Here is a 72,089-nt window from a genome sequence, read left to right as displayed (position 1 = left end):
ATCTTTAAATTGCAATACAATGTTTTTTGGATTCCAGATAAAACACCATGACTTGAATCATAGTCAATGTCTTCAGAATGTATCCAGATGTTTTAAAACACCATGCCATGAACAATGACTACAGAGAAAACACCATGACTTGAATCATACTCGTGGTGTTTTAAATTCTGGGAATGTTTTGCATTGATTCTCCAGATGTTTATACACCATGGATGTAATCACAATACAATGTTTTTTGGATTCCAGATAAAACACCATGACTTGAATCATAGTCATGGTGTTTTAAAATCTGGGAATGTTTTGTATTGATAAAACACCATGACTTGAATCATAGATGTTTAAAACACCATGCAATGAACAATGTCTCCAAATAAAACACCATGACTTGAATCATAGTCATGGTGTTTTAAAATCTAGGAATGTTTTGTATTGATAAAACACCATGCCTTGAATCATAGATGTTTAAAACACCACGCCATGAACAATGTTTCCAGATAAAACACCATGACTTGAATCATAGATGTTTAAAACACCACGCCATGAACAATGTCTCCAGATAAAACACCATGACTTGAATCATAGTCATGGTGTTTACGATTTTTATACAATGTCTCCAGATAAAATACCATGACTTGAATCATAGATGTTTAAAACACCACGCCATGAACAATGTCTCCAGATAAAACACCATGACTTGAATCATAGTCAATTTATCCAGTTGTTTTAAAACACCATGCCATGAATCTGATTACAGTTCTCGTTATGATAATGTATGACGAATATGCAACCAAAGACCTCCTACAATTAAGGTGAATCATTAATTCCGATATTTAAGGAAAAAGGAGTAAATGTAGGAGTTTTTTGGTCGTGTGTGATATGGTTACCATATTTCAAACATTGAAAAAGACACTATTGCCCTTCAATTTTACATTAGGTCCCTCTAATTAAAACACAATTTACATTTTTATACCCTATTGATCTCAACCATTAGATCAAATATCCAATGGTTTAAAACACTTCTTACCATTCTTACATTTTAGACACTTTTTACCATATCCCTACCCTATATAGGTAAAGGATCCTGTACAAAGTCATACTTTTGTAAGAATAAAGGATTAATAAAAAGAAAAATGAAATGACTAAAATGCCCTTGCCAGACTTAACATATATGGATGGAGTTAATTCAGTTGGACCAAAATGGCAATGATGAAACCTTTTTGGATCCAGATGTTAAGAATGAAACCTTTGGACTAAACTGGCAAAATGGCCCAAACCACAGGGACTAAAATGGTAATTAACTCAAAAGCAAAAAAAGGAAGGGGCGGTTGTAAATATCTTTAAATTTAAAGTCAATGCGCAAGGGTAGAACATGTAACCTCCTGGATAGGAGCGAGGCTGCCTAGCAATTCCGCTTTTGTGATTACATATCAAACGTGGACTAATGAGTAGAGGATATATAGATATGAGAAAATGATTTTGTGAATGATGAAGTATGTAACATGTTACTAGTCATAAACTTGGATGATTTCAAAACTAGTTTTCTCAAGAAACTAAGTTAAATCACAAGATTTACCTAATCATGATTTTTAAAGAAACTAATCATGTTTTGAGGGTGAAAACAAAGCTAGTAAAGTATATGTAACAAGAAAAATACAAGAAGATTGATTTTTGAAAAATCATCATACAAGTTGTAAAAGACTAAATTTTACAAGAATAAGATTTACAAACAAATAACCATATTTTTAAGGGTAACTAGGCTTACTAAAAACACTAGTAAGTTACTACAAGTTTTTATAAAAGTTCAAGTTCATGTTGTTGTTGTGTAAATTGCATGATTTTGGCACTTGGTAAGTGTTGATTGAGTTGTTGATTGTTTGTGATGATTTTAAAAGAAAATGATATGCTTTGAAAGCATGGGAACCTCATTTTTAGGGGAAACTATGACAAAATTTTCTAAATTTCTAAACACTTAGAAAAATATTTTCAAACAAATATTTATAAGTATATTTTAACCATGAGTTTCCATATAAACCTTGCCATAATTTTTGTTACAAAAATACAAATGTTGGAGGTTGGTTTTTATAAATAAAAGTGGCTAGATATATATATATATTTAGAAGACACATGTGTGTGAGTATTTGTATACTTTGTGTATTAGTTATATTATTTTAGGGTTAAAATAATATAACTTAACAAAATACCAAGAAACTACAATCCAAAATATTACCAAAAATCTCAAGGAATAAATACACAAGTTACACACACAATGTTGGGAAACCGAACGAAAGAATGTAACTTACAAAATATTCCGGAAAATACATTTATAAATATATTTTTGGTAAATGATATTTTGGACTCAATGAAATGAAAATATGATTTTTATGATTATCACAAAGTTATATCACATTTTGACAAGAAGGAAATATATAATTTTTGGCGATTAAAAATATATATGTTTTCTTGGGATTACTAGGAAATATAATATTTTTGGGAAAAATATATATTTTCTTGGATAAACTTAAAATACATTGTTTTTGGGATAAAATAAGTTTATATACATTTTCTAAAGTTAGACTTGAAAATATATTATTTTGGAACTACAAATATTTTTGCAAAAAGGAAAAATTATAAATAATTTTTCTAAGTAATAATTCTTAAATATATATATTTTGGGAAATATATATATATTAGCGGACTTTTATTGGAAATAATATTCTGGAAAGTTTAACACAAAATTAAGTATAAGAATACTTAACAATTACAAGAAAATACGTATTCTCGTACGTATAAATCCACACCGGAATACGTCACCGATACATGGCAAAATATACAAATACAAACACTAATATACCCGTCCTTGGGAAGGAAGCACAAGCATAAATACTTAGGAAGTATTAAATTAAGATATACTGTTTCAACAATTATTCCAGAAACTAATTTAAGTTAAAATATTAATTATTTTAACAAATAGTTACATAACTTGGGATGATACCAAGGACACAAAAGAAACGTAACTCAAAAACGTAAATACTAAGACAAGGCACGACCCATCCATTGAATAGACATTAGTACATTGTAGGTAGTCATGTTTGCTGAAGGAATTCGAGTTAAGATTGTTGAAGACGCAAGACTGTGAGTTCATGTCCCCCTTTTCTTTTAACTGTTTTCAGTTTTATAACTTCGGGGGTGAAATACATGTTACAATTATTTACAAACGTTTTATACATGGTATGGTTAGCTAAGGAAGGTTACTGCTTGATCATGTGAGTGGTGGGTACAACACTTAAGGCCATTAATCCTCGTCGTAGGACCGAGGGACATGAGTGATAGATCTATTTGGGTGTAGCGAGCCCACACCCATGAGAACCAGGGTGGCCCATGAGGTGACTATGTCCACATACTGAAGTTGTGGCAAAATCCGCTAGGTTTGAGTTTTCCTGCATCACTTCACACATACCATTGGCCTTGCAAACCATTGGTGATCTGTTTTTCCTTATTGCTCTCATACCAGGATTTACATACATACGGACATACTTTAAAGGTTATTCATATACATACACAAATACATGAACTCGCTCAACTTTTGTTGATGTTTTCAAATTACATGTATTTCAGGGAATTAAGTAGATCTGGCGGGTGTTTGCATGTTCCAAGCTGCGTTATGAATAAAAAGATGTCATCCGAAGTCATTAGGGTTTAGGAGATGTATCTTAATCCTGGATGAGATACATGGTTCTAAACTTGGTTTTATTTAAGGTCTTTTGTCGAGTCTTCGTGAACTCTTTAAAACATGTTGTGGGTTGTAATTTAAATTTGGAGTCTACGTTTCAGACAATTATGCTGTGGTATTTTTAAATTTAAGATATGGATGAACATCTAATGGTTTAATCATATAGTGATGTTATGGTTGAATGCTATGGTATTAAGAAAGTCACACCATAATCACGCTTCCGCAAAAGTCAGGGTGTGACAGTATAGACCTATACGCAGCGTATATAAAGGTTTTTTATAAACATTTTGTACATTATTGGTTTTAGTAAATTTTATAAAAAAGTTATATCGAATCGTATAGGTGTAGTATAGGTCACGTATTGGCCTCGTATAGGTTTCCTATAGGTCTTGTATATGCCTATAGGCTTATACGGGACCTAAACCACACCTATAGGCCTATACGGGTGTTATATCATATCGTATACTGTATAGTATAAGTCTCGTATAGGTTTCTTATAGGTCTTGTATATGCCTATAGGCTTATACGGGACCTAAACCACACCTATAGGCCTATACAGGTGTTATATCGTATCGTATAGTATCGTATCGTATAATGTAGTATAAGTCTCGTATAGGTTTCCTATAGGTCTTGTATATGTATATAGGCCTATACGGGACCTAAACCACATCTATAGGCCTATACGGGACCTAAACCACACATCTAGGCCTATACGGGTGTTATATCGTATCGTATAGTATGGTATCGTATTGTATAGTGTAGTATAAGTCTCGTATTGGTTTCCTATAGGTCTTTGTATATGCATATAGGCCTATACGAGGTCAATACGTGACATATATTACGTTTTACGATACGATATCACACTTATAGGCTTATACGAAGTCAATACGTGACCTATACTACACTTATACGATACGATATCACACTTATAGGCTTATATGAGGGCAATACAGGAACTAAACCACACCTATACGATACGATATCACACTTATAGGCTTATACGAGGTCAATATGGGACCTAAACCACACCTATAGGCCTATACGGATGTTATATCGTATCGTATAGTATCGTATCGTATAGTGTATAGTATAAGTATCGTATAGGTTCCTTGTATGTCTTGTAATTCATAAATATTTTTAATTTTTATAATTCATAATATTTGTATTATTTTTAATTTTTATAATTTATATTTGTATTATTTACCAGTAATATAGTTTTTTTATAAATAAACATGGAAATACCCCAAAATACATATAATTAATTTTTTTTATAAATAAACAAAGGAATACACAAAAAAAAAATAAAAAGATGGAGCTTTATATATGTTGCGTATAGATCCCTACGCAGCGTATATAAACCCTTGTTTTCTGTGCAATGATTGCTGATCAGGCACTGAGATCCATGCGTTACCTACGCTGAGTATAGGTCTATACGCAGCGTATATGTGTAACCCTATACGCTGCATATAGACCTATACGCAGCGTAGGTAAACCCTGATTCAACTAGGGTTTGGTGTGCCAATAGACACATTGGTGTGCCAATAGGTACACCTACGATAATTTGGAAATATTTGGTTTGGTTTCCGTGCATATCTACAAGTCACGTGGATTCTTTTTGTGTATGTTTTGCAATTAGTTTTTAGAAGCTTATAGCTTTAAGCTTTTAAGAAAAAGCTCATACTCAATAAAATATCTTGTTTGGTTGAAGGAGCTTGAAGGTTTTATGTTAGATATCTTTGCCAAACACCAAATATATCTAAAAAGCTACAGATACCAACAAATAGCTTCCAATCATCAGCTACCAGCTTCCAGCCACCAGCCACTTTTGCCAAACATACCCTTTGTCTTAAAGAGTAAAAGATTAACATTCTCTATGATGATTATAATAATATATTAAGTTTCTTTAATTTAATGATTGCTAATTCAAGTTCTAAGGAAAAGATAATGGAAAAGTTATACCTAAGCTCGATTTTTTTACTAAATTAAGTTATTTAGTTTTAGATATCTTATAAATGTATATATGTTTGGCATGGATTCTAGCTCTTAAAGAGTTGTATTTTCAATTCTAGAAAGGTAATTTTGCATTTTAAAGATATAGTATTTTTTTCTTAGGTATGCTATTTATTTTAACACACAAGATGTGAGATAGTTGGAGGAGAAGGTGGTACTGAGGAAGGCAGAGATTATATATTATCACTTGGTGGAGGGTGAAAAGGTCGGGTTTATATTTGGATCACTGGACCCTAAACATAAACATTACGGTGGCATGCATGATTCAGTAAGTAATGTTCTTAAGAGGTTTTGGTTCATATAATAACTTTGAAAGAATTGAAACATGTAGCAATTGAAATTCAGAAAATTTGTTTCATTCATAATTTGTTAAATAAAATAAATTGAAATGTAACAATCAAGAAATTACTCCTACAAGTCTACAACCACATGAACCATCAAATCTTGTAATCTTTGTTAGAAGAATGTTGGTGTGGGATGGCTTCCCCCAACATCCACATTAGCTCCACCTCACCTCCATATCACCACTTCCCTCTTCCTCTTCTCCATGAAAGGGTATGGTTATGTTGGGTTTCGGTGGTGATCGGTTAAAATTTTATTTATCAAAACCAGGTTCAATAAATAATAGATAATTAATTAAGCAAGTTAATTAATAAAAACGCAGCGGAAATAAAAACAAGTGATCAACAAAACAAAACCCGACAGGATCCGGTTACATACAAATACGAGAACAGTAAAAAGTATATTTAACTACCGATGAGAAAAATATACCTCGGTTAATGACTAACCGGTCGAGACACCGAGGTTCAACGAATGCGGCGCCAAGCGCGACGGACCGCGACAAACAGCGGCGGCAGCCGGCTGCAACAGCGGCAGCAGGGGCGGCTGGCAGCGGCAGACAGCAACAGTCAGCGGCGGGACGACGGAGGCGGGGAGGCGACGGCGCGGCGGGGCGGCGACGGCGGCGGCCCGCGGCAGGCATGGTGGCCGGTTATGTTTGGGTGTTGTTGAGAGCATTTTGTGTTCTCTACATTTGTTCATCCTACACACACACTCACCAAAATGCAAGACCCAAAGACCCATTAAATAGATCATGAAGGCCCATGCATTTTCGCCAAGTGTCACACATGCAAAATTGCATGTGCTTTGATTGGCCACAATATAGGTGCATGACAAGTGGCGAGAAGATCCCTTGCATGTGATGCCATTGGCTGCGATGTAGGTGCACAACAAGTGGTGATGCAAGAGTGTTCTTGTCCCACTCGGTCCATGTCCCCGTCTCTCAGTTCAATACCCGCTTATTATCATAAAAATAATTATGATCTGTCTCGTATATGGTTCGTAATTACCAGTTAAACAGGTTAAGTGGATTTTTAGTTCGTTGCCCAAGGTGTAACTCTTACGGGTCAAGACCCGGTCGGCAGCATTGACTTATCGAACCGGACATAATATCCAACAGCTCCCACTTGGACATCTCTGATAAGATCTCAACGCAGACAGCCAGCGGTGTTCTAGCTACACATAGCTGCCCCCAACAGGTCATGACACTTTAAAGTCATTAACCAAGGTATCTTCTTTTTAGCAACGGTTTGCTACTCGAAGACAGTAGACTTATGGCAATTCTCGTCATCTATCCTTTCTGTAAAAGACATCAATTGAGCAATGAGACATGGATCAGATTCAATCTCACATGGCGTTCAATCATTATCGTTCTCGTTCGCAGAATCAAAGTGGTCCAATCAAACACACAGTAAGTTTGGGTAAGGCCTTACACTTCACCAGTTTGAATCAACGAGGGCGCCCGGATGTCTAACTGTTACATTATAATGTAAGAGTACAGAATCCCATCTTGACTACATACAACTCCCACTGAACTTCAGAACCACTCCCAACCAATGCCTTTATAACTGGTAGTTACGCGACAGCGTTGGACACTGATCAAAGAATAGTCTTTAGTAAACGAAAGTTCTAGTATGTATCTTAGGTCAGAGGATACTAAAAGTATACCTAAATCAAATACATCTTATGACCATGATCCATGAAGATGATTTGATGCGAGTTACATCCAACGTCATTCATAATGAGGTTTGTGAGTTTGGAAGTCAACTCCTTGAGTCCAAAGTCAGAATAGTCTTAATTCAGAGTCGTTCCCACGAGTCTGACCGACTACGGATAATTTGGAATATAAGATTCATGGATTAAACGTATAAAAATCGAACACAGTTGTAAGATTCAAATTTTGTATTTAGCCAGTAAATCAAAGGTGAATTCAAAAGGTACAACTGTTTGAATGTTCGTACATCCAAATACTAAATCAAAACAAATGGTTATCCAATCTAAGACCGATAACTTGTCCTGAGTCATCGGTTTAGAGAACGGGTCTGCTAGGTTTTGATCTGTCTATTTCGCTTATTAAGATTTCTCCTCATTCCAGTATTTCCTGTATATAGTGGAACTTTCTTAGAATGTGCTTAACCCTGTGATCTGGGCTCCTTGGTTTGAGCAATGGTTCCCGTGTTATCACAGAACACCTTGATTGGTTTCTGAATACTTGAAACCACATCGAGATCGTTGATGAACTACTTCATCCAAGCAGATTCTTCCGCAGCATCTGATGCAACTATACATTCGGATTCAGTGGCTGAATCCGCCACTATACTCTGTTTGGTGCTTTTCTAATAGACAGCTCCTCCATTGAGAATGAATACGAATCCTAATCGTGAGCGAGAATCATCTCGGTCACTTTGGAAGTCAGCATCAGTGTAACATCTTACAGTGAGCTCCTCTTCCACTCCTCCAAACACCAAGAACATATCTTTAGTTCTTCTCAAGTACGTCAGAATGTTCTTTACTGCAGTCCAATGGGCAATGCCAGGACTGTACTGAAAACGACTGGTCATGCTTAAAGCATACGAGACGTTAAGTCTAGTACATAGCATACATGATTGAACCAATCGCTGAAGCATATGGAACTACTTCCATTTGCTTAATTTCAATGTCCGTTGAAGGAGATTGCGATTTGTTCAACACGGTTTCTTTAGTCAAAGGAACACCTCCATTCTTGGAGTTTTCCATCATGAAGCGTGTCATCATTTTGTGTATGTACGTTCTTTGACTAGAAGCCGCTTAGATCTATCCCTATAGATCTTCATTCCCAGAATGTAAGCAGCTTCTCCAAGATCTTTCATTGCGAAGCAAGAACCCAAATAGTGTTTAACTTCGTTAAGCATAGGGATGTTATTTCCAATGATCAGTATATCATCCACATACAGGATGAGGAATGATATGGTGCTCCCACTAACCTTTATGTAAACACAAGCCTCATCTTCATTCTTGACAAAACCAAACTCTTTGATCTTCTGGTCAAAATGAAAATTCCAGCTACGAGATGCTTGCTTGAGTCCATAAATGGACTTATTGGGTTTGCACACCTTAGTTGGATATTTAGGATCGATGAAACCTTCAGGCCGAACCATATAGACATCTTCAGAGAGATGTCTATTAAGAAGGGAGGTTTTGACATCCATTTGCCATATTTTATAATCATAGTACGCAACTATGGCAAGCAATATCCTGATTGATTTAGTCATAGCAACGGGCGAGAAGGTCTCATCATAGTCAATACTTTGAGTTTGAGTGAAACCCATCGCAACTAGCCATGCTTTATAGGTGTGTATATTTCCATGCATATCGGTTTTTCTCTTGAAAATCCATTTGCTCCCTACTGCCCGAGATTCGGGGGGTAGCTCAACCAAGTCCCATACTTGATTGTCATGCATAGACTGCATCTCGACGTTCATGGCTTCTTGCCATTTCTCAGATTCTGAATCTAAGATTGCAGATTCGTAGTTAGCAGGTTCGTCATTAGACTCAACTACTAATAAGACTTCGGGACCTTTTAGATGCATAGACATCTATCAGATTCTTGTGAATTCTACTACTTCTGCAAACGCTTGTGTTATATGTCTGATTCATTGGCAACAACTACTTGTTGATCAGACAGCCCGACTACATTAGCGGTTGTTTGTGGTTCTCGAATTTCTTCAAGATCAACCACATTATTTCCAGTTTCTCGATTAAGAAGTTCTTCCTCGAGAAACTGTCCCTTCCGTTTGATGGAAATCACATTTGCATCAGGATGGTAGAAATAATATCCGCTTCTTTTATAGTATTTGACGAAAACAACATTTTCGCATCGAGGATCGAGCTTATCATCAGAATCACTTGTGATGTATGCATCAAATCCCCATACTCTAAGGTATTCCAAATCGGGTTTAAGCCCATGTTGTGACAACCCTCACTAAAACAGGTATCCGTACAACTAAAATAATAATTAATTACTGCTTAATTACTGTGCTTGATTGAAATTATGGATAAACTGCTACTTGAATACTGATACATGTACATGCTTGCATCATACTTTATTTGTTGTCACTCTATTATTTACATACAAGAACTTTAGTGACAACCTTGATGCACCAAAAGCACAGTAGCACTATGAACGGATAACCTATTAAACATGCTGATATAGCCAGCATCAGGCAGACACTGCCTCTAAGGCCTGTATGAGCCCGAGATAGTTTACTACACTAGTAGAGAGTGTAGGGATAAGAGGGTTGTAGAACTGCGTCACTAGGTATAAGTTACAGTGACCGGATGTGCCTAAAACGTACTCTAAGTACAAAATTCAGCACTTTAATTAAAAATTCAGCATCTAGCTAACTAATAAAGTGCCAAAACATGAGAAAAATATTACTAGACACTTTCCAAAGTGTCGGGAATAAGTTGTGTCACTAAAAATAGTAATAACGACACTTTAAAGCTTTGTTAAGCACTTTAACGGATCACTATCCAACCGAACAACCGGACTTTACCCGGAACATAAAAATATTGCCATTTACATTGTTCTTCTTTTTCTGAGCCAGTTAGGGTCCCTGAATACCCTAACACCCGCTATAATGCATAACACGCTAGTAACCGAGTTAACCTCCAACCTAACTTAACTAAATGGCTAACTGTTAGTTGAATTCTAACCGGATAACCCCCCCCCCCCCCAACATAGTTCGGTCACAATGTAACCCACCCTTTGTACTTTGTTGATTATAATAATCACTCTTGTCCCATATCATTTAGACATATGATCCATTGGTAATTAACATATGAATTTGCCTATAAGTAACAAGCTTAAACCAACATAACCTTCACCACTTTACACATCATCACTCTCTCTCTCCCTCTCCTTGGAGCTCTCGGCCGAACACACCCACATCCACACCTCCACTTTTCGATTTTGATCTTGCATTTCCAAGTGTCTACAAGTGTCAAGGATCTCATACAAGGAAGCTTGGTGCATTCGGATCGTGAAGAACCTCACCCCATTGCTTTTATCCACGCGTTTTTCGACTAGTTTCTTCCCTAGCCTCGAGCTAGTAGTAAGTGACTTCAAACACACTCTTGATCTATTTTAAAGTGGTTAAAACGAACTTTGTCGGTTAAAAGTCATGAACTTACAAGAATGCATACTAAAAGTTTACATAAATGTTAAATGTGTTGGTTAAAAGCATAAGAGTTGTGTAAATCTTGTGAGACTTGTTTTGTGTAATTAATTAGTGCCGATCTATGTTGTGGTAGCACGGATCATCATCTAACCCGGATTAGTCATGTTCATGGATCATGACATAGAGTATGTTTAAGTGTAAAAAGGGGTTAAATGATGAACACTACCACTTACAAAGCATGAACTTGTGTAAAAACGATTTTACTTATGAAATAGTGTTCAAAACTAGTTGATCTACGGATCTACAAGTGGTATTTTCAAAGAACCAAGCGTCAAAGAAAACATATTTTAAAACCGGATCTTTCATGAACAAGAGTAATTTTTTAAACACACAAGTGTGTAAACACTTGTGTAACACTAAGTTTCGACAAAGAACTATTTTTGTCAAATTTTACAAGAAGATGTGAAAATATATTTTCTTTAAAAACGAGATTCACAAGAAACCAAGTAGATTATTGCAAAGATCCTCTGAAAGTAATGGAAATTACTACATATTTTGGACAAACCACAAGTTCATGTAATTTTTGCGATTTACATATATATTGACTAGTTTGATGGTTTGGAAATTGTTATTATGAATGAGAAAATTGTTGATTTGAATTATAAAAGAAAATGATACGCTTGAAAGCGTGGCCACCTCCAGTTACAGGGGAAACTCTGGCGAAATTTTTCCAAAAACCTAACACTTGGAAATATTTTCATCACAAGTGTTAGAAATACATTTTTAACTTGTTTTCAAAAATATAAATTTCGCCACGATCTTTATTACAAATTTTCTAAATATCGGAGGTGGGATTTTCACAAAATAAAACTTGCTAAAATATATATTTAGTATATATATTTTTCATAGCAACACTTGTGAGATTTTTATGATTATTTTGTGAACTACGTAAATATTATTTTTAGGGTAAAAATAATATTACCAAATGTTAACGGTTCCAAAATAATACGAACGCCTTTACGATAAATATTTAAGTTACAACGGTATAATTATTACCACCCGACCTTTAAAACGTAACTTACGCATTTTAAGAAAATATTTATGAACGTGTATTTTGTCAAGGTATTACTTTGGGAAAATCATAGGTATTAAAATATAATATTTTTGGGAAAAATATTTATATTTTGGAGTTAGAAATAAAATATATTTTAAGTGAGACTTAATAATATATTTCGAATTTTACGAACGCGCATGTATTAAATCCCCCATCCTTGGGAAGGAGTCTATTTACCAAATAATTACAAAGTGTAATTACGAAATAGTTGTCTAACTATTTCCCAAAAACTTAAACCATAAAGCACGGCCGCCCGTCTAATAGATTTAGTACGTGTAGGTCGTCGCTCAGCGGTTTGATTAGGAGATCTTCTTATTAGAGACGCACCACTGTGAGTTCATGTCCCCCTTTTCTCTTAACTGTTTTCAGTTTTCTAAACTGCGGGGGTGAAATACATGTTACTATATTTATGAGTACTTTATACATGGTATGGTTAGCGTAAGGAGGGTTACTACTTAGATCATGTGAGTGGGTAGGCGGAAACTTGAGGCCATTAATCCTTATGGTAGGACCGAGGGACAGGAGCGGTAGATCTATCTGGGTGTAGCGAGCCCAGCCCCAGGCCCAGCATAACAGACCTCAGGGTGACTTTGTGCCCAACGTATAAATCCGCTAGGTTTGAGTCTTCCTACTTGCACTTCACATATATCAATGGCCTTGCAAACCATTGGTGATCTCTTTTTCCTTATTTGTTACGTTTTCCCGCTGCTTAAGAGTTACGAGGTCATCCAAGTTTAAGGGATGTGACCTTTTCCTGGACCAGTCACAGTTCTTAAACTGTGTTTATTTCATGTTGATGTTTGTGTCTTGTGAAAAATGTTTTTATGTTATCAGGTTGTAGTTTCCATTGCATGAGTCAACGCCGTAAAACAATGTTGTGTTACGTTTGTTTTAAAACTTAATCCTATGGATGATCTTGCATGGTTTTTATTTCATATAGCTTGTTATGGTTAAGCTATGGTATTAAGAAGTCACACCAAAATTAACCACGCTTCCGCAAAGCCAGGGTGTGACAGCTTGGTATCAGAGCTCTGATCATAGCGAACTAGGATTCCTTCTCAAGTCTAGACTATGATCACTAGGGCTCTCACGAAAACATTTTTACACTGCATAGCACTTAAGTCTAAATCCAAAACGTTTTTACAAACAAATGTTGAGCACATTTTATTCATTAATTTTAGGCTCAGTCTGGGAGGCTGAGGCTCGGTCTGGGAGGCCGAGGCTCGGTCTGAGAGGCCGAGGTAGTTGTCTAGTGGGACTAGGGAGTCAGTCTGAGAAGCTGAGAGAATTGGCTAGTGGGACTAGGAAGAGCAGTCTGGGAGGCTGGGAGGCTAGTGGGACTAGGAAGAGCAGTCTGGGAGGCTGGGAGGCTAGTGGGACTAGGAAGATCAATCTGGGAGGCTGGGAGGCTAGTGGGACTAGGAGAACTATGTGATTATTTAATTGGTGACTAATGTGTTTATCTGATTGTATGATTGATTATTTGTGTATATTTGTGTTTGTGTTACAGACACCATGGACTCGTCAGGCACTGGTGATTCGGACACCACGGGCCCTATGCCCATTGTATCAGACGACCTAGAGTCTCGGAGCATGAGGTCCACACATCAGATGTTACCAGCACAGATGAGGATGACTTCCAGCCCTTTGCGTTACCCGACGCTGTCGACGAGCCCGCTGATGGCCCTTTTGCTGGGGACCTACCGCTCGTAGAGATCCCTGCCCCGATACCACTTGCTTCATACCCTGCTCTTGATATACTCCTCGACGCCGACGCTGATGACGACGTCGATCTGTTTGATGACGAGCCCTTAGAGGATGATGTTCAGGGCGAGGCCCTTCTAGCTGCTGGTGATCTTTTGTTGCTCGCAGATGCTCCCGCTGAGGAGTCACCTGCTCACTCACCGGTCCCAGACTCTTTCGAGTCTGTGGCCTCTGCACCATCACACACTCAGGATGCGCAACACTTTTCTCACGGTTCAGATCCTGATAGGGCATCCTCTGTTGCCCCTGCCCCGAGCTACGCTTTCGATCACGATATTGAGGAGGATTCCGATCCTGTCTTTCCCCCTGGGTTCGACCCAGATCAGGACATAGAGTTTATACCCCTGGATCAGCCTATGGAGGACCCGGTTGACCCAGTTGACCTTGCTGACCTGCATTTGCTGACCACGCAGATTTTGAGATGGCGTTTGATGACCCCGAGCCTGCCATGGCCCCCGAGCCGGTAGCCGCTCTTGACCCTGTGTTTGAGCATGATCCTATTCATGCTGGTATGCCCGTTGTTGACCCTGTGATTGCTGATCTACCCATTGATGATCACCCTGTCGATGCTCCACTTCTGGAGGGCGATCATGTTGTTGCTGCTGATCAGGCTGATGCCCCTTTCATCGCTGATGCACCTGTTGACCCTATTGTTGCTCCCCTACCTGATCCTGTTCCCCTGGAGCCCGAGCATGCACTATTCGCGACCCATATTGATTCCCGGTATGCGCACACCCAGAATGGGTGGATTGACGCTGATGATGAGCTCCCACCTGTTCCCCCTCATACCACCGATGCACGTCACATTGATTCCTCTTTTTCGTTCCCTCAGTTCACACCTCCAGCTCGACCTGGAGAGGGTTCCTCGGCTCATCCCTTTGGACATGTGCCGGCATATATCCCAGTGGTACCACAGTTTTCTACTGCTATTCCCCCTGTTCCTCCATTCTCTGTGCCACCTTTCGATCCAGCCAGTGAGCCATTTCTCTGGACGTCACCGCCTATTATGCCGCCATCCGACCCCTACCATCCTTTCCATATGGGGTATTCTATTGAGGACGTTCTTATGTCGTTTGTTGTCCAGCAGGAGGCACTCACACGGCGTATACAGAAGCTTGAGAGAGCCCAGCCACCGCCGTGCCAGTGTCAGGGTCAGACCCACCCTGCTTCTTCGCAACCCTCTCGACCGTTACCACAGGACTCTGCTGCACGCCTTTTGGCACTGGAGCAGCAGATGGCGTCCTGGTTGCGTTCCCAGAGAGCCATGGAGGAGGACTGGCTCCATTTGCGACGTTTGTTTTATTCCCATTTTCCCCCTCCTCCACCGCCATCAGTATAGGGCATCTTTAGTACAGCATGGGTGGACATTGGTGAGACGACGGCGATTGCTCTGACTACACAGCTACTTTTTGGGAGACTGCATTCTGATTCTGACTTTTGTTGATCATGTATATGGGATGTATTGACACTGATTTGATATTCTTTTGGACTGGGGTGATGTAGCCCTTAGTCGATGATGATGTATGACACTATTATGTACTTGTACACTTTACCATGCGGTCTCGATTTATAGCAATGCAATCGCAATATTCTCATCATATGTGATTGTTTTGATTGATTATTTATGTTTTATGACATGGGATGTTGTGTGATGGATATATTTATAACATGGGATGTTGTGTGATTGATATGATTGTAACATGGGATGTTATGTGATTGGTGTGTTTGTAACATGAGATGTTATGTACTATTACTATCATTATATATGTACGCTTTACTATGGCCTGACCCACGTGAACACATCTTTTAGAAGATGCCGCCGAGACGTCAAACGCCGATGCCTACCAATGAGGCAGAGCTTCAGCAAGTCATCGCTGCTGCCATCGCACAGTACGCCGCCTCTTTAGGAGGGACTAGTGGAAGTAATTCTGGCAATACTGGCAACAACAATCCACCTCATGGTAATACTAAGTCATTGAGACATACCATGATACAATTGGATATCTCTAGCAAAGATGCTAATGCCATTCATGTTGTAACGTATGTGTAGGGTGCACCTACAAGCAGTTTCTAGACTGCAAGCCTGTCAACTTTGATGGCACCGGAGGTGCTGTCGCTTTTGTTCATTGGGCCGAGAAGACGGAATCTGTTCTCCGCATGAGCAAGTGTGCACCAGACCAGCAGGTCACCTACATTTCTGGGCTATTCTTGGATGGAGCCCTGTCCTGGTGGAATTTGCAAGTGCAGACTCTTGGAGAAGCCGCAGCCTACGCAAGACCGAACTGAAAGAGCTTATGCGTAAAAAGTATTGCTCTCGCGCTGAAATCCAAAGGTTGGAAACTGAGTTTTGGCATTTGAAGATGGAAGGTCCGAAGATCGCAGAATATGTTCAGAGGTTTCACGACTTATCACATGTGGTACCTTCTATGGTCACTCCAGAATTCAAGCGGATTGAGCGCTTCATTTGGGGATTAGCTCCTCAAATCATAAGCATGGTGACCTCATCCAAGCCTGCGACAATCACTGAGGCAATTGATCTGAGCGTGGCTCTCACTGAGGAGGCTATCCGCCTAAACAAGTTCGATGATGTCGAGACTAAGAAGAAGGAGACTCACGTCGATTCATCCGGAGGTAACAAACGGAAGTTCTCGAACTTCAAGCAAGGTACTAGTGGGGTTGTTAAGAAAGGAGAGCCAAGCGCGCCAGCTCAGGTTACAGCTGGTAGTGGAAAGAAAGGAAAGGGATATATGGGCACCCAGCCCAAGTGCAACACCTGCCAGCGTCACCATTCTGGCCGGTGTGGTTTGAAAGTATGTGAAGCGTGTGGGAAACCTGGCCACTCGAAGGATTCTTGTTAGGCCACTGTTGGCCAGGGAGGCCAAGGAGGATTTGGAAACAGAAACAATAACCGGGGTGGAAATGGAAATCGCCCACAAGGAAACAATGGAGGTAATGGGAATCGAGGCAACAATGTGAATCAAGCGGGCACTGTGAATCGTAACCAAAGGAATAATCAAGCTGGGAATGGTGGTGGAAACGGGCAAAGACCTGGATGCTTTAACTGTGGTGATATTGGGCACTATAAGAGAAACTGCCTAGAATTGAACCAAGCCCGTGGAAGAGTTTTCAATATCGAAGCAAGGGAAGCGCGCCAGGATCCCAATGTCGTTACTGGTACGTTCCCTGTAAACCAACGTTATGCATCCGTTTTATTTGATACTGGTGCCGATTATAGCTTCGTATCGTTAGAGTTTAAGAATATGCTTGGGTTAGTCGCTAGTAAGTTAGATATTCCCTACTCAATCGAAATGGCTAATGGGAAGTTAGTAGAAGCCAATGAAGTTGTCAGAGGTTGTGTAATCGAATTGGGAGAGCGTGAGTTTGCTCTGGATCTAGTACCAGTCCAGTTGGGAAGCTTCAACATGGTGGTAGGAATGGATTGGTTATCAGGCAACAAGGCTGAGATAGTTTGTCACGAAAAGGTCGTTCGTATCCCAACCGAAGATGGTGAAACGATTGTGGTTCATGGAGAGAAGCGTGATACGCCGTTAAGAATTATCAGCTGCCTGGAAGCGCGAAAGTCTTTACAGAAGGGATGTGCTGCCTTCCTGGCACACATTGTGGATAAGAAAGCTGCAGAACCAAAGATCGAAGACATCCCTGTCGTGAGGGAATATCCAAAAGTCTTCCCAGAGGACTTGCCTGGATTGCCGCCTCAGAAGCAAGTGGAGTTTCACATCGACTTAGTTCCAGGCGCCGCGCCTGTGGCTAAGGCACCTTATCGACTTGCCCCATCTGAGATGCAGGAATTGTCGACACAACTTCAAGAGTTGTTAGACAAAGGATTTATCCGACCAAGCTTCTCGCCTTGGGGAGCTCCGGTCCTGTTTGTTAAGAGGAAGGAGCAGCTGTACGCCAAATTCTCGAAGTGCGAGTTTTGGCTACGTGAAGTCCAATTTCTTGGACATGTGGTAAATGGAGATGGAATCCATGTGGATCCCACCAAGATCGAAGCGATCAAGAACTGGGAGACGCCAAAGACGCCAACCGAAATTCGACAATTCTGGGGTTTGGCTGGCTACTATCGAAGGTTCATTAAGGATTTTTCAAAGATCGCCTAACCATTGACGCTCCTCACGCAGAAAGATAAGAAGTTTGATTGGGGAATCAAACAGGAAGAAGCGTTCCAGATATTGAAAGATAAGATCTGCAATGCGCCAATCTTAGCTCTACCGGAAGGTACTGACGATTTCGTAGTATACTGTGACGCCTCACGTCAAGGATTGGGTTGCGTGTTGATGCAACGCCAAAAGGTTATTGCTTACGCGTCACGCCAACTGAAAGTGCACGAAAAGAACTATACCACACATGACTTGGAACTCGGCGCAGTGGTATTTGCTTTAAAGATCTGGAGACACTACCTATATGGTACGAAATGTACGATCTTCACAGATCACAAGAGCCTACAACACATATTCAACCAGAAGGAGTTGAATATGAGACAAAGACGTTGGGTTGAGTTGTTGAACGATTACGACTGCGAGATAAAGTATCATCCAGGGAAGGCGAATGTGGTCGCCGACGCCCTAAGTCGAAAAGAAAGGATCAAGCCCATAAGGGTTAGGGCTTTGGAGATGATTATCCAAACCGATCTTTCCTTGCGCATTCATGCCGCGCAGAAAGAAGCTCTTAAGGAAAGAAACCTTGAAGAAGAATATCTCCGTGGGATGGAGAAGCAATTGGTGCCAAACGAAGAAGGAACGTTATGTTTTGAGAAAAGGATTCGGGTTCCTCTGTTTGGTGGTTTGAGGAAAGTTATTTTTGATGAAGCTCACAAATCACGGTACTCTATCCATCCAGGAGCGGATAAGATGTACCAAGATCTTAAAGATTATTATTGGTGGCCTAGGATGAAAGGCGATGTTGCTGTTTATGTGAGCAAGTGTTTAACGTGTGCTAAGGTTAAGGCTGAATACCAGAAGCCTTCGGGACTTCTGCAACAACCTGAGATTCCCAAGTGGAAATAGGAACAAATCTCCATGGATTTTATTACAAAGTTGCCAAGAACGCCAAGAGGTCATGACACTATTTGGGTAATAGTGGACCGATTAACGAAATCAGCGCACTTCTTACCTATCAGAGAGAATGATAATACGAGCAAGTTGGCTGAAATTTACATGAGAGAAATCGTTACGCGCCATGGAGTACCTCTCTCGATCATCTCTGATAGAGACGGAAGGTTCGTATCAAGGATTTGGCAATCCTTCCAAGAAGCTTTTGGCTCACAATTGAATCTGAGCACTGCATTTCACCCACAGACCGACGGTCAAAGCGAACGGACTATTCAGACTTTGGAAGATATGCTGAGAGCATGTGTTATGGATTTGGGCGGTAGCTGGGATAAGCATTTGCCATTGGTCGAATTTTCATACAACAACAGCTACCACACCAGTATTGGTGCCGCGCCATTTGAAGCTCTATATGGCCGCAAGTGCAGATCACCGCTTTGTTGGTCTGACGCAGGTGATAGACAATTGGTTGGTCCTGATATGGTCCAGGAAACCACAGACAAAATCGCACAGATCCGAGATCGCATCAAGGCGGCTCGTGATCGTCAGAAATGTTATGCGGACCGAAGAAGGAAACCTCTGGAGTTTGAGGTAGGTGATATGGTTTTGTTGAAAGTATCACCCTGGAAGGGTGTGGCACGCTTCGGGAAGCGTGGAAAGTTGAATCCGCGGTATATTGGTCCATTCAGAATTTTGGAAAGAATTGGGTTAGTAGCGTACAAGTTGGACTTACCTGCCGAACTGAATGGTGTTCACGATACATTTCATGTATCAAATTTGAAGAAGAGTCCAACGCAAGATACCATTGTCATTCCCACCGACGAGATCCACGTTGACGACACGCTCCATTTTGTTGAAGAACCTGTTGAGGTTACAGATTGGAAAATGAACAAAACCCGCCGGAGCAGTGTCAAGCTCGTCAAGGTTCGTTGGAATGCCAGACATGGTCCTGAATACACCTGGGAGCATGAGGACCGGATGAAAGAGAAATACCCCCACTTATTTCCCAAGAACCCTGTTTCTAGAAGCAGAACTTAAAATTTCAGGATGAAATTTTTCTAACGGGGGGAGAATATGATAACCCTCACTAAAACAGGTATCCGTACAACTAAAATAATAATTAATTACTGCTTAATTACTGTGCTTGATGGAAATTATGGATAAACTGCTACTTGAATACTGATACATGTACATGCTTGCATCATACTTTATTTGCTGTCACTCTATTATTTACATACAAGAACTTTAGTGACAACCTTGATGCACCAAAAGCACAGTAGCACTATGAACGGATAACCTATTAAACATGCTGATATAGCCAGCATCAGGCAGGCACTGCCTCTAAGGCCTGTATGAGCCCGATATAGTTTACTACACTAGTAGAGAGTCTAGGGATAAGAGGGTTGTAGAACTGCGTCACTAGGTATAAGTTACAGTGACCGGATGTGCCTAAAACGTACTCTAAGTACAAAATTCAGCACTTTAATTAAAAATTCAGCATCTAGCTAACTAATAAAGTGCCAAAACATGAGAAAAATATTACTAGACACTTTCCAAAGTGTCGGGAATAAGTTGTGTCACTAAAAATAGTAATAATGACACTTTAAAGCTTTGTTAAGCACTTTAACGGATCACTATCCAACCGAACTTTACCCGGAACATAAAAATATTGCCATTTACATTGTTCTTCTTTTTCTGAGCCAGTTAGGGTCCCTGAATACCCTAACACCCGCTATAATGCATAACACGCTAGTAACCGAGTTAACCTCCAACCTAACTTAACTAAATGGCCAACTGTTAGTTGAATTCTAACCGGATAACCCCCCCCCCCCCAACCGTGTTCGGTCACAATGTGACCCACCCTTTGTACTTTGTTGATTATAATAATCACTCTTGTCCCATATCATTTAGACATATGATCCATTGGTAATTAACATATGAATTTGCCTATAAGTAACAAGCTTAAACCAACATAACCTTCACCACTTTACACATCATCACTCTCTCTCCCCCTCTCCTTGGAGCTCTCGGCCGAACACACCCACATCCACACCTCCACTTTTCGATTTTGATCTTGCATTTCCAAGTGTCTACAAGTGTCAAGGATCTCATACAAGGAAGCTTGGTGCATTCGGATCGTGAAGAACCTCACCCCATTGTTTTTATCCACGCGTTTTTCGACTAGTTTCTTCCCTAGCCTCGAGCTAGTAGTAAGTGACTTCAAACACACACTTGATCTATTTTAAAGTGGTTAAAACAAACTTTGTCGGTTAAAAGTCATGAACTTACAAGAATGCATACTAAAAGTTTACATAAATGTTAAATGTGTTGGTTAAAAGCATAAGAGTTGTGTAAATCTTGTAAGACTTGTTTTGCGTAATTAATTAGTGCCGATCTATGTTGTGGTAGCACGGATCATCATCTAACCCGGATTAGTGATGTTCATGGATCATGACATAGAGTATGCTTAAGTGTAAAAAGCGGTTAAATGATGAACACTACCACTTACGAAGCATGAACTTGTGTAAAAACGATTTTACTTATGAAATAGTGTTCAAAACTAGTAGATCTACGGATCTACAAGTGGTATTTTCAAAGAACCAAGCGTCAAAGAAAACATATTTTAAAACCGGATCTTTCATGAACAAGAGTAATTTTTTAAACACACAAGTGTGTAAACACTTGTGTAACACTAAGTTTCGACAAAGAACTATTTTTGTCAAATTTTACAAGAAGATGTGAAAATATATTTTCTTTAAAAACGAGATTCACAAGAAACCAAGTAGATTATTGCAAAGATCCTCTGAAAGTAATGGAAATTACTACATATTTTGGACAAACCACAAGTTCATGTAATTTTTGCGATTTACATATATATTGACTAGTTTGATGGTTTGGAAATTGTTATTGTGAATGAGAAAATTGTTGATTTGAATTATAAAAGAAAATGATACGCTTGAAAGCGTGGCCACCTCCAGTTATAGGGGAAACTCTGGCGAAATTTTTCCGAAAACCTAACACTTGGAAATATTTTCATCACAAGTGTTAGAAATACATTTTTAACTTGTTTTCAAAAATATAAATTTCGCCACGATCTTTATTACAAAATTTCTAAATATCGGAGGTGGGATTTTCACAAAATAAAACTTGCTAAAATATATATTTAGTATATATATATTTTTCATAGCAACACTTGTGAGATTTTTATGATTATTTTGTGAACTACGTAAATATTATTTTTACCCCCAGTGCCCTTACGGTAGCGGATTTACCCCCAGACTCAGGCTTGCTGGGTGGCGGTCTGCAAGGTGGGATCAGCTTGGCGGTTGGGAGGACCGTGGAATATCCCCCCCTAATATTACCAAATGTTAACGGTTCCAAAATAATACGAACGCCTTTACGATAAATATTTAAGTTACAACGGTATAATTATTACCACCCGACCTTTAAAACGTAACTTACGCATTTTAAGAAAATATTTATGAACGCGTATTTTGTCAATGTATTATTTTGGGAAAATCATATGTATTAAAATATAATATTTTTGGGAAAAATATTTATATTTTGGAGTTAGAAATAAAATATATTTTAAGTGAGACTTAATAATATATTTCGAATTTTACGAACGCACATGTATTAAATCCCCCATCCTTGGGAAGGAGTCTATTTACCAAATAATTACAAAGTGTAATTAAGAAATAGTTGTCTAACTATTTCCCAAAAACTTAAACCTTAAAGCACGGCCGTCCGTCTAATAGATTTAGTACGTGTAGGTCGTCGCTCAGCGGTTTGATCAGGAGATCTTCTTATTAGAGACGCACCACTGTGAGTTCATGTCCCCCTTTTCTCTTAACTGTTTTCAGTTTTCTAAACTGCGGGGGTGAAATACATGTTACTATATTTATGAGTACTTTATACATGATATGGTTAGCGTAAGGAGGGTTACTACTTAGATCATGTGAGTGGGTAGGCGGAAACTTGAGGCCATTAATCCTCAGGGTAGGACCGAGGGACAGGAGCGGTAGATCTATCTGGGTGTAGCGAGCCCAGCCCCAGGCCCAGCATAACGGACCTTGGGGTGACTTTGTGCCCAACGCATAAATCCGCTAGGTTTGAGTCTTCCTACTTACACTTCACACATATCAATGGCCTTGCAAACCATTGGTGATCTCTTTTTCCTTATTTGCTACATACCAGGATTTTATACATACAAAGGTTTTACTTACTCACTTACACATGAACTCGCTCAACATTATTGTTGATTTTTTTCAACTTACATGTATTTCAGGGAACTAAAGATCTGGCGCGGTATGTTACGTTTTCCCGCTGCTTAAGAGTTACGAGGTCATCCAAGTTTAAGGGATGTGACTTTTTCCTGGACGAGTCACAGTTCTTAAACTGTGTTTATTTCATGTTGATGTTTGTGTCTTCTGAACAATGTTTTTATGTTATCAGGTTGTAGTTTCCATTGCATGAGTCAACGCCGTAAAACAATGTTGTGTTACGTTTGTTTTAAAACTTAATCCTATGGATGATCTTGCATGGTTTTTATTTCATATAGCTTGTTATGGTTAAGCTATGGTATTAAGAAGTCACACCAAAATTAACCACGCTTCCGCAAAGCCAGGGTGTGACACATGCCATATCTCATATGGCGGTTTTGTTTACCTTATAGTCGGAGTCAAATTGACAATGCGGGTAGCGGTCATAAGAGCATGATCCAAAAGGAGTGAGGCAAGTTAGTTCTATACATCATTAATCGAACCATATCAAGTAGAGTTCGATTTCACCTTTCACTCACGCCATTAAGTTAGGGTGTGCCAGGTGGAGAGGGTTGTGAAACTATTCCATACTCTTTCAGATGATTTAGAAATTCAAAGCTGAGGTATTCACCACCTCGATCTGATCGAAGTACTTTTATCTTTCTATCAAGCTGTTTTTTATTCATGGTTTCTAGACATGGTTCTGAAAGGACCATATACATCATGTGAATGAGTTCTAGAAGACCATTGATCCGTTCACCAACATCGGTGAAGGGGTGCTTTGTGAGTTTTCCAGCTTAAGCAAGATTCGCAATCATCAAAGGAATCCTGTCTAGTAGATTCAAGAATCCCCTCGGACTGGAGCCATCTTATGCATGCCTTACTTATGTGGCCAAGTCAGCAACGCCTTAAATGCGTTTCATTCATACCGGCTTTGTTACGCTTAGAAAGATGATATATGTTATTACTTGTTTGAACATCAATATCATAAATACCATTTCGAGGTTTAGCCTCAAAATAAAAGACATCATTCAAGTAGGCTAAAATAGAAAAAAACATTAAAAACGTAGTTGAATTGAATCCTTGTTCAAACAATGAAGAAACTGAAATAATGTTTCTGGTCAAACCAGATGCATATAAGCAGTTATTTAAAGTAACTACAAGGCCAGGGGAACATGAAAAACAAAAATGTTCCAGTTTCAAGAAGAACTGGAACTCTCTTTCTATTACCAACTATGAGTTTCCAGGTGGCCTTGTTTCAGTTTCTTTCATTTTTCAGGCTCTTGCAAGACATTAAAGATGTGGTAACCACATCCGGTATCAAATACCCATGTGTTGCTTCAAACAGTGAAAAGTTCGATAACATAAATGAGAATATCAGAAGAAGTGCCAATGTTATTGGTCTTGTTCATATTCAGCTTGGCTAGATACTGTGGGCAGTTTCCTTTTCAGTGCCCATTTGGTTGCATTCAAAGCACTGACGCTCCTAGGAGGGTGTGGTTTTACAACATGCTTGTTGTTAGTGGCATTTCTGGCAGCAACAACTTTTCTCTTGCCTTTGCTCTTATGTTTCCTTTTTCTTGTTATTGAGCTTCATAACACCACCAGACTTGACCATTAGAACCTGGTTGGTTTTGTTCATTTGGTCAATTTATCCTTCTGTCTTTAGCACATGAGTACTGATACATGATCCTTCCAGCATTTTACAGCTTATGAGCTGTTTCATGGTGTCATATCGCTCCTGTCGGGCTTGTTTCTGTAACATGCCTTTCAGTTGCTTGGATCATGTCATAAGCATCCTTATCTTCCATGTTCTTATGAAGTTCAAGAGACATGGTGGCTTTCATAAGGCAGGCTACCTCAACGGCATCCTCGTTATGTTACTCCAGTGCCTTGCGAGCAGTAGTAGAATTACTTTCAGGCTCGGTAGGGACTGGGCCATCTAAGATATACAGCTTTTCCTCCATCTTGAGAACTATTCTCAGATTGCATTGCCATTCGAGAAGATTGGTGTTATTCAAATTTTTATTTCCTTTCCTTTTCAAGTATCGACTTGAATATGAAGGAGTTGTTTTATTAGACATCTGTTATATAAGCAAGGTGATTTTAATAAGTATTTTCGATGTATATCTCTTTATTTCGTGAGGTGAGACGATAAGGAACGAGAATCCGGTTAGAAGCTCTTTCCAAAGGCAGCTGGGGCACGCAACATTAGCAAGAGGTTCAAGCGGACTGACATCGATTGTCAATTGTGAGAAAAGCACAACTCCCGAGATTTATGAGGCTGCGAGGATAACATGTTGTCCTTGCATTGATACGTTTGGCCTCATCTATGCCACTTTTGTTCTCGAGACAGTTGGGGCACGTAACACGAGAAGAAAAGTAATAGTCGTCCTAAAACGGTCACATGTGGAAGGGTCGGATGTGTCGACGAAGCCCTTGCACCTTGGAAGGATAAACTAGACACCAAGTGTTGTGCTGTGGCTCCAACACTAATGGTTCGCATTATGCCCCAAGTGTTACTAGTAGTAGGATGGCATAGACTATTGATTTTAATTTTTACCAAATAGGGTCGTTATAGTCGGTTTTAATTTAGATATTAAATTTGCGACATAACCAAAAAGGACCCTTTCACCTCTCGGGACAATTAGTTTTAGATAACCTATAAAACTAACTTTGTCGCGACTTGCAATAACCAATTTTAAGTTAATAGAAAACTATTAAGTTAATAGTTCTGGAAAATAAAAACTAGTTTAATTTGCAAAACTTAATTGGTTATTATTTGTTTCAAAAACATCCTTTATTTTATAACAAAACTTTAACAAGTTATAAAAACAATTTAGAACTTGTTTTAATGTGATTGTTTTAATATTTTAAAACTCTTTAAAATCATGTTGGTATTTAGGTTGGTTACGTTATAACAATTTATAAGATAAAAGCAACCACAATAGCAAGATAAATATGTAAATCCATATGGCCAAAATTGTTCGATCTTGCTCGATCCTAATAGCAAGATCAAACGGGTCACGGGGTCACAACACACAAACAACCACAAGGATGGACTTGAGTGCATCTTGTTGTCTTGAGCAACTCCCACTAACTCCAAGACTCCTCTTGGCATTTGGTTTTGCTTCGGGCTTGCTTCGGGTCTTCGTATCAACAATATTTAACAAGTAAATACAACAAAGACAAAAAGCCTATCTATTACAACTTTGAACCACAAGACGGGCCAAAACCATAAACTAATCTATTACAACTTTGAACCATCTCAGTGGCCAAAAAATAATAATCACAAAACCGAATAAAATATACAACCACAAAAAAGGTCGGGCCGGATTTACACATTGCACAACAATCACAAAATAAACCGGACAATGTTTTGATCAAGCAAAACAAATAAAATATTGACCAAAATAAAAGTGCCCTTAAAAATACTTAGATCATAAACTTTAAATAAATAAAGTTTGTGCTCTAACTCCGGTTAAAAGACCGGTACCGACTCGTATGTTGTAACCAAAGCTCTGATACCACTGTTGGGTTTCCGTGGTGATCGGTTAAAATTTTATTTATCAAAACCCGGTTCAATAAATAATAGATAATTAATTAAGCAAGTTAATTAATAAAAACGCAGCGGAAATAAAAACAAGTGATCAACAAAATGAAACCCAACAGGATCCGGTTACATACAAATACGAGCACAGTAAAAAATATATTTAACTACCGATGAGAAAAATATACCTCGGTTAATGACTAACCGGTCGAGACACCGAGGTTCAACGAACAAGTGCTAGTAAACAAACCAACGAAACGCGTCGATCGAGGCGGCGCCAAGCGGCGGCGGACCGCGACAAACAGGGGCGGCTGGCAGCGGCGGAAAGTAGCGGTCAGCGGCGGGACGACGGAGGCGGGGAGGCGACGGCGGCGGCGGCGGGGCGGCGACGGCCCGCGGCAGGCATGGTGGCCGGTTGTGTTTGGGTGTTGTTGGGAGCATTTTGTGTTCTCTACATTTGTTCATCCTACACACACACTCACCAAAATGTAAGACCTAAAGACCCATTAAATAGATCATGAAGGCCCATGCATTTTCGCCAAGTGTCACACATGCAAAATTGCATGTGCTTTGATTGGCCACAATATAGGTGCATGACAAGTGGCGAGAAGATCCCCTGGATGTGATGCCATTGGCTGCGATGTAGGTGCGCGACATGTGGCGATGCAAGAGTGTTCTTGTCCCACTCGGTCCATGTCCCCGTCTCTCAGTTCAATACCCGCTTATGATCATAAAAATAATTATGATCTGTCTCGTATATGGTTCGTAATTACCAGTTAAACGGGTTAAGTGGATTTTTAGTTCGTTGCCCAAGGTCTAACTCTTACGGGTGAAGACCCGGTCGGCAGCGTTGACTTATCGAACCGGACATAATATCCAACAGGTTACCCTTCACCTCATCATCTTCCCTCTCCAATCAACAACAACAACAAACATCACCAACAACAATCATCGGGGAGGACGGGGAAGTTTCCCCAATTGCACCGAATCATCGACCGGAGGTGGGGGTGTTCCCCGATGGGGTCCCCCACCACGCCAGCCCCCCGATCCCTTCCCGAGGCCACTCCCCGGCGTCTTCTGTGTTTAATATCACATATTATATTATATTACATTTTAGAATGCAACTTAGTGTATGTGAGTTTTTTTTACTGTAGCAAACAAGTGTCCAATTTTTAGCTGGATGTTCAAGTTTTTAAAGCACGTCATTTGATTTTTGATACGTTTGGATTTCTAAGACATGATGATTTCTTTTATAAAACGTATCGTTGCGTCTTTTCTTCCATCTCTCCGGGCTTGTTTCTTCTTGGTTGATTTCGACACAATCGGAAACCCCCAAAAATGATGTGTTCGGTTCATTGTTTAATTAAATTTAAGTTAATTAAAGGAAAAAAATTCAATATATACACATATATAAAACTAGAACTATAGAAAAAACAAAAATAAGGAAGGGGTCGTTGTAAATATCATTACATTTTAGAGTCAATGCGCAAGTAACCTCCTGGATAAGAGCGAGGCGGCCTAGCAATACCGCTTTTGTGATCACATATCAAACGGGACTAATGCGTATAGGGTATATAGATATGAGAAAATAAGGCAGTTCATGGCTCACCAACGTTGACTAAGGCGTATAGAGTATATAGATATACTTCTGAACTAATGCTAACAACAAAATTATACTAAATAAAATTAATGATCGATCAGTTTTGATGATGACAAATAATTAGTTTTTTTTTTTTTTTTTTTTTTTTTTAGAGAACGTTTTTAACCATCAAATCGTAAACCATCCAAAAATTATCATTCGTTTTTGTGATTTAGTCGTGAACCAAACTGATATTGATATCGGTACTAAAAATACTAAAAACTGAAAATAAGTAAACAGAAAAACTAAATATGATACCGACAGTGTAAAAACACTACAATTAATTAGCATCAAATTCGAAAATCATAAAAATAAATAGCGTTCGATTTTTACAATAAATATATTATAAGAACTATACACTTTTAACATTGATTAGTAGATTTGGAGCGAAACATCAATATTGTATTTACCCTTGTTATCTTATCTGATTAAAAAAAGTCAAATTGCAGCATTTCCAGATTACGAAATATTTTAATTTATCTTGTACGGGTTGCCGCGTTGAGTAACGGAGCACTGTCAACAACACTAAACCCAATCATACTGCATTTAACGTTCGCTGTCATCTGGTTAACTGGAACCGTCAAACAAGAAGCAATATTCGCCGGAATATAGTTCACCGTTCGCCGGTACGGCCCAAACCACTTATTCTGCATGAACCGGTTTTTCCTCCACGGAGGAAGCAGTAATCCCCTACATTTCATCGACCTCCTTATTTCATCACTCATCAATTTCACAATCACCTTCAGATCTGCACTTTTTCCGACGAAAACGACCGGCAAGTTTTGTAAAAACCGCCGGAACTGATTCGTTTGTCTGGCGATCTGAAACTCTCCGGCGAAGTTGACGTCGATGAAGTAACGAACACCGGAACCGGACTGAACGACGTCGATGAACTCGTAGTTACCGGCGGTGAGTCCGCCGCAGCTCCGCCACTTTGTTTTGCAGATCGCGGCGTTGTAACCAAGTTTCTGTAAAAACATCATGACGTTACGGTTGAGAATCTGTGTGTTAGGTTTTAAACAGCGAAAAACAGCCATAGCTTCCAAAACATTCGAGAACAGAACGTTTCTAAACCTATCAACGTTTAGGTTACGCATTGTCGAATTAATTTCTTCCAGTTTTTCTTCGCCTTGATCCGAATCCGAATCCGAAAAATCCGAATCACTTTCGTGTGCACGAGGCTTTACGTCTTGTTCATCCGTGTTGATCGCATCGTCGTCATCGTTTTCTTCATCGAAACAACGAAGAAGATAAGAGAGTGAATGAACGGAATGAGATGAATCATCATCGTCGTCACTGATATGGCTGGCGGTGCCGCTGTGTTCGCTGCCGCTGCTATGGTACGCAGCAACGATTCGGTTCTTGACACGATCATCTAACGGATCAGTGACACGTTTTACTCTCACAGCCATTGAGGGATGCAAGAGTTGTATGTTTACGCGACACGCATATAAACGGTTGCGAAGAATATTGTTGAGAATATCCGTGAGATTACTGGAAGATTAGAAGCTAATTAATGTTATCTTGGTGTAATGAAAAAGGATATTTTAATTTGGATTTGAAAGGAGAGAAGCACGGGGCATATCCAACGGCGTGAAAGGGTTTATTCGAGACCGGTAGGGATGATGTGGATATTTATAAATGAGGAGAGGGTAGGGCAGGGCACGTAGTGAAGTGGGGTTGGACCCACTGATGGCTATTGGAGTCAGCCAAGAGTGAGGAATTTTGGAGGCATGGTTTGTGAAGCTTGAAATCAAAAAGTATGACAAACAAATGATTAGAGAAAATGCAATTTGCGTTTCTGTGGTATGTGTCAAATATTAACCTGGGCCTCTAAATACATTTTTTGGTTTTTTGAGCTCCTGACCTTATGAATTTATAACACTCTGAGTTCTTCCGTCTGAGTTTCGTTTATTTGACTGTTTGACTATCGTTAAATGTCCAATATACCCTTAATGACCTTATACATATAATCCCTTATCCCCTAAATGTCCAAATAACTCTGAACCTCAACTTATCATTTTTTAATATATAAATCTGCCTTCTACTCTTAACAGCATATGTCTTAACCATGTCGTTCAATTGTTTTTTATCTGCTATTAATTGACCAATTGAAAATGGGAGGTATGAGTCACTAACATTACCTGTATTTTTTCTCTTCTTCCTTACCTTCTTCGCAACCTTGTCTAGCAGTGTACAGTTATCATCTTTATCACTAAAATCCTCATGATCACAAGTTATATCTTTCTGCCTAAGTTCTTCAGTATTCTCATTTCTAGCATCCTTAATTGTCTCATTGACTTCATCAGGATCAAAGTCAACACATGCCTTGAACTGACTCATATCTACTTTATAATCAAACACTGGATTATCTGGTTCCTGATCAAATGTGTAATCTGGACCATCTTCATCACTGTTCTCTTTATCACTACTTTGTGACTCACCCTCAGAAACTGCCTCACTACTTTCTGACTCACCCTCAACCACATTATCTTCACCCACATTATCTAGTAAAGCCAGGCTCATTGCAGTTGAATCCTTGATTCTAGAGTCTCCTATTTCAACATACAAATCTACTAACTTGCATCCTCTTCTAAGTTGGTCATACACATAATCTAACTCATCATCATCAGTAAAGTGTCTAAGACCAAAATCCAAACACACATTAGGATCTTTAACAAAATAATTGAACACATCATCTATAGAGTAAACTATATCTTTCAGCATTTCACGAAGAACAACAGCACTTAAGTTTTCAAACTCAACCCAGTCAATGTAACTAACCTTTCCGTTGACATATTCCCTTCCTGGATAATCAGTAAACTCACCTCCATGGTTAATCTTTATCGAAAATAGTCTGGGTTCATTCCCTGTTAACACAAATGATCAGAACATCAAACTCATTCTCAACAAACCGAAAATGGCACATACCCCTGAAGAAGAAGACACAATCAACTTACCATATATATCTTCAGGATCGTAGTATTGACCTTGAGGACGAAGTCGCCATGTGAACACCATCGATTTGGGGTTATCGGGATTGCACAATCAACTGCCTTTGTTTTTGGCGGGACTAAATTAGGGCTTAATAGTGAATTTTGGGGTTTTTAGAAGAGAAATAAATCAAAAAGACGGTCTTACCCCTAGCTCAAACAGTCAAACAAACGGCACTGTAACAGAAGGACTCAAACTGTTTTGAATTTATAAGGCCAGGGGCTCAAATGTAACACCCCGTGTTTTCCAAAAGTCAAAGTCAAAGTCAAGTGTTGACTGTTATTGGAATTAAAGATTAATAAAGATTAATTTCATTTTAGTTTCATTTTGATTTTCGTATTATTTGGAGTAAGTGTTGTATAATCAAACTAATCGACCGTTAAGCGAACTGTGAATCGACGACCGACTGTGAATGATAGGAAGTAACAATGCAATAAAGCTAGTCAATCAATAATCAAGCTAATCAAATCAATCATCGAACTCAAGTGTGGGGATTTTAGTACTTTTTATACGTGTGTGTGTGCCTTATGTGTTACTTGTGCATGTTTACTTTTATGTTAAAGTGTGTGGTGAATCAATCAAATCAATCAAGACTCAAAGGTGAATCAAACTCAATCGAAATCGAATCCAAACCGTGGTGTAAGGATGCTTGTATGTTAGATATAGTAGTTGGAACTAAAAGTAATTTGATTAGGAATTCTATCATCCTCAAATCATCGTTCTAAGTCGAAATATCAAAAATCGTCGCGAAACACTCAAAAACCAGGCAAGCCGATCGAACAGGGCAACCTGATCGAACAGGCTAGCCGATCGAACAGGCTGTTCGATCGGACAGCTGCTCGATCAGGGATGCTGTTCGATCAGCTGACCTTTCCTCTTTTGGAAGCCTATAAATAGGGCTGTCCTTGTCAAGCTTTCCACTTTTGGAAAAGCTCTGACCGACCAGCCTCTTCTTCTCACTAAATCTCAGATTTCTCTCAAACCGGTAAGTATTTCGCTCTAATCTTTGTACGTTTTTGTTCATTAATCGATTCTCCATCTTTCTATCTTTCAAAATCTGAATTTCATCCATGAAATCACCAAGATCTAGGTGTTCTTGAGTGATGTCATCATGGTGTTCTTGGTGTTCATCAAGAACTTCATGTTCTTGACTTCATTCAACCATGAATAAGCTAGATCTAACCGATTTCCACATCAATAACTTAAAATCTTCCAAAGATCTTAACATTTCACGGTGGAAAAGGATTGGAAGATGGGTTTTCATCTATCTTTCAACTCTTTTACACTCAAACCGGTGAAAACGAGCTTGAACTGATTTATAAACCATTCTAAACAAACACATGGTTCAAGATTCGGGTTCTACCGAGAGATATACCGATTCCGGGTTAAACGTTAAACTTAAGTTCCAAACCGCCTCTGGCCGAGCTTGGGTGATTCCTGCTCGAGTCAGTAGACTAAGTAGGAACTTCAGCTCTGTGGTTCAACTCGTAGTCAAAATATCTCTAAAACATCAACAATTAACGGGAATAACCAAGTGTTAAGTGATAGGTTCACCGAATCGAGAAGCTGGCCGAACGGCTAGGCTGTTCGATCGAACAGCCCAACCGAACGACTATGCCGGCCGATCGGCTAGGCTAACCGATCGACTAGCACTTAGACCCACCAACTCACAAAGTGTAGTATTGACGAGGTACTGTTCGATCGACTACGCCACTCGATTGTAATCATTACTGCTCGAATCATGAGATACTATACTTCAAAACACTTAGACTCTTCAAAACATTGAAATGTCACCCGATCGATCATACCAACCGATCGAGTGACATATTTGAAAACAATGCAATGCTAACCGATCGGTTGGGCTAACCGATCGAACAGCTGTTCGATCGACCAACTTGAAAGGTAGTACAAACCATCATACACAAACACATCCTTCACATCAAAGGAAGAAACAATCCACTTGAAGAGACCAGCCGATCGAGCCAGCCAGCCGAACGAATGGATGTTCGAACGGACTTTCAAACCAATCGAACAGTCCACTCGATCGAACTGCTGTCCGATCGAATGGCCTACTCGATCCAAGTACATTGTTTACTTTTTCCGCGTTACTCATCGTTGTGTTATCGAACTATTCAGGCTAACCTATTCTCAGTGCTCCCTTCAATCCACAATCAACCACTGTGAGTATACTCGATCCCTTTTTGCTTTCAGCACTTTTGGGTGTTACATACGTAATCTATCAAATTCACAAACAACACAAACTATTTGAACGCTAACCTACTTGCATGTATTACTTGTCTAAATGATTGCTGTTTATTATGTTTACACGTGGAGTGCTATCTGCCTGCTTTAGCAACGTAGTACTACAGTTTGGACTCAGCACCCGTTCACACGGGGGTTGCTAAGGACAATTACTTGCATGGATTACGGTGGTAATCATGTATTGCGAACTGTCTCGGACAGTCAACTCGAAGTCATTGGTATCGATGGTCCCATGTTGATAATTTACATGCATCGTTTGCCCTTGTGTACGTGCTTGGTTATGCGTAAACTATTCGAACTCTATATGCTATATCAAACTTGTGTACTCACCTTTACATTATATGTATTGACTTTTATTTTAACGTATGTGACAGGTGTTTAAGCTACTAGCGTGCTAGGGAAGCGAGGCAATAATAAGCTTCTAGGAGCCTGTGACCTTAGGACAGTGTCCACGTGCCTGCTCCAGGGCCATAATTATCTGTAGATCTTGTACTGGCACCTGTAGTCAGTAAGATTTACGGATAGCCGTCTAGAGGTCTTAAAACAATATTTACTTTCGGTTTGTAATAATTAAGAATTTGAGTTGTCGGAACAGTTCCCATATTGTTTAGTTGATTTCTATGATAACTTGATATTGTTTGGGACACGGTATGGGACGTGTTGTGTAACTGAATTGTATGTTAGTTGTTATGGAAACTTCTGAACAATCTGTTTCGCTCAGTGCCGCGCCCCGATGATTCCGCCATCGGTTGGGGTGTGACAGGTTGGTATCAGAGCCATAACTATAGGGAATTAGGTTAGACACGATCTAGTCCGGATCGCTGCCTTAGAGACCTAGACTATAGTTAGGAACCAAGAGACCAAGTTTATGTGCTTATTCTATGTTGTTTCCTTCTATTCTATCATTACATCCGAACTCCGAGCCAAATTTCGTAATTTGGACGGGATTAGGAGTGAAACCCGCAAATTCCTGCCTAAATTACAAATTTTTGCCAATTATTTTGTGTGAATTTCCATCAACAAACGGGGGAGAATTATACCAAATTAGGGTTGAAACCCGTAATTTGATGAAAACTTTCCTCTAGATTTTCTTAAAACAAGGAAGAAATTGCTGAGCTAGGGGTGAAACCCTAACCTTGGCAGTTATTCCAACTTTATTTTATCTCGCCGAGGCAATTGACGGACTCCAACGATCTGAACTCACGAGTATGACCTAGAATGCGCATGCATAATGCCCAAGAATCGAGGCAGAAACATGTCCCCTAGAGTCGAAAGTGACGACAAGTCAACTGTGAATAGTTAAATTGCCATGGTTAGTCAAAGTCTAGTAGCCGCAGACAATCCATTTTCCGATTTTAAGTGTTGCTTTGTTGATTTTATATGATTTACCTGTTTACGTGTTTTAAGATTTGTTGGTTACTCCATTTGTTATCAATCTGCGTGACCTTTGTTGCTATCCTATCTCGATTCAAATCCCTGTTGATGTGATCTAAACGAAACCAGTATGCTACGCTACGCCATACTAAGCTACTCGATGTGTTGTATGTGACCGCTATATTCAAAACTTAGAGGCGGTTAGGAAACTAAGTGTGCTACTGCGTACTGTTAGGAGGAATTACGTGACATTAATTGCCTCTGTGATAAAAATGCGTACGTGTTTAGGAAATTAAGTGCTCTATTTGCTTAATTGCTTATGTGCCCTAATTGCTTCTGTGCTTATGTGCCCTAATTGCTTCTGTGCTTATGTTCCCTAATTGCTTCTGTGCTTATGTGCCTCTATGATTATGTGCTTATGTGATTATATGTGTTACGTGACGAGAGATGCGACGTGATTCTAAGCTTTAGAGATCTAAGAACGTGTGAGACTCGAATTCGTTGTGTTGAGCCTGTGACGATGTCTATTGCAGACCATGTCGTCATCTGGACAACCGAGATCACGCTCGCGTCTTACCCGCCAGGAGAAAAGAGATCGACGTCTGGCTGCTATCATCTCTAAGACCCTGGCGAAAGCCGTCAGTGATGTGTTCGAGAACGCAAGCAAGTCATCTGAGGAATCCCGAACCCTCACGCCCAAAGATCCCAACAAAGCTACTTTTAGCTTCAAACAATTCAAGGCATGTGGGCCAAAAGAGTTTACCGGTGAAGATGGCCCTACGGCTCTGTTTCATTGGTTTGACTCGGTAGAAGTCACCCTTCGTCAAAGCGGATGCCCAGATCACCTCCGTACTCTCAATGCTACCGGTGTCTTCCAGTCACGAGCTTTGGACTGGTGGACCGCCGAAAGGAACAAGCGCGGGAACGACGCTGCATACGAGCTGACGTGGAAAGAATTGAAAGCGATCATGATGGACGAGTTCTGTCCTCCCCACGAACGCCAAAAGTTGGAGGATGAGTTCTGGGGTATCAAGCAAAAGGAGGGAGACAATGCTGGTCTCACCGCCCGTTTCAAGCAATTGAGTATCATATGTCCCGACCAGGTCAAGACTTCTGACATGACCATCAAGAAATACATCCGTGCTCTTCCGGATTGTGTCGCAGATTTTGTTCACGCCTCCAAGCCCGCAACGATCGAGGAAACCTACCTACTCGCCGCTGAGATTAACGACAAGCGAGTGAAGGCTGGTTTCTGGGATAAACAAACCAAGTCTTTGCATCAAGTCACCGCAGCATCAACCGATAACACCACTACCCAAGCCTCCAAGTCTTCAAAAAGGAGAAAGAAGAACAAGAGTTGCGCTGCCGCAACCACTGCTGCTCCCATTCAGTCTGTGCCAGCACAACAGCAACAACCACAGCGCACTGCACCAGTGATCAATGCGCCGCCAGCGAAGCGTGCGTACACCGGCCCCCACCCACTCTGTGCTACATGTTCTTATCATCACCCGGTGGGTGTGGCCTGCCGTTTCTGTGTCCACTGCAACGTTTACGGGCATTTCACTGCGAATTGCCGCTATGGTCCCCGTCAAGCTCAAGCTCAAGCCGCTGTCAACCAGGCTCTACTCCCTGCTCCTCAAGCTCCTCAAGCTCCACAAGCTGCATAGGCCCCGGCAAACAATGTTCGGACCTGCTTTGCATGTGGTGACCCTAACCACTTCGCAAACCGGTGCCCGAACAGGGTGGTGAAACAAGAAGCTCAACAACCCCAGCAACAACAACAACAGCCTCAACAACAAGCCGCTCACGCCAGAACCTTCAACATCAATGCACGCCAGGCTCAAGCTGATAACAACGTGGTCAATGGTACGTTCCTTGTGAATGGTATATATGCATCATGTTTGTTTGATACTGGAGCCGATAACTGCTTTGTGTCATTTGAATTTGAGAAGCTTCTTAGACGTAAGCGCTCTTATCTTTCGACACCCTTCGAAGTAGAAATCGCTACCGGAAGAACCATTGCTGTCAATTCTGTGCTCCGTGATTGTACCCTCAAGCTCAACAATCATGTATTCCCGATTAATCTCATTCCAATGCAGCTCGGAAGCTTCGATGTCATAGTAGGCATGGACTTTCTTCGTGAAAACCATGCTGAAGTTGTGTGTGCCGATAAGATGATTCGTTTTGTGCTAGCTAGTGGTGATATTCTATGTGTTTATGGTGAAACTACTGCGAAAGATCTCAAGCTCATGTCCTGTCTTCAAGCTCGCAGATATCTCCGCAAGGAATATCGAGCCTTCTTGGCCAACATTGTTGTAGCAGAGACGGACAAGAAAAAGAAAGTTGAAGTCAATGATGTTCCTGTTGTCCGAGAATTTCCTCAGGTGTTCCCTGATGATCTTCCTGGATTACCTCCTAGTCGTGATATCGACTTTCGAATCGACCTGATTCCAGGAGCCAACCCAGTGGTCAAAGCTCCGTATCGACTCGCTCCATCTGAGATGCGAGAACTCTCAAACCAACTCCAGGAGTTACTTGAAAAAGGCTTTATTCGCCCGAGCACTTCTCCATGGGGCGCACCAGTCCTTTTCGTCAAAAAGAAGGACGGGTCGTTCCGAATGTGCATCGATTACCGGGAATTGAACAAGCTGACCATCAAGAACCGATACCCCTTACCAAGAATCGATGATCTGTTTGACCAACTACAAGGTGCTCAGTGTTTCTCCAAGATTGATCTACGTTCAGGCTACCATCAGTTGCGGATTCAAGAAGAAGACATACCCAAAACCGCTTTTCGAACCCGATACGGCCACTACGAATTTGTTGTCATGCCTTTTGGTTTGACCAACGCACCCGCGGTCTTTATGGATCTGATGAATCGCGTGTGTAAACCGTTCTTAGACCGTTTCGTCATTGTATTTATCGACGATGTCCTGATCTATTCTAGATCGAGGGCCGAACATGCGCAGCATTTGCGATTGGTTCTCGAGTTGCTTCAGGGAAACCAACTCTACGCCAAATTCTCCAAGTGTGAGTTCTGGTTGGAGGAGGTTCAATTTCTGGGTCACATTGTGAATAGTCGGGGTATACACGTTGATCCTGCAAAGATTGAGGCAGTCAAGGGATGGGTTACGCCAAAGAATCCGTCAGAAGTTCGCTCTTTTCTCGGATTAGCCGGTTACTACCGACGATTCATCGAAGGATTCTCAAAGATTGCTGTACCGCTTACCTCCCTTACTCATAAAGATAAGCCTTTTGTGTGGGGAACCGCGCAGGAGACTGCTTTCCAAACCCTCAAACACATGCTGTGCCATGCACCAGTTCTTACACTGCCGGACGGAAGCGATGACTTCGTTGTCTATTGTGATGCTTCAAACCTTGGACTTGGCTGTGTTCTCATGCAACGAGACAAGGTTATAGCTTACGCATCTCGACAGCTCAAAATCCACGAGAAGAACTATACGACCCATGACCTCGAGCTAGGCGCAGTTGTCTTTGCCTTAAAGATTTGGCGACACTACCTGTATGGTACAAAGTGTACGATCTTCACAGATCACAAGAGCTTACAACATATCTTTAACCAGAGAGAACTCAATATGCGTCAACGCCGATGGGTAGAACTTCTCAACGATTACGACTGTGAGATCCGTTATCACCCAGGCAAGGCGAATGTAGTTGCAGACGCCCTCAGCAGAAAGAATTACGTGATAGGTGTTCGAAACATCCAGGCTCAGTATAACCTCGAAGCTCTCATCCGCGAAGCACAACACGCTTGCTTTAACGAGCGTACGTTGAAGAAAGAACGAATCTATCACGATGGAACTCAGCTCGTGAGCAAAGCCAACGGGATATTCTATTATCTGGATCGAATCTGGGTTCCGAGGAGGACAGATTTGCGAAAGATCATCATGAACGAAGCCCACAAATCCCGATATTCCATTCATCCCGGTGCGGACAAAATGTACCAGGACCTTCGCTACAAGTACTGGTGGCCTGGGATGAAAAGGGATATTGCTCTATATGTTGGTAGCTGTTTAACTTGTGCAAGAGTCAAGGCTGAACACCAAAGACCTTCAGGCTTACTCGAACAACCGCCGATACCCGTATGGAAGTGGGAAAGCATAGCTATGGATTTCATAACTAAGCTTCCGACCACGCCATCAGGTCACGACAGTATTTGGGTTATAGTCGACCGTCTAACCAAATCAGCCCACTTTTTGCCAATACGAGAAGACTATAAGGTGGCCAAGCTAGCCCAAATCTACACCGACGAGATCATTAAGAATCATGGTACGCCTCGAGACATCATTTCGGATCGCGATGCTCGGTTTACATCGAGATTGTGGGAAACTTTTCAAGCAGCTCTTGGTACGACGCTGAATTTGAGTACCGCATTCCACCCGCAAACCGACGGGCAGACTGAAAGAACGATTCGTACTATTGAAGACATGCTCCGTGCGTGTGTTATCGATTTTGGTGGTAGTTGGAGCAAACACCTACCATTGGTCGAATTTTCGTACAATAATAGCTATCACTCCAGCATCGAAATGGCACCTTTCGAAGCCTTGTATGGTAGGAGATGTCGCTCGCCTATTGTATGGCACGAGGTCGGTCATTCACAATTGACTGGGCCCGAGATTTTGCAAGAAACGACTGACAAGATCCACCAGATAAGGGAAAATTTGGTAAAGGCCCGGGACAGACAAAAGATGTACGCCGATAAACGACGCAAGCCCCGCGAATTTGCAGTTGGCGACTACGTGCTCCTAAAGGTATCGCCTTGGAAGGGAGTAGTCCGATTCGGCAAAAGAGGGAAACTTGCGCCTCGATTTGTTGGACCTTTTAAGATTCTGGAAAGGATCGGTAAAGTTGCCTACAAACTCGAATTACCGGAGGAACTCAGCAATGTCCACCCGACTTTCCATATTTCAAACCTTCGGAAATGCGTAGCCGACCACGACGCAATAATACCACTCGACGATCTTCAGGTCAATGAGACGCTACACTTCGTGGAAAAGCCTGTCGAAATCATGGACCGACAGACCAAGCAACTCAGACGCTCTCGCATTCCTATTGTAAAAGTACGATGGGAAGGCAAACGAGGCGCGGAGTTCACTTGGGAACTCGAAAGTGACATGAAGGCCAAGTACCCGCAGTTGTTCAGATAGATCTGAAGCATCAAATTGGTAAAATCACACGGCGATGTACGGTTCTCGGCCTAATTTCGGGACGAAATTCCCTAAAGGAGGGGAGACTGTAACACCCCGTGTTTTCCAAAAGTCAAAGTCAAAGTCAAGTGTTGACTGTTATTGGAATTAAAGATTAATAAAGATTAATTTCATTTTAGTTTCATTTTGATTTTCGTATTATTTGGAGTAAGTGTTGTATAATCAAACTAATCGACCGTTAAGCGAACTGTGAATCGACGACCGACTGTGAATGATAGGAAGTAACAATGCAATAAAGCTAGTCAATCAATAATCAAGCTAATCAAATCAATCATCGAACTCAAGTGTGGGGATTTTAGTACTTTTTATACGTGTGTGTGTGCCTTATGTGTTACTTGTGCATGTTTACTTTTATGTTAAAGTGTGTGGTGAATCAATCAAATCAATCAAGACTCAAAGGTGAATCAAACTCAATCGAAATCGAATCCAAACCGTGGTGTAAGGATGCTTGTATGTTAGATATAGTAGTTGGAACTAAAAGTAATTTGATTAGGAATTCTATCATCCTCAAATCATCGTTCTAAGTCGAAATATCAAAAATCGTCGCGAAACACTCAAAAACCAGGCAAGCCGATCGAACAGGGCAACCTGATCGAACAGGCTAGCCGATCGAACAGGCTGTTCGATCGGACAGCTGCTCGATCAGGGATGCTGTTCGATCAGCTGACCTTTCCTCTTTTGGAAGCCTATAAATAGGGCTGTCCTTGTCAAGCTTTCCACTTTTGGAAAAGCTCTGACCGACCAGCCTCTTCTTCTCACTAAATCTCAGATTTCTCTCAAACCGGTAAGTATTTCGCTCTAATCTTTGTACGTTTTTGTTCATTAATCGATTCTCCATCTTTCTATCTTTCAAAATCTGAATTTCATCCATGAAATCACCAAGATCTAGGTGTTCTTGAGTGATGTCATCATGGTGTTCTTGGTGTTCATCAAGAACTTCATGTTCTTGACTTCATTCAACCATGAATAAGCTAGATCTAACCGATTTCCACATCAATAACTTAAAATCTTCCAAAGATCTTAACATTTCACGGTGGAAAAGGATTGGAAGATGGGTTTTCATCTATCTTTCAACTCTTTTACACTCAAACCGGTGAAAACGAGCTTGAACCGATTTATAAACCATTCTAAACAAACACATGGTTCAAGATTCGGGTTCTACCGAGAGATATACCGATTCCGGGTTAAACGTTAAACTTAAGTTCCAAACCGCCTCTGGCCGAGCTTGGGTGATTCCTGCTCGAGTCAGTAGACTAAGTAGGAACTTCAGCTCTGTGGTTCAACTCGTAGTCAAAATATCTCTAAAACATCAACAATTAACGGGAATAACCAAGTGTTAAGTGATAGGTTCACCGAATCGAGAAGCTGGCCGAACGGCTAGGCTGTTCGATCGAACAGCCCAACCGAACGACTATGCCGGCCGATCGGCTAGGCTAACCGATCGACTAGCACTTAGACCCACCAACTCACAAAGTGTAGTATTGACGAGGTACTGTTCGATCGACTACGCCACTCGATTGTAATCATTACTGCTCGAATCATGAGATACTATACTTCAAAACACTTAGACTCTTCAAAACATTGAAATGTCACCCGATCGATCATACCAACCGATCGAGTGACATATTTGAAAACAATGCAATGCTAACCGATCGGTTGGGCTAACCGATCGAACAGCTGTTCGATCGACCAACTTGAAAGGTAGTACAAACCATCATACACAAACACATCCTTCACATCAAAGGAAGAAACAATCCACTTGAAGAGACCAGCCGATCGAGCCAGCCAGCCGAACGAATGGATGTTCGAACGGACTTTCAAACCAATCGAACAGTCCACTCGATCGAACTGCTGTCCGATCGAATGGCCTACTCGATCCAAGTACATTGTTTACTTTTTCCGCGTTACTCATCGTTGTGTTATCGAACTATTCAGGCTAACCTATTCTCAGTGCTCCCTTCAATCCACAATCAACCACTGTGAGTATACTCGATCCCTTTTTGCTTTCAGCACTTTTGGGTGTTACATACGTAATCTATCAAATTCACAAACAACACAAACTATTTGAACGCTAACCTACTTGCATGTATTACTTGTCTAAATGATTGCTGTTTATTATGTTTACACGTGGAGTGCTATCTGCCTGCTTTAGCAACGTAGTACTACAGTTTGGACTCAGCACCCGTTCACACGGGGGTTGCTAAGGACAATTACTTGCATGGATTACGGTGGTAATCATGTATTGCGAACTGTCTCGGACAGTCAACTCGAAGTCATTGGTATCGATGGTCCCATGTTGATAATTTACATGCATCGTTTGCCCTTGTGTACGTGCTTGGTTATGCGTAAACTATTCGAACTCTATATGCTATATCAAACTTGTGTACTCACCTTTACATTATATGTATTGACTTTTATTTTAACGTATGTGACAGGTGTTTAAGCTACTAGCGTGCTAGGGAAGCGAGGCAATAATAAGCTTCTAGGAGCCTGTGACCTTAGGACAGTGTCCACGTGCCTGCTCCAGGGCCATAATTATCTGTAGATCTTGTACTGGCACCTGTAGTCGGTAAGATTTACGGATAGCCGTCTAGAGGTCTTAAAACAATATTTACTTTCGGTTTGTAATAATTAAGAATTTGAGTTGTCGGAACAGTTCCCATATTGTTTAGTTGATTTCTATGATAACTTGATATTGTTTGGGACACGGTATGGGACGTGTTGTGTAACTGAATTGTATGTTAGTTGTTATGGAAACTTCTGAACAATCTGTTTCGCTCAGTGCCGCGCCCCGATGATTCCGCCATCGGTTGGGGTGTGACATCAAAAAACCAAAAAATGAATTTAGGGGCTCAGGTTGATGTTTGGCACATACCACAACAGGGACGCAAATTGCATTTTTCTCAAATGATTATTTTCATTATCTTTTTCTTGATTGTTTTCATTATCTTTTTTCTTTGAGTAAAATGTACGGATAGTCCCTCTAGTTTGAGCCATTTTGTCAGTTTAGTTCAAATGTTCTATTTTTCGTCTGTGGGTTCAAAAAGATTTCAGCGTTGCCATTTTAGTCCACTGAGTTAACTTCATCCATTTTTTCTGTTAACGAGAAAGGCATTTCGGTCATTTTATATGTAATTCTGTTAACTAAAAGGGCAATTCGGCCATATAAAATGACTGAATTCCACTTCTCGTTAACAGAAAAATAGATGAAGTTAACCCAGTGGACTAAAATGGCAATGGTGAAACTTTTTGGAGCCACATACAAAAAATAAAAACTTTAAACTAAACTAGTAAAATGACCCAAACTATAAGGACTAAAATGACATTTAACTCTTTTTCTTTTATAAACTTATCATTTTGAAGTCCATAACTAGATCTCACATTAGTTTTTATTATTATATGATATGATAGAACTTATTTATTTATTTGGTTTTCTTTTACTATTAATTTCATAACATGTAATCGATAGAGTTATTAAATATTATATTATAGCTAAAGTTTTGTAGCACTTTAAATTTATTTCATAGATGAAGTTTCAAATTAAATGACACTAACCATAATAAGAAAGTTGTCTATAGATACAAGTAGTTGATGGTTGTTACCACACATAATTTCTAGGTACATATTGAGGGCTTGTTAACAATCTTGAATTGGTAGAACGTTGAATTGATTGGTGTTCGTCTTTAATTAACTTAAAAAATAATTATCATTAAGCTTGTAATCGTAAGAATACGTTACGTTTCCTTTAGAAACCAGAATCTTATGTAGAATAACTAATATGTTTTAGAGAAGGCCGATAATGTAACACCTTATACGAGTATCACATCGTTTTATATGGTTGTATCCACATAAATGATATTATGGTATAAGGAATGTTTTGCCTCAAATATCACTAACGTATTTTAAGCTTAATAATAATTACTAATGCATTTTAAGCTTAATGATGGCGAATGAGAAGAGTATTCCACAATTAAATGTGCTTAGGTGGGAGTGGCATTAGCATGGGTGACCTGTGACCTACTAAATCTGCAGTAGGGCAACTAAAAATAAAGGCTCATCTTATTCTCGCACCCCTAAAATCTTTTCTCACATTCTTGTCATTCTATCTCTCTGTTTATATATCTATGTACTAAGTTATCATCCGGGATTGCTTCTCGGGCTCGAGAAAGTTACTTATATAAAAAATTATTTATGATTAACAACTTAATTAAAATCATACAAAAAGTATGACATATTAAATGTGTTGGCTATATAAGAGTTATAAACTTTTCATAAACTTAATCACATGTTGTAAAGTTCTATGCAGACTTATAAACTTATTGACTGGTTATGATACGTGTTTATAATTTACTTTGTATTAAAAATTTAATGGTTAATAAAACAAATAAAATATTAGTAAAAGTATTAAATACCGAAAAGTCAGAACAAATATAAACGATCACAACACAACACAAAACAAAACAATATTGATACTAAAGATAAGTGAATAGAGAAATGAAAACATCAAGACATTTAAGACAATTTAGTTTGATACTACATGTTTCGGAGGTTTTGCAACCAATTGTTTCCCTTCACTCTTTGACCCTGTTCATAAATTGAAGGTCATCGTCTCTCATCAAATAACTCTAATCGATGCCGTTATACCTACATGTAATGAAATATTGTAGATAAGGATGTATATTTAAGACTGGAAGGTATGGGGGCCGGCTTGGCCCGGCGCCGGACCCCCACACCGCCCCCCTGGCCCGGCTTCCATCACAAACGGCCACCCACCGCCGGGTGTGCCGCTCCTCTTTTCAAAAAAAGGACCGTTGATTAACGGCTATTTTAATAAAAAAAAATTCAATTTCCTTTTAAATAAATACCATAATCCCAATCCATTTTTATACCATTTTCTCTCATTCTACTCCCATTCTTCTCCATTTCTCATCCTTTTTTATAAAAATACTCTATATTTTTTATACCATTCTCTCCCAAACATGAATCCATTCAACCCAAACAACCCCAACCCAAACAACCCCAACCCGAATAATCCCAATCCGAACCAACCTAAATTTTTTTCGAGTCCCGCTTACACTCCGACTATGGATCCTTCGTGGGGGGCTTCGCAATTTCCGTTTTCGGGTTTCCAACAAACACCCAACGCCTTCTCACAAATGTCTCAACTACAACAAGTTCAACAATATCAAGCGCTCCAACAAATCATGCAACGCAACACGTTTGAACAACTCCAATCGCAAGCGCAACCCCCGATTCAAGTTGAAGATGATGATGAAGAAGTCGTTCCCGAATCACCACCGCAAGAGCTCACGCGCAAAAAAAAGAAGGGGAAGGGAAAGATGGTTGAACCCGAAACCGCGCAAAAACCGAGAGCAAAGGGGAGGCAATGGACGAAAGTAGAAGAGGAGGCGCTAGCTATGGCGTATGCTAAGGCCTCTACTTGCCCGATAGTCGGTATAATTTTTTTTATTTTTATTTTCGGTTTGCTATTTTTTTATGAAATTTATTTTTTTTACTAATGCACTATTTTTTAAATTTTAGGAAACAACCAATCGGGTAGTAGTTTTTGGAAGAAGACAACGGATAGGTTTAACGCGATTATGGAGCATGGGGAGGCTCGTGATGTCGAATCCGTCTCGGGCAAGTGGCGAAAAATGATCAAGGTCGTCAACGCCTTTAATCAAATTTATAACCAAATTTACCTTTCTCCTCCAAGCGGGAGTAACGAGCAAGATATTCTTAACCTTGCTATCGCCAAGTGGGACTCCCAAAATTCAACGCCTTTCCCGCACTTCCGAGCATGGAACGTTATAAGGAAAGAACAAAAATGGAAGCCGGTTCCAAATGAGGTCGCAACGGCCAAACGCACTAAAACTTCCGAGTCCGAAAGCTATAGTGCGGGAGGCTCCACCGCTCGATGTCAAATCGACATAAACGACGACCCGGAAGATGACGAGGATGTGTTGCCCGTTCACGAGTCGGAACGTCCCCCCGGGAGGGACAAAGCAAAAAAAGAAGCGGCCGGAAAGCGAAAAGTGTCCGGCTCGAGTGGAGGTGGCGGCTCGAGTGGAGGTAGGGGCGAGAAGGCATCGTCAAAAATGGACGACTTGATAAACGAATTCCGTTCGTTCAAAGAGTTCGCGACCGAAAAGTATACTCACAAGAAAACCGTGTCGTCCGACTATGCTCGAGCGGAAGATTTTAGGATTATGCGGTTGGATCTCGACTCGGTTCCGGAGGATGAACGCGAGGTTTATCGGAGGATGAAGGAAGAGGTGAAAAAAAAATGGACGTCGTAGGTTTTAGGAAACGTAATTTTTTTTATTTTTTATTTTCGGTTTCTTTTTTTTTTAGGAAACGTAATATTTTTATTTTTTTATTTTCGGTTTCTTTTTTTTTTAGGGAATGTAATTTTTTTTTATGTTATGAAATGAAATTATTTATGTTGTTTTATGTGGTGTTTTTTAAATTTTATAAAGTTTTTATTAACTTGGTTATTAAATTAAACAATATGATATTATAAAATAATGAGGTGGGGCCCCATCCTCCATCCCCCTCCATCCCTCATTTGGCTCATCCCCCACGAGCCGTCTACGTGGCGCCTACGTGAAGGCTCATCCCCGTGGGGATGAGCCGAACCATACCCACTAGTCTAATAAATAAAATTGTCGTATACTTCCAAAAAAAAAAAAAAAAACCACATACCTTGTAGAAATAAAAGCTTCTTATGTATTGAATTTCTGGGGTAAAATCAAATAAAAAGTTCATTTTAGGGTAAAATCAAATAAAAAGTTTATTTTGCCTAAGTAGGATGAGAACAAATCTTAACCATTTATTTTTCAAATCAATGATTAAGATGAAAGTGTAGAAAAAAGGAGGAGTGCAAGGGTATCTTAGGAAAATCCTATTTATGGACTTTCTCTCTCCACATGCAAGTCACATGCATATTCCACCCCCATTTTTTAAACGCTCATAACTCTTTTATACGACATTATTTTTTCATAAAAATTTTACCGTAAAATCGAGTGTCCTTTTATCTTTAATTTGAGTACCATATTGCTATATAAAATATGAATACTAAAAAAACCCATAAAATGTGTTGTATTTCTATGTTGTATAACATTTTTTTTTGTGCTGGAATTTTGTATTATATTTTTGTGCTGAATTTTTTTGTCTTAATTTTTTTTCTCACTTTTTTGTGCTGGATTTTTTTGTACTACATTTTTTGCTGATTTTTTCGTGCTATATTTTTTTGTGCTATATTTTTTTGTACTACATTTTTTGTGCTATCTTTTTTTTGTACTAGAGTTTTTATGCTAGATTTTTTTTTACTAAATTTTTTTTTTGTTGTATTTTTAAAAAACAAAAGGGGTGTCACTCCTATTTATAAGGACCAAAATACCCTTCATTCCTACTTATTAGGAGTGTCACATGTCATTATCACAATCCTTCTTACCATACTTAGACAAAATCTACTTTTTAGTGGATCTTTCCCCTTATATACCTAAATAGGATACTAGGATGAGAAGTAATTTTAACAATTCATTTTTAAAATCAACGGTTAAGATGAAAATGTAGGAAAAAAGAGGAGTGTAAGGGTACCTTGGGAAAAACCTATTTATTGACTTTCCCTCTCCACATGCAAGGCACATGCATATTCCACCCTCATTTTTAAACGTTCATAACTTTTTTATACAACATTATTTTTTCATAAAATTTTACCATAAAATCGAGCGTTTTTTAGCTTTAATTTGAGTACCATATTGCTATATAAAATATGACGACTAAAAAAACCTACAAAAATATGTTGTATAACATTTTTTGTGCTGGATTTTTGTACTATATTTTTGTGCTAATTTTTTTCGCCTTAAATTTTTTTGTAACATGATCTTTGAAGAATGTTGTAAAAATATTGTAGAATGTAAAACCACATGTGCAAACAATTGAAAAGATATGCTAGACATCAATTCAAAAGGCAATCCAAAATTCAACTTAAGAATCAAGTAACAAAAATTCTTACGCTTTAATGGATGCCTGTTTACCTTTTTTTCCTTCTATTTGACATTCAGCAAGCAAATGTTTGTTTATCAAATAAGAAGAAGCATCACATTTTCATTGCTTGATGAATGGGTTTGTGTGAAAAGTCTATTAGTGATAATTCACATCCTTCCCTACAGTTTCAATATACAACAACGAAACCTTATTCTAAAAACAAAAAAGAGTGAATTTCAAGGATTGTCTTTTATCTTTATACCTATTTTCAGACGATGTACTTTATGTTCAAAATTGACGAGTTTTGTCCTCTATGTTTTCATATCATACACATTTTGTCCTTTAGGCCTAACTCAGTTAGTTTTTTCAGTTAAATTTGGTCATGTGCTTTGCACATGAGTATAGGGGACCGCTAAAATAAAAACCACCTCCAGTTGTAAGAACCATGAGAACTACACCGTACGGAGCGAGTTGGACCAATTTTTTTTTTTCATAAACGTAGATGCGTGTATTATAAACACATTTGTAAAAAAAAAAAATTCAAAAAAAAAAATGTCGTGTGTGTAGTTTTGAGCACCACAAGTTTGTGTTACGGGTACTGTAATTTTTAAATAAAATTTACGGTACCCGTAAAAACAAACTTGTGGTGCTCAAAACTACACTCACGACAATTTTTTTTTTGAATTTTTTTTACAAATGTGTTTATAATACACGCATCTACGTTTATGAAAAATTTTTTTGATCCAACTCGCCCCGGATCAAAAAGTTCTCATGGTTCTTATAACTGGAGGTGGTTTTCATTTTATCATTTATTAGGGCCATGATCATTTCAGAACCATAAATATTTACAGAACTCGCAGAATTCCTAATAAACAATCTTTTTATTTATATATTTTTATGTTTAGGATAATTTTATCATTTATTATGTGTATTTTTACGATTACAAACATGTTAAGAGTAACTTTATCATTTCTTATATGTAATTTCATAATTACATATATGTAAACTAGTTTTTTTACATATATGTAATTAGTTATGACACATATATATAATTTTGGCAATTAAACATATGTAAACTACTTTTAACATGTATGTAATCAAAGAAATACATAGAATAGATGATAAAAAGATCCTAAATATAAAAAACTTATATATAAAATGATTGTTTATTAGGAGTTCTGAAATTTCTGTAGTTATTTAGAGTTCTGAAATGAACTCAAACCTATATATATATATATATATATATATATATATATATATATATATATATATAGGATAATGCTAGATAAAAAACCCTAAAATTCTTAGAAAACTTTGGAAACCCAAATGGGAAGCCATTTTTACCCAACCTCTCGACATTTTTTTTTTTTGAAAAAAATTACACATGTAATATACATGTTTTAGAGTGTTTTGGGCCAAAAAAAACAAAAAAGCGCCGAAGGGATTTTTTTTAAAAAAATAAACAAATTTCAGCTCCTAACACGTGTTAAGCAAAAAAAACAGAATTTCGCTGAAAATTGCTGAAACTTGTTTTTTTTTTTAAAATATCCCTTCGGCGCTTTTTTGATTTTTTTGGCCCAAAAGTCTTAAAAACATGTATATTACATGTGTTATTTTTTTCAAAAAAAAAAAAATGTCGGGAGCTTGGGTTTTCTCGGGTTTTTTATATATATAGGGTTTTCTATCTAGCCCTACCCTATATATATATATATCAGTTTTGCATTTAAACACATGATAACACTGCAAATTGTCAAATTAAACCTAATTTAACAACAAAAATCCCTAATTTCAGTGTCTTCGTTACAGATCTAACAAGAATTGCGGTGAAAGAAACAATTACTGATAAGAATTTTAAATTTCGTATTGAATATCTGATTAAATATTGAACAAAAAAAATTAACGATAAGCTTGATTAAATATCCCAATTTCACTGAAAATAGGTTTGTGTGAAAAGTATATTACTGATTATTCTCAATTATTTGTGCTGGATTTTTTGTACTATTATTTTTTTTTGTGCTGAATTTTTTCGTGCTAGATTTTTTTGTACTATATTTTTTTGTGCTATATTTTTTTGTACTGCATTTTTTGTACTATATTTTTTGTACTGGATTTTTTGTGCTAGATTTTTTGTACTGGATTTTTTTTTTGTTTTATCTTTTAGAACAAAATGGGGTGCCACATGTCATTTTCACACTCCTATTTATAAGGACCAAAATGCCCTTTCTCCCTACTTATATGAAGTACCACATGGCATTATCACAATCCTTCTTAGTCTACTTAGGCAAAATCTACTTTTTAGTGGATCCTTCCCCTTGAATTTCATTTCCCATTCACCTCCATCAATAACCCTAAAAGTCAGTTTGCCATTATTTTTTAGACCAACGAATTTTGTGATATGTTCAAAGAGCCACTACAAAATAAATGAAAACGTTAATAATGTTATAATTGATAAAAACCAAAAAGATAAAACTTAATTCTCATTATTTAACATTACAATATATAGATGAACATAGCTATAAACCCTAAAGCCCATAAGTAATGGGTTGGGCTTAAATGTCTGGTTTATAACACCCCCCCCCAGACATTTAGAATTATACACAGTTTAACAACTTACTTCTGGATGATGTTAAATAGGTACTTCAGGACCTGAACAAATAAACTGATACTACTGGATCAGCTATGCTGCCTCGTTAAAAACCTTACTAAGAAAACCCAATGGGACAAAACTTAGTTAAGGGAAAAAGAGTACAGTGTGTATAATTCTCCCCCTGAATTCAACAAACATCTTTCAATCTACGAAAACCGATCTTGTGTGATAGCTGCTCGAAACTGCTTCTAGGTAAAGATTTCGTGAACAGGTCAGCTAGATTTTCACTTGACTTAATCTGGCTGTAACACCCCGTGTTACCGAATGTCAAAGTCAAAGTCAAAGTCAAGATTGACTCCTTTGACCATAGTTAGTCTATTTTATGTTTGCGATTACGTTAGTTGTATTATGTGGAGTAAGTGTTATTAATCAAAGTAATCGAATGTTCAAATCGATGCGAAACGCTAAACGACTATGAATAATAGGAAGTAACAATGCGATAAAGTCAATTAATCAATAATCGAGCTAATCTAATCATCATCGAACCCGAGACTCGAATTACGCGAAATCTGGTGTTAGTATACGTGTGTGTGCCTTATGTGTTACTTGTGCATGTTTACTTTATGTTATGTGTGGTAATCAATCGAAACTCGAAACTCAATCGAACTCAATCAAAATCGAATTATGATAATTGGTGGCGAAAAGACAGCGCGAGACATAGGTGATTGTATGTTAGATATAGTGTTTGGGATTAAAGGTAATCTGAATAGGAAACACTATCGTATGAGTCTCACCAATCGCAATCGAAATCGAAATATCGAAAATCGTCGCACCGAACGCTCGAATCAGGCAGCTGAACGATCAGGCTCTCAGCCGATCGGACTGCTGTCCGATCGGGGTGCCTGACCGATCGGCCAGCCCTTTCCACTTTTGGCATCCTATAAATACCCCTGTCATTGTCATCTTTACCACTTTTGGAAAGCTCTGACCGACCAGCTCGTGCTCTCGTCCTTTTTCTCAGATTCCTTCCGATTCCGGTAAGATTTCATCCTAAATCTTGTACTTTCTTGATCCATACACACTCCTACACCTTTCTATCTTTCAAATCTTGATTTCTAACCGTGAAATCATCAAGATTCAAGTGTTCTAGGATGATGTCATCATGGTGTTCTTGAGGAACTTCATGTTTTGGCTTCAATCCACCAAGAATAACTTGGATCTAGCCGATTTCCACATAAACAAACAAAGATCTATCATAGATCTAAACATTTACACGGTGAAAAGGATTGAAAGAATGTTTTTCCAACTTTCTTTCAACACTTTTACACTCAATGCCTTCAAACCGACAGGAACGGAGCTTGTGCCGACTTGCTAATCATTTCGATGGTTGCACGACTCAAGATCCGGATTCTATCCACAAGGTTCACTGACTTCGGGTTAAACGTTAAACTCCGTTCTGAATAGTTCACCGGCCGGATTTAGGTGATTCCTGTCCGAGCAGGAGAAACAAGTAAGAACGAGGGTTCTATGGTTCAACTCGTTGTCAAAGTACCTCGATATAACGTCAAACAATCAAAACAACCAAGTGTTAGACGAACAGGCCGACCAGGTCAGGAAGATGACCGATCGGGCTGGCTGTCCGAACGGACAGCCCAGCCGATCGGATAAGACCAGTCGATCGACCAAGCCCACCGATCGGCTAGCACATGGCCCCACACTTTAACAATTTCATGAAGTCTAGTATTAAACGAACTGTGGTTCGATCGGACTACGATCTGATTTAAATTACTCTTCGGATCATGAGATACTATGCTTCAACACTTAATCGATTTTCAACATGTTCAACGCGTTGGAGTTCCACCCGATCGGTCGAGCCGTCCGACCAGGTGACACCCTGATAAGAACTTGTTGTTGAAGTACCTAACCGATCGGTTAAGCCGACCGATCGAACGGTCCGTTCGATCGATCGACCTGAAAGGTAAGGATACTTCAATATTTTACAATACTACAACAAAAACCTCAAAAGGTCAAACCATCATACACAAACACATCATTCTCAAAGGAAGAAACAATCCACTCGAACAGTCCATCCGATCGGCCTACTGACCGACCGGACAGACTGTCCGAACGGACTGGTTAACCGAACGATCGAGCCGTCCGATCGGACCTACCATCCGATCGACCAGGCTGTCCGACCCTCCGACACTTGTTTACGTTTTACGCGTTGCTTATCGTTATGCTATCGAACTATTCAGGCTAACCCTACTCTCAAGTTCTCCCTTCAATCCATCAATCACTGTGAGTATACTCGAACCCTTTTTGCTTTAGCACTTTTGGGTGTTACATACGTTACTTATACTGAATCACAATCGAACACACTACTCAATTACTTTAAACGCTAACCGTTACCGCATGTATTATGTGACTAAATAAATGCTTGTTGTTATGTTTACACGTGGAATGCTGTCTACCTGCCTTAATGACAATAGTACTATAGTTTGGACTCAGCACCCGTTCACACGGGGGCTGTTAAGGACAATTACTTGCATGGATTACGGTGGTAATCATGTATTGCGAACTGCCTCGGGCAGTTAACCCGCAGTCATTGGTATCGATAGATCCATGTCGATAATTAACATGCTTCGTTTTCCTCTGTGTACGTGTTGGTTATGCGTAAACTATTTCGAACTCTATATGCTATTATCAAACTTGTATGCTCACCTTTACATTTTATGTATTGACTTTATTTTAACGTATGTGCCAGGCAATTAGGATGCTTATCTGCTAGGAAGGCGAGCTTAGAATAAGCGTCTAGAGCATAGTTGTCTGTAGATCTTGCAGATCGTGTCTCTAGAAGCATTTGAACAATTTTTATATTTTAAATCTGAGTTGTCGGAACAGAATATTTGACTTGATGTTATCTGTAATAATTTGTTTGCTATTTAAGGTACGGTATGGGACGTATTATATAAATTAAATAGTAATAATAATTGTTATGGAAACTTCTGGACAATCTATTTCGCTCAGTGCCATACCCCCCGATGATTCCGCCATCGGTTGGGGTGTGACACTAGCGAACATCAATTTCCCCTTCCATTTGCAAGTCATATGTTGAGAAAAATTTTGGTGAGATGTGCTTTGTTCGATCACCCTTGATATAACCTTCTCTGATCTGAGCTATGCAAGCAACATTGTCTTCATAAATAATTGTCGGCTCCTTCTTGATCTGTTCTAATCCGCATGCTTCTTGTATGTGATTAATCATTGATCTCAACCACACGCATTCTCAGCCAGCATCATATAGTGCTATCAATTCGGCATGGTTTGATGATGTTGCTATAAGTGTTTGCTTAGTTGACTTCCAAGAAATTGTTGTGCCACCGTATGTGAATACGTAACCTGTCTGAGATTTTGCTTTGTGAGGATATGATAGATATCCGGCATCAGCATACCCAACAAGCTGGGACTTTTGATCTCTCTGATAGAAAAGACCTAAGTCTTGTGTCCCGCAAATATACCGGAATATATGTTTTATGCCATTCCAGTGTCTACGTGTTGGATTCGAACTGTATCTCGCTAGTACATGTACTGCAAATGCAATGTCAGGTCTTGTGTTATTTGCGAGATACATAAGGGCCCCGATCGCGCTTAAGTACGGTACTTCTGGACCAAGTACTTCTTCGCCTTCTTCTTGAGGGCGATAAGGATCCTTGTGTGGATCTAGCGTTCGGACAACCATAGGTACGCTAAACGGATGTGCTTTATCCATATTGAAACATACTAACATCTTCTGGATGTAGATTGATGGACAAATGTACCATTGCACAGATACTCAAATTGTAGTCCGGTGCATACTTTTGTCATACCAAGATCTTTCATCTCAAATTCCTTCTTTAATAACTGAGTAGCTTTGTCTATCTCTTAAGGAGATCCGATGATGTTGACATCGTCAACATAGACTGCTATTATAGTGAAATTTGAGAGTGATCGTTTTATAAAGACACATGGACTGATTACATCAGACTTGTATCCTTCCTTTTCGAGATATTCACTAAGTCGATTGTACCACATACGACCAGATTGTTTGAGACCATATAAAGATCTCTGGAGCTTTATAGAACACATATCTCGAGGTGTTGATTTTAATGCTTCAAGCAATTTTAATCCTTTAGGGATTTTCATGTAGATGTCATTTTCAAGTGTCCAGTATAAGTATGCGGTGACGACATCCATTAGTCTCATATGAAGTCCTTCAGAGATTGTGAGTGATGCGTGTGTAGTGTAATATATTTTAGATGTATATTTAAGCCCCTTTTTACACTTTTAGCCAAGTTTTAAATTTATAAAACACGATATTTACTAACACTAAACACATATATGGGCAAGTGCACCCATCGTGGACGTAGTATAGTGTTGGTAAGATACCGAGGTCGTCCAAGGACACAAGAGCTTTTAATACCGGTTTATCCTCAACGTCTAATCAAATCAAAAAGTGAGAAAAATGTTTTAAACTAAAAAAAATAAAAACTAACTAAATGCTGAAAAATGAAATAAAATAAAAATAGATAGACAAGATGAATCACTTGGATCCGACACGTGTGTTAGTATAACCTTTGATTATTTTCGCACTTTTGCACTTGTTTAAGAGATTTCTTAGTTATTGTAGTAGGCCCCTCTTTTGAAGGCGACGTTACCCTCAACCCAGTAGTTTGAGTCAGCAAGGATACAATCCTAAAGGGTCGGATTATTGAAAGATAATGAATTAAGTTATTAATGCAAATTGTGGTAGGCCCCGCTTTCGGCGGTGACGTTACCCTCGGCTAAGTAGTTTGAGTCAGCAGGGATACAGTCCTAAATAGCCGGGTTATAGTATTAATAGTAGTTAACTTATGAGGGGGTCAAAGAGTTTGGATCCCCGCCATCCAATACCTATGGGCATTGAAGGAGATCCTACTAAATTTGACCAAGGTCCCAAGCAGGACCTCTAAACGCTGAACAAGGGCAAGACCCTTACCAAACCGTTCCCTTAACCCCCGACCAGGTAGCCAACATACCTCCATATAGACCGTGGAGATATGAATGGTGAAAATCTTTTATTTTATATAGACAGTAAAATAATGCCAAGACACCACGGACAAACGATAAGGAAAGATCACCTTCAACATAAGTAACTAGTTATTAAAGTCATTAATACAAAACCAAATAAAAACTGCAAAAGATTAAAAATAAAAAGTATTATACTAAACACTTGTCTTCACCAAGTGATGTAAGAGACTTAGGCAAACATGGCCTTGATTGTCAAGAACTCTTACGATCAATCTTGGATCCCGAGACGACTCACACACTCTATGATGGACAATGGATGATGGTGGTGGATGATGGTGTTATGGTGGTGGTGGGTGGTGGATGAAGTGTGAGAGAGGTGGTGTGCCAAGGGATGAGATGGAATGAAACCAAGCACCCCTATTTATAGGCTGAACAGAAGGCTGGGCACGGCCCCGTGTTCGCTGGACACGCCCCCGTGCCCGTCTGACATTCTCTCTCTTCATTAATTGTAATTCGCAATTACAATTAATGCGCCTGCTGTACTTTCACCACGCCCCCGTGCCCGCTGGACACGGCCCCGTGGTGGGCAATGGAAGCTTCTACTGGTTTGTCTTTTCTGCTGCTTCTTGGGCACGGCCCCGTGTTCGCTGAACACGGGGCGGTTCAGTCTTCTGTTTTCTCTTCTTTGCCTTGGGAGGTGCCGTTGAGGGTCCGGGCGGTCTACTTTTATTCCTTTTCTTGTATTTATGCTAGAATTAGTTGTCTTTTTGCTTCTTTTGTGATTTTGAGCTCATTTCATCCTGAAAATACAAAAGAAAGACAAAAACACTCTTTTTCCAACATTAGTACTTAAAAAGGGTTAGTTTTATGCCTTAATTGATGTGATTTATATGTTGCATTTTACACACATCAAATACCCCCACACTTGAACTTTTGCTTGTCCTCAAGCAAAACTCTTTTAAATGTGGCTTACACTCCCAAATGGAATAGGTAGAAGAGAAAGTTTTTAGCTTGTCCTAGAGTGTCGGGAATCCAAGGTCTTTGTAAGTTTTATTTTTATTTATTTACAATCTTATTCGTTATGATTTATTTTGAACATTTCATAAGATAAATTACTTATTTGGGCATAGCATGCCTTATTAAAATTCCATTTATATACAAGTTCACATACCTCGCGGGGGATCACTCAACACTCGGCCGAAGGTGTAATTTTTAGTGAATCACTCGAGAGCGGCATGGAACTTACGCCTTCCATAGGCTTGTCAAGCAATCAATCCTCCTCCTTTTTAACTTTTTACCTTTGTAAATATCAAGAGGACTTTTTGGGGTGAAGGGTTAGGCTTTGGTTAAAGGTGGTTGGTTGGGTTAGTTAGAAAAAAGGGCGAAAATCGTAAAAAGCGTCGGTTTTCGTGACATACCTTTTTTTTAGTGACTTTTTATTTTGAAGTATTTCTCCAAACAAGCTTTTATATAGCTTTTGTTTGTTTTTGACTTCATCATTGTTTGTTTGTTTGTTTTTTTTTTTCATCACATAAAAAAGGCGAGTTTACAAAAAACCGAGCTTGTTACTAAAATAAAGGGTGAAAAATAAAAAGGGTTTTTGGTGGGTAAAAAGGGTTTTGGGGTAATGAAATGAAAGGTTTAGGCTCAAAGGGGCTATCTAGGGGGATTTTGGGTAGGTGGTAAAAAAAATGAAAAATAATGGTTTAGAAAGAAAAATATGGTTAGTCCTAATGCCTCCATCACTTACTTACTTGGGTTTAAGTTGGTAAGGACCGGGAATGTATTGTCGTGGCAAGTTCTAGAGTTGTAAGAACCAAGCGGCTATTCACACAAGAAACGAAAAATGAGCATTTAGTCTAAATATGTATATCTTTATGCTCAATAAAGGCTCAAAACTCACTTTTGTGGGAATGGGTTTTTAATGTGATCAAGTATATATAATCGAATTTTTAACTAGACTTGTTATGCCTTTTCGTAATTTTCTTATGTTGGTTCTTTGTTATCACGACGCTATCGGTTGTAAATTTGTAAAAATATAACCTTTTTAGAACTTGTTATTCCCAACTTAAACTAAGACAAGTAAATGATAAAAAAAATGAAAAAGTTTTTGAAAAAATTTGGGGTGTTTAGCGGTTCCAATAGAGTTTTGTGTAAGGCTTGTATTTAGGATTTGCAAAATTCAAGGTTTTAGCATTCCCCCCACACTTAAATTACACATTGTCCTCAATGTGTCCAAAAATAAGGTTTTTGGTTGATTAGAATGTGTAAAAGTAGGTTAAAAAGCAAAGATTTATGTTACTGGCATCCTGGACACGGCCCCGTGATGACCGGGCACGGCCCCGTGGTCAGGTGCCAGTAACGAAAACTTACAGAATATGAACACGTGGGCGTGTTGGGTGGACACGGCCTCGTGTCTGGCAAATAATTGCAGGTCAGTAACCAAACAGCAGGTCTGGGAGATGAACACGGGGGCGTGTCAGCTGGACACATCCCCGTGTGGACAGTCTGTGCGCCTAAAAAAAAAAAAAACAGGTTTTGTCTCCCGGTTTCTCCATTTTTGGGGCTGTAAGTGCTAATGTTTAGCACTTTAACCCTTGCATTGCACCTGTTTAATCACTCAATACCAAACCAAACAAACATAAACCATCCTAAATTACCAATGTTAATTGTCTCCACGCATAAAGTAAAAATAAAACAAAGAAAAAAAAACAGTTAAAGAAAGTAAATTGTTTAACAAGCGGCACGCAGGCTGTAAATTGTTCGATAGAGAAGGGTACTTAAACCTGTGGGCTCATCACCAACCTGCCCCTTGTGCCTTCAAGCCTCATACTCCATGTCTTCATCGCTACCATCACCTTCACCCCCATGCCTCGCCATGTACTCCCGGATGCTACCGATATCATCTTGTATATCGTTAATGTTGCGCTCGATAGCTCCAACCCGGTGGTATGTGTTGTTGGCGAGATTGTAGGTGTTCCTGGTGCACATGAGGTTTTCCTGCAAAAGATCATGTAAACTTTGAAAGTTAGGAAAACCGCCTCCTTGAGAGGAGGATTGACCCGGATCGCCCTGGGGTTGGTACTGATAATGGGGAGGTGGTGCATGAAGAACTAGAGCCTCCTGCGGGTTCCATGCATAGCCCTGTGTCCTTTGAAAACTCACCGTCCCGTCTTCCGCCTCATAAAGTAAGTTCATGGCTCGGCAAATGTGGTAGTCAACTCGTCCCGACCATGGACTCCTTTCAAAGGACCTTGGGATATTCGTGAAATGCTTGAAAAGACGGTACACCCATCCCCCGAAGAAGATAGGTGTAGGAGCGTGAGCAAGGCGATTTAGGTGCATGTTTCGTAACAAGAGATAAGGAACATCGAGAGGCTTCTGGTTGTGGATGCAGTGAAGGACAACCAAATCTTTCAACCCTACAACGCCACTACTGTCGTGACGCTGGTTCAGCGAGTAGGTGAGGAGCCTGTGAATGTAGCGGTAAAGCGGGTCCCTCAGTTTGGTACTCTTGGTGCTGCTAGGGTTGTAGATTCCTTCACCGATCTGAGCCCATGCGGCTTGACGTTCAGTTGCATCCAAGTCTCGTAATCCCCCAGTATTCTCTTCATTCCCCGATTCCTCTTCACTATATAGCCCTATGATAGATCCAAACTGTGCCATGGAGGTTGTGAACGTGGTCCCTCCACATCGGAATGTGACCGCCTCATGGTCAAACGGTTCACACCTTGAGTTGAAAATGAAAGTACTGTAAAACTCCATTGTGCATTGATGCACCGACCGAAGTCGGGTGTTCAATGCAACTGCCAGTGGACCTCTCACGATGTTGTTGAATCGGTCAAGTTGATTCACCATGGTTAACAAGTCGGTACATGCCCGCCTAGGGTACTCCTCCGGTCTTGTTTGTAGTATCTCGTACTGTGCCCTAGCGTCAAGTTCGCTTGCGTTGAACCTCGTGAATTTTGACATCTGAAAGAATACATCAAAGGTTAGTATGAAACAAGGATATTTGAAGTGAAACCGCAAACAGTGGGCTGGACACGGCCCCGTGTTCAGCGGACATGGCCCCGTGTCCAGGCGTCTGTAGCCCAAAAATTTCATTTTTCGTCCCGGTTTCGAAAACCTGAAAATTTTTAGCCCAATAGTAGCGGTTTCCCCCGAAAATGAAACCCTAAGTGTCGTTTTTCCCAAAACAAACCGTTTACCCTTTCAATTTCGTGTTTTTCGGTTCAAGAACAAGGGTTTGGGGTTTTAGTTGGAAATCGAACGAATCTATCAACAATACATGTTTATTTACTTCCTATTATACTAATCTAAACTACTACTAACAGATTTCATCAAAAATTTTGAGTTCGATCCGGATGAACATGAAGAACCCTAGATTTTCCCCAATTTTTGATGTTTTAACTACATGCAAGTAACTAATCTAACTACTAGAGATGATAGAATCATACCTTGACGTTGTTAAACTCGGTAGTGACGTCGGAAAACTGCAGAAAATCGCCTGGAACCAGAGCGTTTTCGGCTATACGGGGCGTGTGGAATGGTGTAACTGATAGGAAAAGAGGGTTTTATCCCGACAGTTGCCTCGACACGGCCCCGTGTCCAGCGGACACGGCCCCGTGCCGAGCAAAGTTTTTTTTTTGAAATTTTTTTTTTACGATGTGCTCGTGTGCATGCCCCTTATTTCCAAAAAATGGCTAGAAGACTTACCGGTTTTTAAACGTACACTTACCTGTAACATGTCGGGTATGAGTTTATTCGTTAACCGTTTGAAGTGAGATCTCCTCTTCCTCATCCTCAATGGATCCTCGGTAGAGTTTTAGCCGTTGGCCATTGACTTTAAATGGTATTCCATTTCGAGTTTTAATTTCTACTGCACCGTGTGGAAAAACATGGGTGACGGAAAAAGGTCCTGACCACCTAGATTTTAGCTTACCAGGAAATAATCGAAGTTGTGAATTAAACAATAGAACTTGATCTCCTACCCGAAATTCATTAGATTTAATATATTTATCGTGTAAATTTTTCATTCTTTCTTTATAAATTTCGGAGTTAGAATATGCATAATTCCTTAGCTCGTCTAATTCATTTATTTGACAAAATCGATTTTTACCGGCATTTTCTAAATCTAAGTTCACGTTTTTTATTGCCCAGTAGGCTTTGTGAGCTATTTCTACTGGCAAGTGACAACTTTTTCCATAGACAAGTTTATATGGGGTTGTGCCTATAGTTGTTTTATAAGCAGTTCGAAAAGCCCATAAAGCGTCGTCTAATTTGTCGGCCCATTCTTTTTTATTTATTCCTACGGTTTTTTCAAGTATTCGTTTTAAACCTCGATTAGTCACTTCGGCTTGCCCATTTGTTTGAGGGTGATATGCTGTTGAGACTCGGTGATAGACCCCATATCTTGTTAATATTTTTTCGAGTTGATGATTGCAAAAATGGGTACCTCTATCACTTATTAAAGCCTTTGGTGTCCCGAAACGAGAAAACAGTTTTTTCAAAAATTTTACCACTACCCTTCCATCATTTGTTGGAAGAGCCTCGGCCTCCGCCCATTTAGACAAGTAATCGACTGCCACAAGTATATATTTGTTTCCCTTTGAAGGTGGGTAAGGTCCCATGAAATCGAGTCCCCACACGTCAAAGATTTCACAGACGAGAATGCCATTTTGAGGCATTTCGTTTTTGGAAGAAATATTACCTGATCTCTGGCAGGCATCACATGTCTTTACAAGGTTTTGTGCATCCTTGTAAATGGTTGGCCAGTAAAATCCTGAATCAAATACCTTTCGTGCGGTACTTGCGGCACCATGATGTCCTCCGTATGGACCTTCATGACAATGACGGAGAATTCTTCGTGCTTCATTACCATGGACACACCTTCGGATGAGCTGGTCGGCACACATTTTGAAAAGATAGGGGTCTTCCCAAAAGTAATGCTTTACATCAGCAAAGAATTTCTTTATTTGATGATGTGGCCATCCTTTGGTGACTATACCGCTAGCTAGGAAATTAGCATAGTCGGCATACCATGGCTCTTGTCTACTTTCCATCATTTCCAAGGATTCTGTGGGAAATTTCTCGTTGATTTGCTCGTCTCTGGTTGTCTCCAAAGCTGGGTCTTCTAAGCGTGAGAGATGATCTGCAGCAGTGTTTTCTGCTCCTCTTTTGTCCTTGATTTCGATGTCGAATTCTTGGAGGAGTAGAATCCATCTGATCAAACGGGGTTTTGCGTCTTGTTTCTTGAAGAGGTACCTGATGGCTGCATGGTCTGTATAGACTACTGTTTTAGAAAGAACAAGATAAGAACGAAATTTATCAAAAGCAAATACCACTGCTAGTAATTCTTTTTCTGTAGTTGTATAATTTTCTTGTGCATCATTAAGAGTTTTACTAGCATAATAAATTGGGTGGAAATGCTTTTCTTTTCTTTGTCCCAAGACTGCTCCAACAGCAAAGTCACTTGCATCACACATGATTTCGAAAGGAAATTTCCAATCTGGCGCTATCATGATAGGTGCATTGACTAGCATTTCCTTAAGGGTTAGAAATGCTTGATTGCATTCCTTGTCAAAGATGAAGGGTGCATCTTTTTCAAGTAATTTTGTTAGAGGCCTTGAAATTTTTGAAAAGTCCTTGATAAACCTTCTATAAAATCCGGCATGTCCTAGGAAACTTCTGATCGCTCTTACGGAGGATGGAGGAGGTAATCGAGAAATAGTTTCTATTTTTGCTCGATCAACTTCCATTCCTTCGCTTGAGATTTTGTGACCGAGTACTATTCCCTCTGTTACCATGAAATGGCATTTTTCCCAGTTAAGGGCGAGGTTAGTTTCCTCACATCGGGATAGCATTCGTTCAAGATTATCGAGGCATTGGTCATATGAGTCTCCAAAGATGGAAAAGTCATCCATGAAGACTTCCATTGTTTTTTCTATCATATCATGGAAAATGGCCACCATACAACGTTGGAATGTTGCAGGCGCATTACATAGACCGAATGGCATGCGTCGATATGCGAAGGTTCTGTAGGGACATGTGAAAGTTGTTTTCTCTTGGTCTTCTGGTGCTATCGGTATTTGAAAGTAACCTGAAAAACCATCTAAGAAACAATAAAATTTATGACCGGACAATCTTTCTAACATTTGATCAATGAAGGGTAAAGGAAAGTGGTCTTTCCTTGTTGCTTCATTTAATCGCCTATAATCTATACAAACTCTCCATCCTGTGACGGTTCTCGTTGGTATTAATTCATTTTTCTCATTAGTTATTACCGTCATACCTCCTTTCTTTGGGACTACTTGAACGGGACTTATCCACGAGCTATCGAAGATAGGGTAGATTAGTCCGGCGTCAAATAGTTTGATGATTTCATTCTTAACCACTTCTTGAACATTGGGGTTCACTCTTTGTTGTGGTTGAATTACCGTTTTGTAGTCATCATTCATTAAAATTTTGTGCGTGCACATGGAAGGGCTTATTCCTTTAATATCTACAAGCTTCCAAGCGATCGCGTTTTTGTGTTTTTTAAGTAGGCTAATTAATTTCTCTTTTTCTACGTTACTTAATTTCGATGAAATAATTACAGGTAAACTACCATCTTTGCCTAGAAAAGCATATTCCAAACCTTTAGGAAGTTCTTTGAGCTCAATGGGTGGGTCTTTAGAAGACACCTTATTTTGTGGCTCATCTAGATTAAGAACCTTAAAGGTTTGTTCTATGGCTATCTCTTCTTCGACAAAGTGGTCTTCTTCGTTAGTCGTATCGGGTGGTTCAGCTTCATCTTCAATTAGGGGGTCATTATTGCCAAAAGGATATTTCATTGAACGCTCAAGGTCTATGCTCCTTTTGAATGCCCCTAACTGAAGAGGTAGATTGTTGAATTTCCGGTTTTTCAAAGCTTTATGAGTTTGTACAAAAGGTTTTCCCAAGACTAGTGGAGCGTCATCGAGGATGACAAAGTCGGTTGGGATTATCAATTGATTTGTTTGAACCAAAACATCTTCAACTACACCGATTGATTTTATCACTTTTCGATCGGATAGAAAAATGGGAATTTGAAGTGGAGTAAAATCACTAATACTTAATTTTTCAAAAATGTAGTTAGGCATCATGTTAACACAAAGATCTTTATCAATGGTGATATTGCTAATAAATGAATTTTGAAAAAAACATGGAACCGGTGTAATGTTAATTTCAAAAGGGTCTTCTTTTATTAGCGAGGTTTGATCATTAGTTAACTTAACACTTACTAATTCTTTGATTTTCGCACTAGTGTTTAACTCTTTTAAAAACTTGGCATGAGGGGTTACTAAACAATGATTTTCGAAAGTAGGTGACAAGAGAATAATTTCTTCAAAATTAGATTCTTCTTGAATTTTAGCGTTATCGGACTCACCTTCTTCATTGTTTAACTCATGTGTCGGTTTTTCACTTTCTTGTTCTTCCATTTTTACATTTTCAACTACCGCTACGTTATTATTACAATTTAATTCTTCTCTTGCGCGGGATTCCTCTTCCCTTGCGCGAGATTCTTTCATGTAACGTTCGATAGTTTTAATGTGTTCTAATATCCTATTGGTCACTTCGGTGAGAGAAAAAGAATTTGGATCCTCAAAGCTTGAATCCGGTTGTTCGATCCTTGGTTCCTCATAATACTCATATGAAGTAGATGGTTCACACCATTGTTCTTCATTGTAAGTATATGATGGATAAGGGTCGAAACTTTGTTCTTCATAGTACTCATATGAGGTGGGTTGTTCATGCCATTGTTCCTCATAATAAGAATATGAAGGTGGTGGCTCGTATCTTGAGTCTTCAAAGTATGAGTATGAAGGCTCATACCTTGGTTCCTCAAAATATGAGTATGAGGGAGGAGGTTCGTACCTTTGGTCTTCATAGGATGTGTATGAAGTTGATGGCTCGTACCTGGGCTCCTCATAGTAGTCGTATGAATTGGATGGTTGATATGAGTTATTATATTGAACCGAGCGTGCGTTACGACAATTAGTGCAATAATTACCCCTATAATCATCCTCATCAAAGGTGTAGTTGTAACATCTTGAGTATTGATCCATAAGAATCACTCAACAGACCACAACTGAGTCTCGGGACCAGAAAACAAAAATAAGACGGAAACAGAAGCTGGACACGGCCCCGTGTTCAGTGGACACGGCCCCGTGGTCAGGGTCTGTATCTGGGCGTTTTAATTAAAGTTACTGGTCACGTTGAGCACGGGGGCGTGTTCAGTGAGCACGGCCCCGTGTTCAGACTCTGTATCTGGGTATCTAACTAAAAATATGCAGCACGGGGGCGTGTTCAGCGAGCACGGCCCCGTGTTCAGGCTACTGTAAATGCAAACTAAACTAAAATGCAGAAAAATGTGCGCGCGTTTTCAAAAGGTTTTGAAAAACTGATTAGGCCGTCGATTTTAAGCTTTCTTAAAATCCTTGTGTCCCCGGCAGCGGCGCCAAAAACTTGATGCGTGTGTAGTGTAATATATTTTAGATGTATATTTAAGCCCCTTTTTACACTTTTAGCCAAGTTTTAAATTTATAAAACACGATATTTACTAACACTAAACACACATATGGGCAAGTGCACCCATCGTGGACGTAGTATAGTGTTGGTAAGATACCGAGGTCGTCCAAGGACACAAGAGCTTTTAATACCGGTTTATCCTCAACGTCTAATCAAATCAAAAAGTGAGAAAAATGTTTTAAACTAAAAAAAATAAAAACTAACTAAATGTTGAAAAATGAAATAAAATAAAAATAGATAGACAAGATGAATCACTTGGATCCGACACGTGTGTTAGTATAACCTTCGATTATTTTCGCACTTTTGCACTTGTTTAAGAGATTATCTTAGTTATTGTAGTAGGCCCCTCTTTTGAAGGCGACGTTACCCTCAACCCAGTAGTTTGAGTCAGCAAGGATACAATCCTAAAGGGTCGGATTATTGAAAGATAATGAATTAAGTTATTAATGCAAATTGTGGTAGGCCCCGCTTTCGGCGGTGACGTTACCCTCGGCTAAGTAGTCTGAGTCAGCAGGGATACAGTCCTAAATAGCCGGGTTATAGTATTAATAGTAGTTAACTTATGAGGGGGTCAAAGAGTTTGGATCCCCGCCATCCAATACCTATGGGCATTGAAGGAGATCCTACTAAATTTGACCCAGGTCCCAAGAAGGACCTCTAAACGCTGAACAAGGGCAAGACCCTTACCAAACCGTTCCCTTAACCCCCGACCAGGTAGCCAACATACCTCCATAGAGACCGTGGAGATATGAATGGTGAAAATCTTTTATTTTATATAGACAGTAAAATAATGCCAAGACACCACGGACAAACGATAAGAAAATATCACCTTCAACATAAGTAACTAGTTATTAAAGTCATTAATACAAAACCAAATAAAAAGTGCAAAAGATTAAAAATAAAAGTATTATACTAAACACTTGTCTTCACCAAGTGATGTAAGAGACTTAGGCAAACATGGCCTTGATTGTCAAGAACTCTTACGATCAATCTTGGATCCCGAGACGACTCACACACTCTATGATGGACAATGGATGATGGTGGTGGATGATGGTGTTATGGTGGTGGTGGGTGGTGGATGAAGTGTGAGAGAGGTGGTGTGCCAAGGGATGAGATGGAATGAAACCAAGCACCCCTATTTATAGGCTGAACAGAAGGCTGGGCACGGCCCCGTGTCCGCTGGACACGCCCCCGTGCCCGTCTGACATTCTCTCTCTTCATTAATTGTAATTCGCAATTACAATTAATGCGCCTGCTGTACTTTCACCACGCCCCCGTGCCCGCTGGACACGGCCCCGTGGTGGGCAATGGAAGCTTCTACTGGTTTGTCTTTTCTGCTGCTTCTTGGGCACGGCCCCGTGTTCGCTGAACACGGGGCGTGTTCAGTCTTCTGTTTTCTCTTCTTTGCCTTGGGAGGTGCCGTTGAGGGTCCGGGCGGTCTACTTTTATTCCTTTTCTTGTATTTATGCTAGAATTAGTTGTCTTTTTGCTTCTTTTGTGATTTTGAGCTCATTTCATCCTGAAAATACAAAAGAAAGACAAAAACACTCTTTTTCCAACATTAGTACTTAAAAAGGGTTAGTTTTATGCCTTAATTGATGTGATTTATATGTTGCATTTTACACACATCAGTGAGGCCGATTAGGAACCTAAGGGTTATCGCATCCACTACAGGGGAATACGTTTCCTCATAATCAACTCCTGGGATTTGAGAAAACTCTTGTGCTACAAGTCGAGCCTTAAATCGTACAATCTCATTCTTTTCATTTCTCTTTATTGCAAACACCCATTTATAACCTACTGGTTTGACGTCTATGGGCGTTCGGACTACAGGTCCGAAAACATGTCGCTTTTCGAGCGAATTCAATTCGGCGTTTATGGCTTCTTGCCATCTTGGCCAATTATTTCTGTGCATATACTCTTCTAAAGTTTTTGGTACGTAATCATTTTCATTGATTACATCCGTTGCTATAGCATATGCGAATATATCATCAACACGTGTTTTATTTCGGTTCCACATTGTACTATCTTGTACATAATTAATAGAGATCTCATTTTCGTTCGGTACCGGTGTTTCTTCTGAAACTCCATTTTCCTCTGGATTCATAGTTGTCTCTTCTAGGACAGTTACCTCTACCAGGGTTTCACTTATAATCTTTTGTGAGTTTTCACCAACTGCGTTACTTTGCTCTTTTCTTTTTCGTGGGTTTTTGTCTTTGGAACCGATTGGTCTCCCACGCTTTCGTTGTATAGTAATCGCTTCTGGGATTACTTAAATTCGAGTAGGTGCATTTGATGCTGGTACATGTGACTTTGTCACTCTATTCGTGTCTGTGAATGCATCAGGTAATTCATTCGATATTATTTGCAAATGTATAATCTTTTGGACTTCATATTCACATTGACCACTTCGGGGGTCGATATTTGATAGCGATGATGCATTCCATGTTATTTCTTGTGTTACCAGTCTTTCTTTGTCCTTATCTCCCCCTAAGACTAGGAACATTGTTTCATTAAAATGACAGTCATCATACCGTGCTGTAAACATGTCTCCCGTCATTGGTTCTAAATATTTAATTATGGACTGGGAGTTAAAACCAATATAGGTACCCAGTCTTCTTTGGGGTCCCATTGTAGTACGTTGTGGTGGCGGTATTGGTACATATACCGCACAACCAAAAATTCTAAGGTGGGACAAACTTGGTTCTCGTCCAGAGACCAGTTGCAATGGGGAGTATTCGTGATCAGCAGTTGGTCTCAATCTAACCAGTGCAGCGGCATGCAAAATAGCATGACCCCATGCAGAAGATGGTAATTTACATCTCATTAAGAGTGGTCTAGCGATTATTTGTAATCGTTTAATCAGAGATTCAGCTAAACCATTTTGTGTGTGAACATGAGGTACTGAATGTTCAACATTGATCCCGATTGACATACAATAGTCACTAAAAGCTTGAGATGTGAACTCTCCCGCATTATCCATCCGGATGTTTCTAATTTGATTATCGGGGAAATTGGCTCTCAATTGTATGATTTGAGCTAAAAGTCGGGTAAATGCTACATTTCGAGTAGCTAAAAGGCTCACATGTGACCACCTTGAGGATGCATCTATTAAGACCAAGAAATAACGGAATGGTCCACACGGAGGATGAATAGGCCCACAAATATCCCCTTGGATTCTTTCTAAAAATGATGGGGTTTCATGTATCAATTTAGTTTGTGAGGGCCGAGTTATAAGTTTGCCCAGAGAGCATGCTGCACATGATAAGTCTTGTGGTAGCAAAACTTTTAAGTTTTGAGAGGGTGCCCGGTTGCACTTTTGATTATTCGTCTCATCATTATGCTACTAGGGTGACCTAGACGGTCATGCCATATACTGAATGTGTCTTTATCTAACAGCTTTTGATTACTCACCATGTATAATTCGATATGATTGATATTAGTACAATATAATCCAGAGGATAAGGCTTCTAATTGTTCAACAATTGTTTCTTGGCCATTTTTGTTTGAAGTAATTTGAAGATATTCAATATTATTTTCAGATATTGTTTTTAGGTGGTAACCATTTTTTCGAATATCTTTAAAGCTAAGTAAATTTCTTCTGGATTTACTAGAATATAATGCATTATCAATAGTTAATTTGGTACTCGAAGATAATGCTATGTGTGCTCTGCCGGAGCCTTCGATAAGGTTACTGACACCAGATATAGTACTAATCGGTGTCTCTGCCGGAGACAACTCAGAGAAAAATTTCATATCTTTGAGAATAGTGTTAGTACTACCGCTATCTACCAGACATTCATCACCAATAATAGCTCTACCGGAGCTAGCATGCATATTTCTTCAAGAAATAAATAAAAAATAAATAACAGTTAATGCAAGGAAGTAAAAATAAAACATTGCAAGAGTTTCAAACCAAAACAAATACTAAGGTCACAGTGTGAAAAGTAAAACATAAAAGGTACATTAAATATGTTTAAACATCATGAACATTTTCAATGAAATCACATGCATCCAAATGAACGTCTGATATCGTGGCTGAAGGTTCATTCTCAATCAGATTAGTTTCAGCATTCTTTCCTTTTTCTTTCATCATACGTTGATATGCCTCAACGAGGTGTTTAGGGGTGTGACATGTGCGGGACCAATGATTTGACATCCCACATTTATAACAAATATTGCTTTGGTTCCCGCTACTTTTCCCTTTCGAATGTCGCCACGTATTGTGTCGACTCGATTCACCACCGCTATGTTTAGTGTTCTGGGGCTCCCGACGCCATGTATATCCCCGTCCTCGACCACGACCACGACCTCTGCTGGGGCCGCGGCCTCTACCTCTACCTCGTCCGCTTTGATAATTGGCCACATTTGCTTCAGGGAACGGGCTTGCACCGGCAGGTCGCGATTGATGATTTTGTAGTAGGAGCTTGTTGTTTTGCTCCACGACCAGAAGACATGATATCAATTCAGAATACTTAGTAAATTGACGTTCCCTGTATTGCTGCACAGGAGCATATTTGAGGCATGGAACGTTGAGAAAGTTTTTTCAAGCATGTCTTCATCGGTAATTTTCTCACCACATAATTTAAGTTCAAAGGTAATGCGGAACAGGGCAGAATTATACTCACTGACGGTCTTAAAATCCTATAGTCGTAAATGAAGCCATTCATAGCGGGCTTTGGGGAGTAAGACCAACTTCTGGTGGTCAAAACATTCTTTGATGTTTGTCCATAATTCAAGAGGGTCCTCAAGAGTTAGATATTCCCGCTTTAGATCTTCATGAAGATGATGGCAAAGGAATATCATAGCTTTCGCTTTATTTTGAGGTGAGATCTGATTATCAACATTAATTGTCTCCCCCAAATTATTTGACATCAAATGGATTTTAGCATCAAGAGTCCACGGGAGGTAGTTATTGCCCGGGATGTCAAGTGCGGTGAATTCAAGCTTTGATAAGTTCGACATATTTTCTTCAAATGAAATAATAAGGCATTTTAAAAACAAGTCTTCAAATGAAATGTATATTGTATGAGAACTTCGGGTTCTCTTTTACTAGAATTGCAGGTTCTAAACTTTACGTCGTTTTAATAATAGAGTAGGAAATTAGAAACTCTTGTATGATTTCTTTTTCTAAATATAAAAAAAAATTATGTTTTGATAATTTAATTAAATATTGGCTAAAATATATGTGAATTATAAAAATTTGATGTGACAAAAAAAATGCTATCGATTTCGGTGGATAGACTATATGAATTTAACAGATGTTTGATGTGGTGAATCATGATACCAAATTATAATATGGATTATGGAAAAAACCAAATTATAAATTATAAATATGCATGAAAAGACCATTATAATATGGATTATGTAACAGCTGTATTCCATTTCATTATATTATATTAAATATGAATTATATTTATGCAATATTATATGTTATATTACAGCTGTTCCCCATTCTATAATTAAGAGGGTACTGTGATTGTCTTCTGGCCCAAGAAAAACCATTACGATTCCATTCATCGGGGACGATTCCAACCATGAAGTTTCAGACAACTATGTTTTATCGCCTTCCAAAAAAAAACTGTCATCACAGCCGGAGATCGAAGGAACCGCAACCGCCGTTAAACCGTTTCGAACCACCGGATTTCCGACGACTCCGTCATCGGGGGAAAACACCGCCATTAAACCGTTGCGAACCACGCCGCCGGTAAACCGTTCCCTTCCGCACTGACGTCTTTGATTTTATTTTAACAGTTGGCGGTTGAGGACAATCGCCGGAGAGAGATTTTCAGGTTAGAAGTTTTATGTATTATGGGATGTTGGTTTTTTCTTTTCAGTTGTGTTGTTTATGGCGGCAGTGACCGCTTGTTTCTCTAAATTTGTATTGGTAAGTACGGATCAAAGGAAAAACTTATTCCTATTTTTTGTTCTAAAATCTAGAACGACACTTGAGGATGAAAGAAAAAAAATCATGTTCTGGGTATTCAAAAAACCCATATCGAAAAACATAAGGTAGCGTTTGGTATGAAGGAATAGAAGTTGGAATGGAATGGATCATTCTGGTGGAATGAAAAGAAACATGTTTGGTTGTCATACAGTAATGGAATGGAGCATTACAAAGGAATGTAACTCCTTCCAAATATAACAATTTCCATTCCTTGGTATGAGTGTGTTTTTTTTCTATTCCTTCAAGGAATGAAAGAAATATATCATTATTTTTATTATTATAATAATTATTATTATTATTATATTTATATTATTATTATTATTATTATTATTATTATTATTCATACTAATATTAATATATATCAAATAATTTATTACTAATTTTTTACCATTAAGATATTATTATTATTATTATTATTATTATTATTATTATTATTATTGAGACAATTATATTTTTGTCGTTTTTAATACAATT

At 39.3% G+C, this 72,089-nt stretch overlaps 1 protein-coding gene across 1 annotated transcript; it reads right to left on the bottom strand.

The window, feature by feature from the left end:
- Window positions 1-28,920: 28,920 nt before the first annotated feature.
- Window positions 28,921-30,474, bottom strand: LOC110936503. The gene has a single exon (XM_022178913.2). It carries the CDS (start codon window positions 30,046-30,048, stop codon window positions 29,113-29,115), a length of 936 nt encoding a protein of 311 aa, XP_022034605.1. The 5' UTR covers window positions 30,049-30,474; the 3' UTR covers window positions 28,921-29,112.
- Between the last annotated feature and the right edge of the window lie 41,615 nt (window positions 30,475-72,089).

This window comes from Helianthus annuus, chromosome 4, assembly GCF_002127325.2.
Source record: "Helianthus annuus cultivar XRQ/B chromosome 4, HanXRQr2.0-SUNRISE, whole genome shotgun sequence".
NCBI lineage: Eukaryota > Viridiplantae > Streptophyta > Magnoliopsida > Asterales > Asteraceae > Helianthus > Helianthus annuus.
Note: the sequence above shows the minus strand (reverse complement) of the source record. Positions and strands in the feature narration are given on the sequence as shown.

Coding starts and splice junctions, on each gene's coding strand:
- LOC110936503 (XM_022178913.2), bottom strand. CDS start 30,048: ATGGCTGTGAGAGTAAAACGTGTCACTGATCCGTTAGATGATCGTGTC.